Below are 58,936 nucleotides of genomic sequence, written 5' to 3' on the forward strand. Positions count from 1 at the left end.
TCACTCCAACCCTCCTAAGAATTTCTCATTAAGGTAAATTTTTTCCCAGTGGGTTTTACTGCCAGGATGATACATTTGAATCAGCTCCACCACAGCTGACTCATATGTGAATAGCCCCCAGTGAAAAGCAGAACCCACTCACCACGCAGAAATTTTAAGGGGAAATAGAGAAGGAACTTTTCCATTGCCTCAGACCTGGCAGGCCATCTGTATAAGAAGGTGACCCAGCTGAGCTTGAGGCCCCACAGAGCAAATGTCTGGCAACTTTCTTTACCCATTAAATGTAAAAGAGGCAGAAGGGCAGTTCTTGTGGGTGCATTTTTTGGCAGCGGGATGACGTGCTCCAGTATGTTCTTGCTTCCATTGGGGTTTATTATTGGCAATTATAGATTTGTCAGTGATTACAGTAATTCTCCTCATTGGGAAATACACATCAACTGCACGCAGCTCTGTGGTGGCAGCAGTATTTCTCTCCAACATACAAGTTCTTTCTGTCCAGATTGTTCCAGCCATAAAGCAGAAGGAAAATGTCATGTATCTCCAATACTTCTTCCAAGGGTCTCTGGGAGTGATGACCTCTTTCTCCACCTGACCTCAGAAAAGCTCTATGGCAAGGATTTGCATGCAGGAAATTCCCCAGTTCCCTGCTTGGAGTGAGAATGCAGCAGGGAGAAGGGTTCCCAAGAAGCAGGGCCCGCTGCCACAAGGAGGCAGTGCCAGCTGAAGGGCTCTGCTGCATTTCCAAGGGAGCAGAAGGGCTCTGCAGGCACCGACGTGTGACATTAAATGGAAGTGAATCATGTCTTTCCTTGGCTTGCTGAAGCCTTCAGTGCTTTGCAAGGGACAAGGTGCTGACTTGATGGGAGTGATGCAGAAGCTCAGCTTCCTCCTCTGTGCATTGACCCAGCTTCATCCACTGCCAGCCAGAGCATTTGCTCCATGCTGGATGACCCTGTGGCTGGTGGCCAGCTCTGTGCTATCTCTGGGAGGACAAGGATATGTGTGTTCCTCCTGAGAAATGGGCCCACAGGCATGCCAGTCTGCACGAGCATGGCAGGACAAGGCAGCCACATCCTGGCCCACTTCAGGAGGAACAAGGCCAGGGGACTTGCTGTCCTCATCTTCTGGGTGCTGACAAGGCTGCATCTGAAACAGAGCGAGTTTGGGTCCTTGTCCCCAGGTCAGGAGCAACCTGAAGAAACCAAAGACAACTAAAACAGTCAGGACCAGACTCAGTGCTGGTGATAGCCCTGGGGCTGGTGAGCCAGGGGCTGGACTAGGGCCAAACAGCCAGCTTTGGTGATTCTGGGGTTCAACACACAAAACTTTGCCTGGAAGGGAAGGATTGTGATATTTTTGGGGAGACAAGCGCATCGCCTCTTGTCATGCTGCAAGAGACAAGCTGAAGATGCTGAACCCCTATGAGCAGCAGTCTGAATTTCAGCCCTGCCAAACTGACTCAGCCGCATTTGAATGGCGAGACAAATGTCCAGGGGCGATGTCAGACCCTGGGAAATGCACAGCAATTACAGCAACCCTGCCAACAAGGCAAGCCTGTGTCTCGGGAGAGCAGCTACACTTTTCTCTTCCAGCCTTCCAGTCCGTATTGTGCCTCGGGAACTATTCCTGATATTCCTTCTCTTCCTTCCTGTGGTGTGGACCGGCAGCCTTAATCCCACTTGTTGACACAGCTGTAAATCACTCTTGACAAGTTTAACTACGACTCAAGGGCAGCAAGGAATCAGCAAAGAATGGATGAGGTTCCTGCCAAAACCGAGTGCGTGGCCAGGTGCTTCCCCCTCGGCCACCTGCGTCCGGCTCCGTGGGGCTGGGAACACGTGCCCAGCACAGCCAGAAAGGTCACTCACCCCACTCACAGATAAAATGCCAGATCACAGCTGACATTTAACTTAGACTCCTCTTACTGAGTGTGCTGCAACAGGCGTTGGAGCCTGCTCCAGGCAGGCTGTGCCAGCCAAGGCACAGGGAGCCCTCGGCACCCCTGCACTGGGCTCTCCTCCCTGGGTGTTGGAGGCTGGGAGTGCTGTCATCCCCGGGAGCTAATGGCCACAGGCAGCACAGGTCCTGCTTGAATCTCCCCTGCAAGCTGCAGCCCTCCACAGAGAGATATCATCCCGTGGATGGTGCTGGCTGGCACGGGCTCCCAACCAGGCATCCTGCAGAACAGCCTGTCTCTCATGTTGTGCTGCCAGCAAAACAAGGGCTGAGCTTTCTCCTGGCAAAGAAGCTGGAAATGGAGCCACGGCTCACTGTGCCAGTAATTCCCTTGAGGCGCTGCAGGTCACTTCTCTCCTAAATAAAAGCCACGGGGAACAGTCATGAGACCAGACCCACAGCCCAGTAGCCAGGATAGCACATGCACTTGTGCTCCCTGCTCCAGTTCTCACTGGCACATCCAGAGCACACAGTGGGCACTGCAAGTAGCCCAGAGTGAGCCCTGGGGACCCAGAGCCAGAAGGATGTCTGACACTCCCCTCCAGCAGCACCAAATGCAGCACTTGTCGACCAGGATGCCTGGTTCTTACTGCCCTTGCCCTGAAGTCACCCGTCCCCACAGGCCTTGGAGCAGGGCTTTTCATGAAGACAGGCTCCTGTCTCTGTCTGTTCTGCCTTGATTTGCATGTTCTGCTCTGCAGACCCCTAAGCTTGGGTGCCCAGTGTGCTGCCAGCAGGACTGCATCAGCTGGAGAGGCAGCCAGGGCTGGGAGAGTCTGATGGGCTGTTTGCGCTGATAGCAGCAGATATGACGGGAGTGAATATCAAGCCGTCATCTCCGTCATCTTGTGGCCAAGGTAACGGTGGGAAGTGGGTTTGCCTTGTTGAATCCCTCTTCAGATGAAAAACAGTGAGCATCAAGCTGCTCTTGTTCACAGATTCCTCCTGTTCGGTTTCTGATATAACCATCAGATCTGCTCAACACAGCTGCAGTTTTTGGACTCCTTCCAGCTTCCGTGTGTGACACAGAAAGCCTGCCTCTGGCACTGAGACGAGCTGTCCATCCACACACAGGTCTGTCCCCTTGCCCTTGCAGTGCTCCCTGAACACGCCATGCCCCAGGGATGGGCACACACAGGAAGCTTCCCCTTACTACTAAGGATTTCTTGCCCGTGGCAGAGAGTTTGAAGAGTGCAGACCAAGAGAGGGGATGCCCAAACTGACACTGTGCAGTCACATCATCCCCCTTTTTTACCCACTGCTCTCTCCCAAAGCACTGGGAGCTCTCTCTTTAACAGAGGCAGTTTGGCCCCTGAACTCTTCTGCTGAAGATTAAGGTGTGTGGCAGAGCTGTCCAGATGGTGTGGCTTTGGAACCTGCTTGTCCAGAGACCCCTATTTCTCAACTGGATGGGGGAAGCAAACATTCCCTTGGTCTGCTCCACTTCTCTGAATCACTCCAGTCCTGCAGGAGAGGAGGCTAGCATGGAAGGGGATGCCCCCATCCTCCCTGCAGGGTTCTGTGCAGATAGCTCAGAGCTTATTCTTCTTAACTGTGGCTTTTTCTTACCCTGAGCAGCACGTGGGTCAGCAGAGGCCCCTGCCCATGCCATAACCTGTGGGTAGGATTCATTTTCCATCCCTGCCCAGAGCCGTGCTCTGACACCACTTCCAGGGGGAAGCCAGCGTGCTTGCAGATCCAACAACCTTCCCTCTGCTTCAGCAACAGCCCTCCAAAATACAGCCTTGCCCTGGGCAGTGACTTGCCAAGCTTCCCGGGCTGTGTGGGAGCTGTGGGGCTGTGAAAGCCACGGGAGGACTGCCAGACCTTGCCCATGGGGCTCAGCACCCACAGCCAGGCACTTGCTGCATCAGCTCTGGGGCTGATCTGACAGACAGACCCCTCTGAGAGCCCCCATCCCGCTGAGGAGCCCTGGGAGGGGATTTATCCCCCTCAGCACCCTCCCACAGAAGGACAGCAAACTCTGCACCTTGTCCTGTCTGTGCCAGGCCCTCGGAGTGGAGCCTAGGGAGCTCTGACCTGTGCAAAGGGGGCATGCAGGGGGCAAAGCAAACCCTGCACCTCTGCTGCCAAGGCCAGGAAGGCACAGGGCCCTGCCACTGATGCCACCCAAGGGTCATTCCTGCTGTGCTGGCAGCGAGAGCAGAGCAGGGCAGGCATGGGAGCAGGCAGGAGCACAGCACAATGCTGGCCAGGCAGGCACTGCGCTCATGCAGCTCCAGTCAGCTTCTTGAAAATGTTGTCCTACTTATTTAGTCTTTGGGAAAGATGCCTGATGGGTTTTATAAAGTGTCTGAGTGTGGTTTATGCTCTTAGGTTGCAGGAAATTAAATGCCTTTTGGTTGTCTCTGAGGGTAGTAAAGAAAGAGTTCAGGAGCCTTATTAGACTTCATTTCCATTTCTCTCCATGTTGAAGGAACATTAAATAACTTCATCTTGGTGGATTTGGAGTATCTGTCATTTGCTTATCTGCAGGACAAGCCACAGTATAGAGTATTACAAGTTCAAAATGGAAAAATAATCTTACTTATTTTCTCATTTACTTTATTTTTCACTTTTTTTCCTGTACCCATCATCCTGCAATTGTAAACAACTTGGGCAGCTGAACTACTGCTTCTCTCCAGTTTCACTGCCCTGACTGGAGTCTCTTAGACTCCCTGTAGAAATCCAGACATGAAATGGCTCCCACAAGTTCTTATGCTGGGATCACATTTCTCAATTAGGAGTCTCCAGGAAAAAGTGCATCGTATTTAATCTCCATTCTGGGCTCAGAAGAGTTTTTCTCCCGTTTTGGATCTTTTCCTCTGAGTGCAGCAGCCTGAGCAGGGCCAGGCACAAAGCAAGGGCAGGATGAGGTCTCCCAGTGACTGCACCTGCCTTTAAATTGGCCCCTTAACTTCTTCCCTGCCTTGTTGCACCCAGGAAGGCCCCAAGCCCTCGAGACTCCAGGAATTGGACAGAAAGGGAACAATTGACCTCCAGTGAGGAAAGGCAGCTTTCCCTTGGGTTGCTGTCTGACTCTACACCCCTGCTTGTGCCGTGACTTCTCAGGGCTACTGAGCAGGTAGTAGGGGCTAGTGAGAGCTGAGTAGAACTCAGGTCAGGGAACAAGGCTCCTGGGAAGCAGGAGGGGGCTGTCTCTCATTTTCCTAAAAACAGCACGAAAAGCCACTTGCCGACTTAGTGCAAGAGATGGAATTCATGCTTTTTTGACGTTTTTGTTTCCATGGGACATTTCTCTTTTATATTCTCGGTATTAAAATATATTTGAAATTATTATTATGTCACAAGGAAATGGCATAGCTGTTTTAGTAATGATCTGATTTATAGATTCATAAGCTCTAGGGCCAGAAGGGACTATTATGATCTGCAGAGCAGTGGCCAGAGTCACTTGCCTGATGATTCCCTGCTTCAAGCCCAGCGTTTCTGGCCAAGTGACAATCCATCTTCACAGACAGAAACCCTGTTAGAACCAGAAAGCACCAAATGCTGCAGAACTCACATCACCTGCAGATGCCCCGTAGCTGTGCGGGGTGCTTGGCAGTTGTCCCCAGCTGTCCTCAAAGCTCCACTGTGGCCAGCTCCCAGCTCACTCTTCCTTTAACGTAGAGCTCTGTTCATAGGAGGAAAAAAATCCTGCTTCAACCATTTCCTTGCAAACGTCTGGAGCAGTTTCAGAGGCAGGTTTGGCTGCGGCTCTGATTCAGCTGCTGGCTGCCATCGGGGCAGGAGCGTGCAAGGGCTCCCCCTCCTCACCCTGTCCATCACCTGCCTTGTCCCCACGGGCCAGAGCCTGTCACATCCAGGGCAGCTCGGCCAGACAGCACAGGCTCTGCCAGAGCCCTTGAGCATTTCATCTCTTTGCCTTCCCTTTGAGAGGAGTGCCCGGAGGTGGGAGCCGGGCTCTTTGCAGGGATTGCTGCTCCAGTCCCGGGGCTGTGAGGACATGGAGGAATTGCTCTGATATGAGCTGTCAGTCTGCTCCCTCCAGTCCTCTGTGGAATTTTACAAGTGATGTGGGCAAAGACTGACTCATTGCCCACATCCTGGGGCTGCAAGAAAGCCACCAGCCCCAGTGCCAAGTCCTTTGGACTCACTGAAGCAGCTGTGGGCCATTGTGGCACCATGAGCTGTTTCACCTGCATGCACAGCAGGGGACGAGGAATTAAGTGGACTCCAATTTTATCGTCAGGGTTCATTAGGTTAATTAATACTGTGGACGCACTCTGTTAATCAGCTTTGCAGCGGAGAGTGGTTTCAGCAGGAGTCGAGGAGCTGCTCAGAAGCTGCTCTGCTAATGGTGCTAAATCCAATTTCATGCAATGGCACAGTGCAGGGAGATGATTAATGGGCTTCATGTCTCCCCATCTGTGGGGGCTGTCCCCAGCTCCCATGAAGTCAGAGGGAGCAGGTCGTTGCTGGCTATCAGCATCGCAGAGCCCCGTTTGCTCCTTGAAACAATCTCAGGATATGGGCAAGGGAGAGAAAAAGTTTTTCAGTGCTGGTGTCAGCATCCCAGTGCCAGGCAGGGCCAGCCCACCCGAGCACCAGAAGTGCCAGGCCCCCATTCCCACTGAGGTTCCAGCTGGAAGGGAGATGCTGATTCTGACAGCAGGGCACTCCAGTGCAGCACTGAGGCAGTGCAAGAGTTTCAGGGACTGGTAACAAATTTGCCACACAAATATATTGCTGGATTCAATGCTCTAATGCCATTTGGAAAGGATTTGCATTTTCATGTGTCTGAGAGGAAGATTAGAGACATCACCTTCAAGAAAGCTCTCATGGGCTATTCCCTCCTCTCTTCTCGGAACACAAAAAGTGACTTTGAAATATGCAACAGCACTGACTGCAAATTAGTTGAAAAAAAGGTACTTGTTATGTGACCCAAAGGATTTCCTGGTGGGGACAGCTATCACCTGAACAAGGAGGAGGATGTGACTGGTGCTGGCTTGAAGCCTGGGCTGCCTGCAGAGCAGTGACACAGCTGTCCCAGTGACAAGGGACAGCCCCGGGCTGCTGGGCTCAAGCAGGAGGAGGAAGGGTGATGGGAAATAAGTATATTTTCCCACATGGCATGAGAAGGAGGAGAGAAGAGGTGGGCATCAGTGCATGCTAAAGCTAGGCACATTGACTGAAGGGCCATAACGGTGCTGGTGAAGGGCTGGTGCTGGGGATAGCAACCCTCAAATAAGGGGCATGTTTACTGGGATTCGGCAGTTTTGGAGTGGGTGATAAGGAGAAAACTCATCCCCATCCTCTGACTTCTGCAGAGACTCTGTGCACATCAGATAATTGTGATGTTGCTCTTTGAAGAGATTATGTCTTTGGCTGGTAAAGGTAACAGCACAGAAACAGTGAAACACTTTGGCTTTGCTGGCATTTGAGTCGGGACAGCCTGGCAGTCTGATTTTAATAGTTATCAGGAAAAGACACATTATGTGAATTAAAATGTGGCTGACAGACTCAAGACTTTTAGAAGGCAGCTGAGCCAGAAGCTCTCAGCTGACAGCATTGGTGGGGTCAGGGCTTGGCATTTCTGTCAGTAACTTCACTGCTGGCCGCATTTATTCCTTGACAAGGGTGGGCTGAGTGGACAGGGCTGAGCTTTGCAGCCCGTGCCAAGCACAGGGGCCCAAGCACAGGGATAGAGGCTTTTTGGGTTCTGCCTGTGCTGCCAGGCTGGCCGGCGTGGCGGCATCAGTGGGGTCCCTCCAGGATGTTCCTGTCCTTGTACAGTGAATCCAAGCAGCTGCACAAAGCATTTCCCCCCTCATCATCACAGAGGCTCAGGCCACGATGCTATTTTAGAGGCACAAACAAATCCATGTGTGCTTTTCTTACGGGCAGTAATTTCAGCATCTGTTCAGGCTGCAGCAGCACCTTGTAGCACTGGAATCGCGTGCTCCAATATTTGTTAGAGTGCAGCATTATTTTCCATTGATTTCAGGCTAATCACACAAAGAAAAGCAACATCTGCTGAGTGAATGGGCTCCCAAGGAGAATTAACTGCTCTCATGCACAAAAGAATGGGGAAGAGTTGAACCAGCAAGATTCTTTAGCAAGAACATTTATTTTTAGCGCCTCGTGTGGCCCAATCGCTCCCTCCTTTCTGCCAGCACCAGTTGGAGGCAGGAAAATACCGCTAGGACTGGCTTTTCTCCTTCCTCCCCATCAACTCCATCCTCACATCTTGACCCCCTCACTGACTGAGCCATTCAGGAAAAAATACAACTTCTAGCAGGCCATCCATCTGCGCTGCACATAAACTTATTTGCCAGTAAAACGAGAGCAACTGAGATGATTTGAATCCGTGCCAGGGTTCCCCATAACACACAAGTCAGCTGCACAAAGGCAGAGTGGGGAGCCCGGGTAATAAGATGGAAGCAGTAGAGAAAAGTATCCTAACAAGAGTGTGGTAATTAGGGTCGGGCTGTTTGCTTCCCTTCCCAGGAAGAGGCAAGCCATAAATCAGGGAGGCGTCTGCCATGCAGGATCCAAGGGCTCTCAAAGCAGTAGGAAAAAGCCATCCATCACTGTTAGCAGAAGGAGGATTCAAGTTTAAATTACAGATATTCGAACTATGCATTTGCAATTGTTTGGAAACAAAGTTTTCCTTGATTTCTCCCCTGACTCTGGGAGAGGGCTGAGCCAGCTACAGGAGGGTTCAGATGATGCCTAATCAGGCCCCAAAAGGAGCAGAAAGGAAAAATTAGATGGGGACCCCAGGGCTCTGGGGTGCAGCTGCTGCCCTCCCCCTGAACACCTGCACCCACTCTCACCCTCCTTGTCATCTTCTCTTTGTGGGCATTTTTCCACAGCACAGTTCCAAAATAACCTGGTCCTTGAAACAGAGAGAAGGCAAGAGAGGGACAATCTCAAGAGCTTTCTTCCTGCTGAACACTCCCCCTGGCACATGTCCCATGCCCCTGACCTCTCTGTGCTTCCAGAGGGAAGCAGTTCCTGCGTGCCCAAGGAATGCTCCTTCCCCCACACCGTCCTGTGAAACCTAAGGCACCTGCTCACAGCCCAGGGCAAATCCCTGCCCCCTGAGTTTGGATAGATGCCATTCCCTGGGTGCTATATTCAGCTAAGGTTGTGAAAATGATTCCAATTGGATCCCAGCTCCTAGCTCCTCTTGTGAGGCTTGATTATCCCCCCCTGTGCCCACCTCACAGCCTGCTGCCACATCCCTGTTCCCCACTCACCCCACTGGCACCCCCAGCGCATTGCCACATCTCTTCTCATCCCTCCTTCCACCAATGTGTCCATCTGTCCTGGCAGCAGCAAGCACCTGAGCCCCCAGGCACCCACCTGAGCTGTTCATCCCTCCTTTCCCCAGGGTCCAGGCACAGTGAAATTATGTAAATTCCACAGCGATGGAAGCCAGGACTATTAACTGTGCTGCTTTAATTCCCCCCTGGTATTTACAGTCATTGGGATTTGGGAGCTGATATTTATTATTGTTTCATGTGAATATATCTCCAGGCAAGAAAGTTGAGCTGCAAGCACAGAAATGTTCATTGCCCAGATATGAGAAGTCCCTTAGGAGAATATATCAAGAGCTACAGAGTTAGCATATAAAATATGTGGGAGAGAGAGTGAAATATTGCCTTTGCTGGCCAGCACCTATCAGTGGGCTGTGGGAAGGGCTGTGGGAGAAAGGCAGCGCTGGGGGAGGTTTCCCAGCCAGGGGCAGGGATTGGCACACGTCCCCAGGGGTGTGAGTGCCAAGGCACGGCTTTGCTGCGGACTCTGCCCCAGCAGGGCTGGGCACGGGAGTGTTCCCGGGAATGCTGCACCCATGGGCGGGCACCTGCCTGTGCTGCACCGGCACTGCTGTGTTCTGTGTCCCTGGGGGATCTCCACAGCCCCTTGCCCTGGGAAAGGTGTGCAACCACTGCCACCGAGCCAGAGAGAGCCCCACAGAACCCCGGGGGGCTCCACAGGGGTGTGCCAGCCTCGCTTCATCACCCTCCTAAGTCACCATACGTCAATCCCCCCAAAAATGCAGGCTTGTGGCAGAATTAATCATTCTGGCAGTTTACAAGGCAGTTAAAGGAAGGGGCTGTGTGTCTGATTAGACGGCAAATAAGCCTTGGCGAATTACGAATGTATCAAAGGTAGTTCCAATGAACTGTAGTGATCCACGGGAGAGAGCACCCAGGATAACACCTCCTCCTCTGGCTGGTGTCCTGCACTCGGGAACTGAGCAGTAACACGTGGTAAGTTCATAAGCTGCATCCCCACACAAAGAATGCCAACTATTGTATATATTTATCAGCCAAAATTAGGGGATTGCTACCAGAAGTCAGAACAGCTAGACACTGCAATTAACATATTTGAGTATGGCTACATGCTTGCCACGCAAATGAAGATTATGTTCTTCTTGCTCCTTAGAAGCTGAGAAAAACCATACTCCTTTTGTCTCTGCTGCAACATAAAAGCCATGGCCAACATCTCATCCTCTGGACTGGAATCATAGGGACAAGATTAGCCTGGAACCCCTGGTGCCTTGAGCACCTCCTGCAGAGATGGGAGGTCTTGCTGTACAAATTCCTCCACACAGAGACAAAAACAACCTCAAGACCTTTCTTTCTGCAGTGATTCCACCTTCAGAACAGCGTCGTGACAAACTGAGAATGAATTTCAGATGCTGTCGTGCCCCTGAACGGTGACATGTGGTGGCAGCCCTCCCTGCCAGCCCATGGAATGGGCATCTCTTCATACACTTACTGATTAGTTCATTGGCAATTACTACAGCTGATAAAGCTAGAATGGTCAAGAGTGATGTTTATGCACAGTGTGCTTCCCAGAACACCTTTTAGGGGTGTTTAATGGGATGCCAGTGAGATAAGAGCAAGCGGAATATTATATGGCATGGCTCCTGTAGGGCTGTGAGATATTCAGGGGATGTGGATACTGCTCCAGCCTGCAGTGGGAATACTCCTGCTCTATATGTGAAGCCCTGTGGGAAGCTCCTAGGAACGGGCTCTCACTGCCACCAGCTCCCCACCATGGCAATGGGACTCGGGGTGCACCAAACCTTCCACGTTCTCAGGGCTGCCCTGCAGGCTGCCGTGGGGCTGGCTAGGGCAGGCAAGGAGCACTGTTAATTTTAGCCGGCATCTGCTCTGCTGCAGGGAGTGTGTTTATTTCAGAAGCACCAAGTGTTTGTTTTTCTGAAACAAAAATGTTTCAAAACTTGAGGTTTGTGGAGAACTTCCAAAAACTTGGGATAATTTCAAGTTGAAAGGAAACCACAGTGCAAAAATTCAAAATGTCTGTGAAGACAAAATCAGAGTTTTCAGGTGGTTTGATTAGCAGTCTGCCTGCACCCCACTGGATATCAAAGATGTGTCTGTGTTTTCAAAAACAGCTCTGAAGCTGTTTCCAGGTCCACCTCTAAAAAAAATAAATGCATACATAAGTGTGTGCCTGATGAGAATGAACTCTGCCAGCTCATCAGAATAAAATGTCAGCAAATGCCAGCAAGTTCCTGACCTTAATTCCAACAGACTTGCCTTCCCCCCCTTTCTGAAGTTATTTGCTTCCTTCCCAGACCTTGCTATTTAGATGTTGATCACTGGGTTTTATTGGGCAGAAAAAGCATGTGCTGGTGGTGCTGACCCACACACGTTGCTTGGTGCTTCTGCCTCCTGGGGCTGTGCAGGTGACTGGAGGGACAAGGTGACTCCCAGCACGAGCCCACCAGGGGCTCACTGCTGGCAAGCTTTGAGATGCCCTGATGCCACACAGGTAGCTCCAGTGCACCCTCCAATTGCAGGGCCATGACCCTGAAAGAATGTGCTGCTGTAGGATATTGTGGAAGGACATCAAAGCAATGGGGAGCACCGACCTGTGAACTGGATCCCAACTTTGCTGTGTGACTGCCTGCCTGAAGGCAAATTTGCTTTACAAATTACAGTGCAGAGCTGCAAAGTCTGCCATCTGCTCGCTTCTTCTCACAGCCATGTCCTGTGATGTTTCCCATTCCCACCTGCATCCAGCACAGTAAGAAAATATTTGCACTCCTGGCCAAAAGCCCTTTTATTATTTCTCTGGGAGGAGGAGCCTCCTGAGCACAAGCAGTGCATGGGGTATTTTCCCCAAACGCACTGCGCTGTGCTGCTTAAATGACGGTATATTAAAGCCCTTGTTTTGAGAACACAGGCAGCAAGGGAAGGGGGTACCAGCCTCCTGGGGCTGGGCTATGTGCCCACCTTTGAGGGCAGCTGTCTTCTCCTCCCACAACGCTGTGGTACAGGAGTTGGGGGGGAAGTTTTGGGGAAGGTTGCAGTTTTATCATGTTGGCACCAACAGTGTTTGAGATATCAAGTGCTCTGCAAACATTGCATTTTAGGTTTATATAAAAGAGGCTCCTGCTCCAGACGGTGGATATTAGAGTAACAGATAAGACTTTCTGGTGGAAAAAGAGTGGTATTTTCACCGTGGTGTTTCATAAGGGTGAGACTAGGTGGTGCAGGCTGACACTCACAGGTTGCTATTTATAACGTATTTGTACAATATGATCTCTTTTCTAGCTCTGAGACCTGCCAAGACTTTCGGATGCTTTTGGACAAACTTTAACCACCCTGACCAAGTCTTTTAGGTCCTTTGCTGGTGGGGTGTGTGCCTCACTGCAGACCAGTGCACAGGCATGCTCCCGGGTGGGATGACGATTATCTCTCCTCGCTGCTCCCCTTGACACCCCAGCTGCTGCTGCTGCCTCGGGGCTCCGCAGCTGGAGACGGCCCCTCTGCGGGCACACGGCGACACGGGTTTTAGCTTCCAGTCGCATGAGCTCCGCTAGAACATCCTCTCGACTTCCCGGGCTGCCAAAGGCAGTCTGTGAATGGAGGTGGGGCTGGTTTCCCTGGGGCTCTGATGCAGAGCAAGGAGGGGAACAACCTACACACACCTACACCCCGAAAGCGGGAGAGAGGCTCAGAAGGCGATCGCGGAGCCTCCGGCCGGTTTGCTGTCCGTGCCGCATTTCTCGGCCTTCCCAGGAGATGGCAGGCCAGCCTTACAAATCAACATCCCGCAGATGCCGGGAGAGGCGGCCCCGGCTCCGGGAGCATCCCCTCGGCCTCGGGGGACACCTCAGCCTCCGAACGGCGGGGGCAGACGGGCGAGCCCCGGTCCGGCACCGCGTGGGGACGGACAAGGATGCGACAACGAGCAAACCAGTTACACCACCTCGACGGGTTATTCCAGGGCTCGTAATTATTGATTTTGAATGGGAGGAGACAGGTTCTGGACTTGTAGGACAAACACGAGGGTGAGAGTTTAATTTCCTTCCCCGTCCTTCCCGGATCTCCTGTACCTGGTGAAGCTGCTGAGCTCAGCTCTACGGCCTGGCACTGGCAGCCCGGAAAGAGGCCGTGCTTTGGCAGGGAGGAGCAAGGCCAGGGAGGTGTAAGGTCACAGATACACAGGGGGAAAAAGAAAAAGAAAAAAAAAAAAAGAAAAAAAAAAAAAAAAGGAAAAAAAAGACCTCTCTGATTTTTGTAAAATAACGAGAAGGTGGAATACCGAGAAGTGCTGCAGGTGTCCCAAGTTGCTTCTGTGAATGGCTGGAGCACTGCCTGATTGTAGCGGTTTCAAGTTCGCCAAATTCTATTTTCCCAAATTTGGTGTAGTGTAGAGTATCTGCTTTTTTTTTTTTACCTCTGGGAGATAGGATTTTGGGAGAAAAAGGCAATACAGGCCCAACTTAAACGTAAACAGATAGTTTATTAACATATACTAAAGAAAAGAAAAAAAATGAAACCTTCAAACACCTTTTCCCCCTACCCAAACTGTTCACTTTCCCACACAACATAGAGAGAAAACTATGATTTTCAGTCAGTTGCAACCATCTAGACATAATCTTGCATCACTTTGGGAGAGGAGTCTCTCTAGTGTCATGGAGACATTTGCCACAAGAAAATAAGTCTGGTGGCTCTCATTGTCACAAATCTGCAACTGCCTGGAATTTTGCAGACTGTGCACTCCCAGCCATTAGCAGCCTTTCCCCTGGCTACTCATGAGCCTCAGCATATTTTAAGAATGCTTCCTCTAGTATAAAACACGGATTCTCTCCTTCTATCTCCAAATTCGTCTCTGTCTCAAAAGAAATATACACGTCCCTTTAGTTTGGGAGCCAGGGCTTCAAAATCACTTCCTCTCTAGAATGATCTTTGTCTCGAAAGCTGAGACCTCCTTATTTTACCCAGGAGCCGGGGGCTTGCTCTATTAAAATTTCTCAATTAAATCTCAATTATATGAGTATACACAACCTTTGGCTAGAACCTGCATTCCTCCAAACAGCATTATGATATTACAAGAAACAGTCCATTTCTCCATGGTTTACATCCCGAGAAATCCATCCAAAAATGTCCACTCCCCTATCCCTTCTTCCAAGAGTCTTTATCAGTTCTTTTGCTGACTTTATCTCATGCTGTCTCTTTACGTTTTAAATCACTCTCTTCCACAGAGGAGAGAAAAGCGTTAATGTCTTTGCCCAGAGCCTTTCTTTCTCCCCAGCTGGCTCCTGGTGTGGAACTTCAAGGCCAAGCAGGTGATGGTGGGTGGGGTGAGGCATGCTCAGGAACACTGATAAAATGACCTACCCCCACCAAGCTGCCACAACTTCCTTAGAGAGAACAAAACCCTTCCCATCCATGCTAAACTACCACACTGATGCAGTGAGACTCCCCCAGTGGCACCTGGGGTATCAGGCAGGTGGCTTTGGGACAAACTGGTCGCAGCAGAGCCACTGTCCCCCCCGCTGTTGTTTCCCGTGCCCGTGGAAAGCTGGCTCCAGGCTGGCTCCAGGCACTGCAGCAGACAGAACAGCCACCACACTACAGGAGAAGCCAGAGGAGCAGGCTATGGACTCTCCAGGGCATGTGTGAGGAACCCCAATGCTGCCAGGCAAACCCACTGGGACTGCCTGGAAGGAGCTGGTTTGTTCCCTCGGCTCTGAAAGCTTTCCATCAAATGCCCATGCCTGCACCCGGGGGACACTTCCCCGAGGGCACCATTCACTGGAGAGATGCTCGCCAGTCCTCCCACACAGGATTCAGTTCTTCCCCAAATCCATGGGGCTTTGCTGGCTGTGGAAATTCTACAGTCTGCAAGAATGTGTGTTTGTAATCAAATTTAGCACAGGAACGGAGAGGCTGTGGGATCTCTGTCCCTGGGGGTACTTGCAGTATGCCTAGACACATCCCTGAGCTGCTGCCTCGCCTCTCAAAGCTGAAACTTAGCCTACTTGGAGCAGTCGTTGGATGAGAGACTCTCAGGGGACTTATGTGGTGTCTGGATCATTCCAGCACCTGGGACTTCCATGCTGTCAGCCAAACCTCCGCTAGAGATGAACGGAAACCATTGGCAAGAAGCACGGAGCAGATCTGGGCTCAAGAACGTTCCACCACCAGCTTCTGCCTGTCCCAGGCTGAAGTGAGTTCAAGCAGGTGTTCAGTTCTCTGCACCACTTTTCCCCAGGAATGTTGGTGTCACAACTGCAACACACAGCACTAATCCCCTGCCCTCTCCCAAAAACAGGAGTAAAAGTTTTCAAGAGCCCAGGGCTCGCTGGTGTCTTGCTTTCAGTGGGAAATCATCCCTTGATTCACTTGTCCAAGCGCTGACAGCTCTGTGAAATCCCACCCTGGGTCTGGCACGGGGAAACTTGCAGCACAACAGCTGTTCACACACACCTCTCATGGCATGATGGAGCACAGGGATTTCTCAGCTTGTCATGTAATTGTCTGTACCCAGACCGTCAGCTGAGCCTCTGGGGGTGGTGGGAAGCCCACTTCGTTTTGAGTGGAACAATGCATTTTTCAGATGTGGCTGAAGTGCTGTGGCTGGCACTGAACCGTCTTAGAAACTCAAATGAAGTTTCACCACATCGATTCAGGCTGAAAAATCAATGGCCCTGGATCTGTTCTGCCCGGGGAATGGTCAGCAACCAGTGCTGCTCTTTGCACTGCAGTAATTCGGAACCCTGAGGGAAGTGGCTCGGCTGTAGGAGCATGCAAGCATGGCAAGGCAAGGGCTTTGGGAGTTGTGGTTCTCCTGTGGAGAGGAGTGCCTCTGAGGCCAGTGTTGGCTCTTCAGGTGCACTGCGGAAAGAAGAGCCCTGCAGCATCCGTGGATATCCAAACACAGAAGCTTGGAGCCCTATCTGAGAGTGCACTGTGCATGTTGGGGTAAGGGATGCAACAGCCCAGACTTGGGGCCAAATTTATGTGAGTGGCTCCCTGAACAGCTGGAAAGCAGCTCTGGGCTGCTCTCAGCGGGTAGGAAGCGTATTCATAGCTTTGAGGACTTTGGTAAGGGAAGTCCCAGTAGGGCCGGGAGTCTGGTCTCAAGACTTGATCATTCTTGAAGCATACGATGGAGATTTTCCACTTCAGCTTGCTTGGTTCCCACCGTGCCCGGCGTTGAGACAAAGATTAGCCAGCGGAGCTCCTCGGCGCGGCTCCCCAGCCCGGAGGGACGCGGGTCTCACTCCCAGCACCGGCCTTGCCTTGCGCTGCCCGGGGGGCTGCCGGCGCCGCCCACCCTCCCCGGACCGCTCCCGAGACGTCGTTTCCCATTATCCCTTCTTTGCTTTTCCGCCTATTTGAAGTTTGGCGGCGGGGTGCAAGCCCGGCTCCGCGCACTAGGTCTCAGTGCCGCCCGCCCGCGGCGCTCCCGCTCCGGTTCTGCCCGGGGAGGGGCTCGGAGCTCCCGGATCCCCGGGGCCGGCTCTGCCCGAGGAGGGGCTCGGATCCCCGGGGCCGGCTCTGCCCGAGGAGGAACGCGGAGCCGCCGGGCCCGGCGCTGCCCGGGGAGGGGCGCGCAGCCCCCGCCGCCCGCCCCGCTCTCTCGGCTCGCTCCGCGCGGGCGCGTCCCCGCCCCGGGGCCGTCCGGGGCGGGCTCGGCGGCGGCGGCAGGGCCGAGTGGCTGCGGGGCTGCCCGGTCGCGGGGCCGCCATGCCCGCCAAGTCCAAGTACAACCTGGTGGACGACCGGCACGACCTCCGCATCCCCCTGCACAACGAGGACGCCTTCCAGCACGGCATCTGCTTCGAGGCCAAGGTGGGCGGCGGGCGCGGGGGTGCCGCGGGGGTCGCTGCTCGGCGCTGCGCCCCGACGCTCCGGGATGCCCGTTTTTCCAGCTCTCTCTTGGCATAGCTATGGGGGTTTTCTGCTTTCCCCCGAGCCCTTCACCTTGGCGTTGCCTGGTCTCCCTTAAACTCAGCTGCGGAGTTGGGCGAGGCTTCCAACCTGTCCGGTAGGGATGCCCAGACTGGTGGGATGGGTTAGGCTGGAGTGGGGTCACCCTTCTGCTTGACCCCAGCCTCCCTCTCTGGCTCTGCATCCCTCCAGGGCTCCCCGTGGTGTTGCTGGGGGACGCTGGCCCCAAAAGCGGGGTCCGTGTGCATCTTCCCAGGCAGGGAAGAGCAGAGGGCTCGGGCGGTGCTCTGCGGCTCCAGCGCTGTGGGCAGTGTCGGAGCGCCGCTGGGATGGGACACGGGTGGTTGGGGTCTGCAGGATGCCTTGGACCCTGGTGCTCCTGTGGTGTGAGCAGCCTCAGATGAACTGTGTGCCATTTGCGGTGCAGGCGGCCAGGGACACACACCCGAAATTAACGCTTGCTGTTTCTCTTTACGTATATAAACCATCCTGGCTAGTGGAGTGCTCTTTTCTTTTCATCTTTCCATTGGGACTTTTCATTCTCTCGCTCCACGTCGGCTGTGGCTTCCCGCAGGCTGGTAAAAGCCAAGGTACCGAGCAAGGCGTGCTGGCCAGCAGGAAATTGGGACGGAACTGGCCAGGAGATTTGGAAAGGGAAAACATAAAATCCTGCTCCGTTTGCTTCTCCCACGGGTCACGGTTATCATCCCGACGGAGATACACGAGTGTGGTTGACTTAGGAGAAAAGCCTGGGCTAAAACCGTTTTGAGCGGCAGGAAGACAGGCGTCTGTCACACATTGTTGTCTTTGGAGAACATGTGCTGTCAGGGGAAGGAAATTTGGCATCTAATTGTGTGCGATGCCCTCGGGGCAAGGGTGCGGCTCGTCGGAGGGTGTCGGAGTGTTATTTTCCGCCTTTTCTCCGGGCCAGGGTCAGGGGGTGTTCCTCTGCAGAGGCCATCACCTGCTCGATGGCAGGCACTATTCTGCAGAGAGCGAACCAGCTGAGGAATTGTTTATGGAGCAAACTTAAACCTGCTTTGCAACTGTTTCTGGGAAAGACGGTTCAAGCTCAACTTTGCAGCCTTTTGCTCCTGGGTGGTTGGAGCTGGTTGCTGGTTTACTGCCAGCACCTGCTCACCCTTCGCTTGCAGGGAGGCTGCAAAGCATCTCACCTTCTAAAATCCCATGTGCCTCTTCCGTGCCAGGTTCGGGTGACCCAGCCAGGGGCTGGGGAGTGGGACAGGGTATCAGCCGCCCCTGGGTCTGCTCATGGCTCATCTCTGCTCCACGCTGCTGGTCTGGCTGTGTTGATGCAGTGCTGCATGTTAGCCTTTGTTAGCTCCTCTTATTTGGTATCCGGTGGCATGTGCTAATGGCAAGCGCAATCGGTAAGAAACCCAGCTTCTGAATTCCTGCATTTCTTCAGAAGCCCTTGATGCCAGATGCAGAATGCAGATAGCTGAGGCAATTACTCTATCCTTTTATTAGATTGCTGGAGATTAATTAAATGCTTACACTCCTTTACTTGCTTTTATCCCCAAGAATCCCAAGCACTTACACCCGCACAGCTCTCGTTGCAGCCAGGCACTCGGAGTGAGTCGCAGAAATGTGGAACTTTGATTTAGAGCAGAACTTTGGGGGAAGATTAAACCAGAAAAATGTTCATCTGGGGTGTCGGGACTCAAGTGGCTGTCTCCTCAAATCCTGCTGGGATAGTGATAGTGCAGGCAGCAGGGATCCTGGTGTTACACCTCAGCAGCTGGACCCGTGCTATTTGCTCCAGCAGCCTGAGATTCCTGACGAGCTTGCTTGGGGCTCCCTGTAGGGGGGGAGTGTGGACCTGAGTCAGTATGTGCTGATGTATTGCTTTAATTTTTAATTGTATTTTTACACTCAGACCTGCTGCTGTCTTTTAGTTGCATGTGTGGTGGATGTAGTGCATGTTTTGGTCCAGCAGCAGCAGCTGGCATCCATGGTGTGTCCCCCTTGTCTCTGTCCTGAGGGAGCCTTGGCGTCCCAGGGGTGACTGGGTGGCCACAGGCAGTCAGAATTGGAATTTCTGTCAAGTAGAGGATGATGGATTTGATGTGAGGTGAGCGGTGCTGTCGCTTGAGCTGTGCTGCCTTCGGGAGGCTTGTGCCTCTTGTCCCCACTGGAGCCACCTGCAGCTGTATGTGCTGGCACAGGGTCACCGAGCCAGAGCAAAGCGTTCCCTAAGGATTATGTTAATCCATTTTCTGGAGATAAATCCAAGAGATGGAAAATCCCACTCCATCTTCTTAAGAACAGAAATACATTTCGCACATTTGGATCTGTTTTCATTGGGCACTTCTCTTGGCACCAAACCCTGCAGTATCCCAGAGATGCCTTGGTCAGGCTGCAGGGAATCAGAGAGCTGGCTCCGAGGGGAGGCAGGACATTTGTTTTCTTCTGTGTCTTGCAGTCTGAATTGTTGATTAAAATCAAAAGCCTGGCTTCTTGGGTTAGCTGAAACATTTGGATGAAAAAACTGGGAGCTGCAGCATAGTGCAGGGGAATGGACAGAAATTCCCACTTGTGCAGTGGTTTTCTGGTCAAGTAAATGGGGTTGTAGAGAGGAAAGACACCTCCTCTTCTCTTCCACCTCCATGAGAAGGATGGGGGTGTGAGCTTACTCCTTATCTTCCCAAAGCCCTGGTCCTGCAGGACAAAACCCAAGGGCCACCTTGTGCAACAGCAGCAATTTTGTGCATTCAGAAATTATGACTCAGGCTACCCCAGTGCCTCCAGAGAGAGCAGCAGGCAGAGGGAATGAAGTGGTGGAGCCTGACACTGGACTGCCAGACCCTCGTCTGTTGGAGTGCTGGCTGCTGCTGGGTTTGCTCGGGGAAGTTGTTACTATCCCTGTCCTGGGAGCTGGGCTGTGCCCTCCTGCTCCAGAGCAAGGTCCCACCTACCAAATGCCCATTATTTGGAAGCAGCTGTTATTCATTCAGTCCCATTAATCCCTTCTCAGTGCCTTGATGCACCTGGTTTCCAAAGAAGGGGCAGATGGGTGTGGGGACCCTCTCTGCTGCTGCCCCGTGTGCAGGCCGGGAGAGAGGTGGCTGCCCAGACACATCTCAGTCCTGGGTGGGCCCAGTGCCTGTGGTCTGGGACAGCGTTGGGCCTGGGCATCCCGTGTGCTGACACCTGCTGTTCCTGACACCAGACCTGCTTGCAGGTCAATGTGGAACTGGAGGTTTGGGAGGGTTGCTGTTCTTCTGTGCAGCAGGTGGGGGGGTTTGTGTTTGGCTGGTGGGGTGGTTTTTCTTCCCTTAAGTGGTCTTGGCAACCAGGCACTTTCTGTCATTTTTGTCAGTGCTTTTCTCTGCTTCTGTGCGTGGGAAACCGAAGTTGAACTGAGCATCTGCTGCTGTCTATGTTTGGAGATGGGACATGGAGGAGACTTAAGCCTGATCCACTATGTCCCTTCCTCTGAACCTCTCCAGCCCACCTGCCTGCCACCTTCCAGGGTCTGTGAGCACCGGCAGGTGCTGCCAGTTGCTCCAAAGAGAAATCCTTTATCAGGAAAACGATTAGAGCCTCAGGTGAGCACCAAGCAGGGAGTACATGTGTGCTTCCACTTGTGTGTATATTTTTATGGACATAGGGGCTGCAAATAACACTGTTGGAAGTGAACTGAATTGCAGGCAGCCCTGATGGAAGCTTCAGTTCCCTTCCACTGCTTCAGGCTCCCTTCCCAGCAAGGGTCCCTTTCCTGGAGGGCTGGGAAGCAGGAGACAGGTTGTGTGCTGCTCTGCACCAGTTTGGCTGGCTGGGAGAGAGTTGGCAGCTCTCTTTGGGGGCTGTTTTTACTGGCAGCTCTGGTGTGCTCTGTCAGGGCTGCTCAGCCCAGAGCAAAGCTGCAGCGTGCCTGAGCCCGGGATTGCTCGCTCCAGGCTATAAATAACCTTCCCAAGTCTACAAAGGTTCTTGTCTGAAACAGTGGCATATTTCTGCCATACTTGTTAAGTCAGTTCATAGGCTGCTTAGTGGAGCTCTCAGCAAAGAAAACTCCGTGTGACTTTGGCACAGCCGTGTGTGCCCAGGCTGTGGGTCCCAGGCAGGCAGCGCGTGGGCTCTGCAGACGCCAGGAGGTCCTGTGGGAGCAGCAATGGGGGTGGGATGCTCCCAGCCCTGCTTTCTGCAGTGCTCTGGGCTTGCCCAGCCCTGTTGGAGCTGGGCAGAGGTGCAGGAAGCTCAGGCCCAGTGTGAGGACAGCTATGGGTGGGTGGGGATGGAAACACGGCGAGTGGAGGGTCCTGCTTCACTGGCATGGAAAATTATCATCCCTCCTTGGCACCTGCTGGGTCTGTGCCCTGCTGGCCCTGCTGCATGGTCACCTGCAGCAGAGGTGTCCCCTCTTCAGGTGAGGCCTCTTTTGGCTGGTGGGAGGGGAGGGTGGGTGTGCTGCTCGTGGCTCTGGTGAGTGGATCCCCCAGAGCTCTGTGCTTCTGGCCCTTGAGCTCCAGGGCAGCTCGTAAGCAGGGCAAGTGCTGCTGGGACCAGCAGCTACAGAGGCACTGGTGTCCTTAAGGGTTGTCCCTACCTGCTGTGAAGGTCCCTGGTGTGTCAATGCCCAGCTGCATGGCTCTGACACACTGCCTCAGACTACCTGAATGTGTTGTCCTCGGGGTGCAGAGCCCTGCTCAGGGAGGAACTGGGTGAGGATGAGGTGCCCAGCTCAGCGGAGCACCCATCTGCCGCACTCAGAATAGAGGCCATGGCCTTCTTCTGTTCAAGTCAGCTGGCATTGTGAATTTTCCATCCCTTTTGGCCTCTGAGCCTGCACCACCACAGTCTGAGTAAACTTCTCCCTTTCCACCCAGCAAGGCAGGGTGTTCCTGAGGTGCAGGGCAGAGCTGGGGCCATGGCAGCCTAGACCCTTGGCTCCCCGGGCTGAGGCCACGCGTGGGCAGCTGGAGAGCAGGGACAGCCAAAGCCCTGGGAATGGATTTCTCCCTGCTTTCACTGACAGCAGCAGCCTGGGGAGAAGCCCTTATCAGCCAGACTGCAGACTGGGTGTTCCCCAGGTGCTGAAGAAATAAAGAGGTTTCAGACTGGTGCTGGAGCACTTTGTCCCTCACTTTGTGGCACAGCCATGTGTGGCAGGGTCAATGTCCCAGCACGTGGGGCAGGCCTCACACTACCCTAGCCTCTGTAGAAGTTTGGGGACCCTTGTGTCCTGCATCTGGTGCCTCCCATCTGGCTGCTGGTGCCTCTGGTAACCGCTCCCTAACGTGGGCACAGGACCCCTTGCCCGGACGGGGCTCTCCTGGCCCTGAAGATGGCCTGGGGCTGGTGCCAGCATGTCCCCCACCCTACTGCCTGCCTGCAGCCCCCATAAAGAAGCAGTGGCTCCTCATCTGTGGCAGGGTCTCTGGCTCAGGGTGGCTCTGGAAGCAGCCAGTCAATGCAGCCAGTCAATCCCCTGTAAGCCGGGGATGATTCAGCCCTGACCTTTGCACGCAGTATTGGGCTGTTGGAGCAGCAGGAAGGCAGCATCTCCTCTCCAGGAAGACTTTGGCTACCCACCTTTGCCCACCACCAGTCTCATCAACACCCCTTCTGAGGTGTCCCCCGGCAGTGATGCGATTGGCCTTCAGTTTTCCGAAAATATCTGCCACCTGCTGTCACAGAAAAAGCAACTTCTCAAGAAAAGACGTTTCTGACAGAGTAGAAAACAAGCAGTACTCAACAGCCTCGAGGAAAAATGAGAAACTGAGTGACTTGTGCAAACAGTGCTTTGGCAAAGTGCTCCCCTTTGTTTTCTGTTTAAGAAACAAATTTATTTTTTTCCCTGGCATTTCCCAGAACTGGGCAGGTCTTTTGTAAGCCATGGGCAGAGCGTGCAGTGGTGTAGGCTGTGTGCAGGGGCCCCTGCCCGCTGAGCCTAGGACAGAGGGGAGAGCCTGTTTGCATGGGCAGGGGACAGCAAGCAGAGTCCCTTTGGCGGCTGAGCAGCCTGATGGGTGCTGCCACCTCCCACGGCAGGGGCAGGGATTGCCCCTTCTGGGGCCTTGGAAGGATGGGTGGGAGGCTGCATCCCCCGGGGATCAGGAGCAGCGGGGTATATGAAGGACCGAAGGCACCCAACAAAGGAGGTGCTTTGTGCTGGCATCACAGTGTGGAGCAGCCCTGGCTGTTGGCAGGGTGAGGGTTGCCTTTGTGGGGCTGCCAGGCTGCCTGCTGCTCAGGGACCCCCTCGGCTGCCCGTTCACCGGCGGGTGGCCTTTCTTCCCCTAATTGGGCTGGGGAGGAGGAGGCTGCCCAGGGCTGCCCGTGGGGGGTTTCTCATCCCCTGATCCCACTTGGCTCTCTTGGGTGTGGGGCTCCAGTTCTGTCCCCCCATCCCTTGGCAGGGTGGTGGGGCCGTGGATCTGGAGGTAATTATATGGAAAAGCCACATCCTGCTTACATACACATGTTCTCCCCCTTGGTTCATGGGGGCTTGGGGAGGGTGAGTTCTTTCATGGCTTTATGTTCTTTGTCAGCTCTTTTGCACGGCTTCATTTTCTTCCCTTTTGTCTCGGGCACCTTCCTTTCTCCTTCCTGCCTCCCTTTATGCTGGGGTCAGCTCTCTGGCATGGATGCTGGCCTGAGCCCTGGGAGCCAGGACAGTGGCCCCTGCGGGGACCAGGACCACCACCGTGTGCCTGGCACCTGGCTGGGGGCACATCTGTGTTAAAGGGAGGCAGGGAGCTGTGCCTGGGAGTTCCCGTGCTTGGGGGTCTGTGGGCTCCTGCCCTGGCAGAGAGGGAGCTCAGTCCCAGGGGTGGGGTGGGGTGAGTGGGAAGTATTGCACTGTGGAAGCTCTGGCTGCTTTGCTTATGTTCATCTTTGCCTCACCTGCTTGTTCCCACACCTATTCCCATAATTAAAATCGTGCTATGAGTAGGAGGGCTGGAGGAGAGTGGAGCAGGAGCAGCCCTCGATGTGTTCACTGCCTGCAGATCACTGCTGCGTATGGATGGTTTCTCAGACCATCCCCCCAGCTCGCCTGGGAAGTCGTTTAGCTGAAAGACCAACCTCCAAGTCCACATTTTGGGGACATATTCACCACACTGTGAAGGGTTACTCTTCTGCAGCACACTTGTCACATGTGATTTCTGCCCCGAAGGCAAAAATAATCTGGAGAGACTTTGTCCATCTGCTGAGTTGTGTGCAATGTGTGAAAAAATACCTGCCTCCAGAATGGAGGAAGAGGAGGGTGTTTTTGGGGCTGTGAGCACAGTCATTGTGGGCAGTGAGCCCACACTGGGGCTGGCTGTGCCATGGGCTCTGGTGGGAGCACCCACAAGCTGTGGAGTACAGCAGGATGCTCTGGAAACCAGGCTGGAGAGCAAAGGTGAACCCTGCACGGTTTGTGACCTGTATCCCTCTGTTGTCATGTGTGGACACCAGCTGGAGCACAAGTAGGGCAGCATCAAGACAGCCCTACTGCTGATGGTGTTTCCCAGGAGGCCAATCCAGAGAGGTGGTGCCTGGTTGTGTGTGCAGGGCATCCCAGCCCTGCTGGGCTCACACACACAGTTGTGGCCATGAGGTTTGGTGGGCAGCCAGGAGCTTGGCATGGCTGGAGTTCCTGTGGCCGTGGGAGCCAGGGTGGTGCAGATATGTCCTGCCCAGCTGGCACTGCCTGCCCTGTCCTTGGGCATGGCTGTGTTCTGCACCTGCCTGGGCAAGGAAAGCACAGGGGAAGGAAAGGGATTACGAGGCAGTGACCTCATGCAGCTGGGAATAGCTGGAAGGAGACAGGCTTCCTCTGCCTGCAAAATTCTGTCCTTCTCACATAGGATAAGAGCCCTGCTTCCCCAGGTGGTTCCTGGCAGAAAAGCGATGTGGGGAAGTACAACAGGGATGTTTGCCTGGCAGAGCAGGATGGGGAAAGGCTTCTTCCTTAGGTGCTGCATGGTGACTGCAGGTTTGGGGCTCCAGCTGCCTCTGCCCTCCTCCTCAGCTCCTGCTTTTTACTGATGGTTTCCAGACCTTACCTCAGAAAAGGTGCTGATGTCTGAGATGCCTCTCTCAGGTGACCTGCCCCTTTGAAGGGGTGGCAGGCTCTGTGTAGGGGATGTGACATGGAACTTGCCCAGAGCTGTGTGCCCTCAGCAGCGCAGCGAGGGCCCAGGCATCATGGGCTGTAATTCCCACTTACATAAGGCTGCCCTGCGCAGCCTGCATGGCACATAATGGACAGGCCAGCTGTTTGGGGCTTATTTTTATATCCTCTCTCTGCACATCTCCTCTCGGCACGGGCTGCCCTGTGCTGGTCACTGACACCTGCCTCTGTGTCCCCCCGGGCAGGAGCTGCGTGTCTGGCCTGGCCGTGGGGGGTTAGCACGGAGCTCTCTCAGAAACATGGGGCTCCCTGAGTTTCTGTCCCAGAGGGCTCTCTGGGGCAGCTCACACACAAAGCCCAGGTGTGGTCGTGCATCCCCTGCACCATGCCATCCCTCCTTAGAGGTGGCAATCCCAGTGCAGGGGAGCTGGAATCCCACAGCAATGCTGGGAGAGAAGTGAGCCCTCTCAGCAGCCCCCAGCTGAGCACATGTTCAGTCACTTAGGCACCCATCTCAGTGCCGCTGCTGGGAGCCAGCCACCTGGGTTTTCAGGGTGTCAGCAGAGGTTGTGGCCATGTTCCCAGGAACACGTAGCCCTGCTGGGTTTGGTGCCCACACTGTGCTGCCGAGGGTTACGTCAGTCCTTGTGTCGAGATGAAGCGTGGGAGCACAGAGGGCCAGTAAATAGGCTCAAAACGCTTTTCTTCTAACTACACGTTTTTAGTGCTCAGCATTGACTCTTCACGGCTTGTCTGTTTTCTGATCCTTCTTCAGAATCTGCCCTCTTCCATTTTATTTTTAAAAAGGTTTTGTTCCGCGTCTCTCCGTGCTGGGTCGCAGTGGCGCTGCCTTTGGTCCCCTTTGAATAGCAGAGTGGCTCCTTTATTCTGGAGGCTTGGCCTGGAGGCTCAGCATTCCTGCAAAAACAGCCATGGGTTTGGCAGGGCTGCAATTAAATAATGGAGGGCCTGTCACAGGACAGGTTGGTCTGGCTATTTTAGGGCTGTTCCAATATCCAGGTCTGTAATAGATGACTCACCACCACCGAGGGGATATTTGCTTATCCCTCTGTGCTTTGATCATGGCCTAGATGAGTGAGTCCTGCTGGCCTGATGGCTGAAGTTATTTCATTGCTAGAAAAAGGGGTTTTGACTACTCGCACTGTTGTGGTGAGGGAACGGCTTCATGGCTGGAGGCATTGCAAGGATTCAGGTGCGGCAGGCAAAATGCTGCTCGATCCCCAGAAGTGACCCTGGCTTCCCTCTGTGGATACCAGTGACGCCATGGTGGGACTGTGGGGCTCGCAGTGCCGTAGGAGCCCGACTAATCTCCTTTCTTTCCTTGCAGTACATCGGCAGCCTGGATGTGCCACGGCCAAACAGCCGTGTGGAGATCGTCACGGCCATGCGGCGCATCAGGGTGAGTGTAAAAAATCATCAGAAGGCTAAAGAATCAGGGCAACAGATATAGCACACCCTTGCTGTATAATGCTGGGCCAATAGCAAGAGAGGAGCTTTTCTTCTGCTCCCCGGCCTCTGGCCAGCAAATCTGCAAGGTGTTCAGAGGGGGCTGGGAGGGGAGTAAATCATGCACCCATAACTTGCTGCCCCCCAGGCTGAGAAAAGCAGGAGCTTGGCTGTTCTTCAGCATGGGGCAGTCCTCTGTACCTCTTCAGCATGGGCCTTGGTGTGGAATCTGTGGCTGCAGGCACAGGTGATTTGGTCTGTCCTTGGGCCACAGTAAGGAGTGCGCCCTGTCCTCCAGGGATAGCTCTCTCCTGGGAATAACACCCTGAACCGGAAGGGCTGAAGGCACTTACAAGGACGTTGGGTAAGGGATGAGCTGTCTTTCTGCTGGTCTCATGGGATCCCATAGTCACTGAGCAGCTGCTTCAGAGCTCTGCTCCTCTCAGCCCTTCATGTAGACCCTTGCTATAATCTCATTTTGTCTTTCACCAGAGGAGTATCGTATCCCAAGGTAAGGAGTGCCACAGTCAAAGGACAGAGATTTCAAGGCTCTTCTGTTTCAAACTTTCAGGGTATAAATAGTTTGTGGGTTTCCCCAACAGCTTTCCTACCTACTGTCCTATCCTCCCCATGGAGGTTATTGTGGTGACTGGGGCATGGGCTGGGAAGGCCTTTATGGCTTTAGGTTTGCTCACCTTGTGTCCAGACAAAGTTTGGGACAGAGCAACTGTTATGTCATCAAAAGCATAAACAGCATTTTCCTTCGTTGCCTTTCAAGATAAGACTTTTGAACAAATGCACCTCCAGCCCCAAAATCAGAGAACTCCATCTCAGTGTGGAAGGGCTGGCGCAATTTTGAGGGCTTAAGTAAACCCTGGGGGAAAAATAAGAACACCAGAACATACTTGTTGACCAGTATAACTAAACTCAAGCACAGTCTAGAACATTCACAGCTACAGCTCTGAGTGGCAGTGAAAGGACACAGAATAGAGTAAAATAATGGTTTCTCATGGTGAATGATGTGTTTGAAGCATGTGCTCAGGCATTCTTCACCTAGTGTAAGACAGGAGAGATGCAAGTCATTGAAAGGCCATGACTTAGCAGATCAGATCTGCCAGAGAGGCTTTGAATGTCTGTTTGTTTGTTGGAGAGGGGATGCCGTTTGTGAGGGGGATGCCAGGATGGTTGGTTTGATGCCTGTTTACATGCAAAGCCCTCCGCTGGTGTGCTGTGCTTTGCCCTGGCTGGTGCCTGGCAGCAGGAGGGACCACAGACCTGCAGAGGACATTTCTGGTGGGCTGTGTGCCGGGGGCTGCTTTCAGTTTGGCTGGAGCTGAGGAAATGCGTAAAATAATCCCATAATACTGGCATGCGGAAACCAGAGGGGGAAAAATTATTTAGGCAGAGAAAGCAAGCAGTTGGGAGATGGTCAAGTGTGAGCAGCAGCAGTTTTGTGTGTAGAGTGTGAAGCAGCTGCTGACCCTGAAATGTTTGTGGTTTTTAAAGCAGTCCCTGGTTTAGGGGGAAGGTGCTCTGTCTCAGTTTGTTCCAAGTTAGTCACTGCTGATGAAGGGACCCTCACCATCCCCTCTGCTGCCTCAACTCCCATTTCTCAGTGCTGCCTTCACCATAGCTGCTCCTTAGGCTTTGCCTCTGTTTACTAAGTGATTTAAAAAATGGTCCTGCAAAGAAGTGAGGATGCTGTCTGCCCGAGAGTGGGGATCCCAGTGGGGAGAATTCCCTGGAAGCCCCTCATGACTGCCTGAGCTGGGCTGGGAACAGGGAGGGACTGGGACAGCAGCAGCAGCACCTCCTGTAGCACTGCCTCCCTTCTACTCCCCCACACTCAGGGCCTGGCTTCCTGTTTAGATAGAGACGTGACCCTTTGAGGGCACAGAGTGCATAGCTGACATTGCTGGGATGCTCTCCCCAGGCAGCCCACCCTGCAGAGCAGAGCCACGGGTGGGCAGGACAGCTCCACCTGAGCAAAAGGGGTCGGTGAAGCCCAAAGCTGGTCTCTTTTGTGCGCCAGGGCTGAGAGGAACTTTAAACAGGTGGTTGGTGTTGTTGGCAATGGATGCCATCCCTGTCTCCCCACTGCTGAAGGGCTGGTGATGCCATGGCCACCCTCATGGTCCTGGCCAGAGGGAGTTTCTGTCCAGAAGCAGGAGAATGTGGAGAGTTCCTGGGCTTTTTACAGCTCAGCTTGGGATGAGGAGGGAATGGGAGGTGCTCAGGTGACTGTCTGCTTTTCCTTCCTGCATGGGCTGGTCTTGTGGGAAGACAGCCCTCTCTGCACTGCACCTTGGTGTAAATCCCTGGCCCTGATATGACTGGGTGGAATGCGACATTAGCCATGCTAGAGATGTGCTTGGAGAGCAATTTTGTGAGCATTTGCTGCAGCTTTCCTCCAAACGCTACATGTCTCCTGCAGATCACTGATGGCCACATAGGTAATAAATACAGTAGACCAGGGCTGGTTTCCTGGGCAAGCAGTGGGGCTTCTGTTAGTACAGCTGGCTCCTGCCTCCTCCTCATCCCAAACAGGCTGACCCAGTCCATGTTGCTTCATGCCCTGAACTGCTGGAGTAGGTTGGCTTTCCAAATGCTCCTTAGCTCCTCTGGATGCAAGATACAAGGAGCTAATCTGCGAGCCCACAAAATCACCTGAACATCCAAAAGCCCCAAACTAGGAGTGATGTATCTTCCAAACCCTAAGGATTATGAGCTGTTGCAGATTTTAGTTGAGAGTGCCTGAGCAAGTGGCAAAATACCTTTTTCCTTCCCCTCCCTTCCCAGTGAGCTCATGGGCCCTAAATGACAATGACAACTGTATATTTCTTACATTGTCATGATGTAAATTCATGCAAATACTTTTCTCTCCATGCCCCTGGCACGTCTCCACGGCAGCCAGTGCTGCCTGGCTGGGGCTTGGTGCCGTGGTTCTAGAGAATTTGGAATCAGCCCTTTTGGATTGCTGAGTGCAACTTTGATCCAGGTTTTCTTTGGAGCCAAAAAGGATGAAATCGTATATAGGCAATTCTTGAAAGCTGCCTGTGTGGAAGTCTTCTGCAAGGCTGTTTCTGGGAAGTGTCCAGCTGAGTTTTGCAGGCTCAAAACAGGGAGGCATTCCAAGCACTTGAAAATCTTGCTCCTCTACACCTCCTACTCTGTCAGGTACATCTGATTTTGTGGGACTTCTGCTGCTTTGCATAGCTGAGCTCAATTTTAGCAAATTGGCAAAATTGCTGAATTTCTACAAGCCTTGTGTAAAGCAAGATTTCACATCTTCTGCGGGCCACAGGTGCAGTTGGACTGGTGTGAAAATTGGTGTCTGTGGCCAGTTATTGGTGTAGAGCTCCTGGTGTAACTCTGAGCTCATTTAATCAGAATTTCTCGTCTATCCCTGCTTTTGCCCTGGTGAGTTTTTAAAAGCATGAGGCCATTTACAGTGATGCCTTCCTTTTTCTTCTTATTTTCTCTCCCTGAGCACGGACGTCTCTTCTGTAAAACAGAGTAGGGTTAGGGAGCAAGTAGCCCTGTGTGCCTGGGGCAGCCCACCCCTGTCTGTCTGTGGGGACCAGCACAGTGGGAAGTGGGCTGGCCAGGAGATGCTCAGGCTCTGGCCACCTGAAGAGCACAGCCTGCTTTGTGCCAAGTCGTGGCACTCGGTGCAAGGTGAATTATTGACAAACTAATGACTCGATGTGGTTATCCAAGATGAACGAGATTATGTTGTATTAGATCTGGGAGGAACTGAAAGGATATCTGTAATAATTTCAGTTGCTCTTTCGGTGTTCTGACAGGTACAATAAAGGAGTGAGGACTTCTGGGCATGCTTGTATTTCTCCTGGCAACACCAGTGCCACTTAATAAAATAAATATTAAATTTAATAATAAAATAATGAGTAGTCTGGTATTGCTGCCACCGTGGCATGAGATAGGCCAGGATCTCATCCTGTGGTTAGTATTTAATCAATGAACTGGTTAAATTAGTACCCAGATTGATTAGAGCAGCCTTTTGTCCAAGAGTGCCCACGTTTCCAGGAGAGCTGGCCGAAGCCTGGTGACCCTGGCTTTACTGCCTGCCTTATGGTCATGGCAGGATGGGATGAGCGTGCTCCAGTGGAGCTGCGAGTAGGGTGAGTTAGAGTGCACACAGAGTAAAGCCAGTTCAGGGAGGTAGAGGGCTCTATGTGGTAGAAGACTGGCATCTGGGCTGTTGAAGAGGTGTGAAGTGTGAGCCATTAATGCTGGAAAGCAAGGGCTGAGCCCTGGGGGAAGGCACTGAGGCACTGCTTTGCCAGAGAGGCTTCGGGAGGGCACTGAGAGCACCGAGACGGGAGGAGGAGGAGTGCCTCTGTGTGTGTGTGTGTGTGTGTCCTGGGCGTGCTGGGTGCTGAGCGGCAGGACTGAGTGTGACCCTCTGGGTGATGCAGAGGCAGGACTGAGTGTGACCCTCTGGGTGATGCAGAGGCAGGACTGAGTGTGACCCTCTGGGTGATGCAGAGGCAGGACTGAGTGTGACCCTCTGGGTGATGCAGAGGCAGGACTGAGTGTGACCCTCTGGGTGATGCAAAGGCAGGACTGAGTGTGCCCGGGCAGACTGTGACCCTCTGGCTGCTGAGCGGGTGGGGAACAGGCACCCTCCCGGCCCCTGCTAGCTAGCTGCAGAAATAAAAAAGTCACGATAAGCTCATTGCCTTGCAGCTTCCAGCAATGCCCTGTCCGAGAGTTCTGTGCCAAACCTGCGGCAGCAGCGTGTCCCTCGTGGCCAGGCTCCAGAATAGGGTGGGGTGGCCGGCCTGGGGCAGGAAAGAGCAGGGGGCTCCTAACGGGCTGGACAGCTCAGTCGAGGAGCCATCGAGGATGAAGGAAACCATAACCAGGTGAGGGAGTGTGGTTTGGGAAAGCTCCTGAGCCAGGAGGTGCATGCCATGTGGTCTCCCCCGTAGCTCCTGTGTCCCCGAGGAGCTCAGCGCTTGTGCTCTGGGCGAGTGTCCCGGCGGCAGTCGGTGCCCGGGGCTCTGGCAGGGACACATGGGCTGGCGCTGGGTGTGCCAGCACAGGCAGCAGTGCTCCTGGGGGCTGATGCTGGCCTGGAGCCAGCCCAGTGCCTTTGGGAGGACTGGAAGCCAAGCAGGCACCAAGCCCAGGGCAGGACTAGAGCTGCCAGCAGAAAGCTGGGAGGCAGCAGTGCCTTGTGTCCTCCACACCCTGTCACACATCCTTGCCCTCCGTGTGCTTGGCCTGGACTTTCCTGGCCTGGACTCTGCTCCTTCTCTGGGAGCCTGCGGTGTCTCCCTGTGATTCATCTGCCTCCCTGCCTGGGGGCTTTCCTCACCATGCTCACACTGAATCACTTCACTGCCTCGCCATGCCCCTGTGTGAGCCAGCAGCAAATATCTGCAGGGCCCTCAGGGGAGAGGATGGGGAATAATGTCTGCCAGGCTCCCTGAACGTGGCGGGAGGGCACACCTTTGCTGTCACTCCTTCCCAGCCAGGGGATGCTCTGCTGGCTCCCACCCCTCTCTCAGCTGATGGCCAGCACGTAAAGCCATTTTACCAATGTCCATCCTCGTGTGTGCCCTTGTCCTTCCTCCTCTTCCTCCTGCTTCCCAGTCGTTTTTGCTCAGAAATGGTCCTTCAAGCACGTTTGAAGGCCTGCCCTGGTAACCCTTGCGTTCCCTGGCTCCCTCCTGTGAGACTCCTGTGTTGCATAAATGGTTCTGGCAGGGCAGCAGGCTGAGCCCAGGGCCAGGACTCAGCTGCACCAGAAGCAAGGGAATGTGGAGCTGCACACCCTGGAGCACATGTGGAGTCTGTGGGACTGCAGATGCCACAGGAGCTGCCGACAGGGCTCTCCTGCTCTGTCTTTTCCTCCTGCCTACAAAGGAAGGATTTGTTGCACGCTCTGCCCCCGGGCGTGAATGGATTCAGCCTGGCTGCCAAGGTGAGGAGGTCTGCAGCTTGTTCTGGGAGATTTGGGGTTGTGTTAGCACTGGTGATTGCTGTCGGTGAGTGTTTGAAGAGTTCCTACAGAAGCCATCATCCTTTGATAGCCTTCTGCAAAGTGATAGAGCTTCCTTTGATGGACTGAGCCTCAGGCTTGCATAAACCTCTGCTGAAGGTGTTACTGTGGGAAAGGGCTGTGTTCATTGTCACCAGCTGTCACACACATGGCTCAGTGCACAGTAGCCCCACCACTGTCACCAAGAGGGGACAGTCTCTTCTGCTGCTACAAAATTGCTGGTAAAGATGTCTATCTGCCCTTCTCTTTGTATTTTAGAGTAAATTTCTAACTGTGCCTAAGAATAAGCTCCTGGCTACTTGAGAGGTTGTTGATATGAAAAAATAGGTTTCAGAAGTGTGCTGAGGTTTGGCTGATTTCTGTGACTCATCCTAGCATCTCAGCAGTATCTGGGCAGTGCAGTGAAGAACTGGACCTTCTCCCTGAGTTTGTGTCTCCTCTCACCCTTGGCATTGCTTTTATTTGGAGGTTTCTTCCCTTCTTATTTACTACAACATGGAATTTTCATGTGTTTTTTAACAAATCAGTGCTTTCATCAATTTTCTGCCATCTTGGCAACATTTTACTCTTGGGATGCTGCATGGGCCTGAGCAGGAGAGATACAGGCAGCCTTATTCTGGGCAGCCACATCTTCCAGCCAGGCTTGAATGTGTCCAGAGACAATACCTCACTCTTGTTCCATGGTTAAAGGGAGAAATAACCTAGGAAAAAGAGACCAAAATGTTGCTAAAGCTCACAAGCAGGGGTCGAGCAATCTTTAGGATCCATTTTATGGGTGAGAAGACGCAGGAAGGCTGTGACTTGTCAGGCTCCTTCCAAGGGAGACATCCCTGTACAGGGAACTAGGCTGAATCAGACTCAAACCAAACTGAAGTCAGCCTTGAATGCTACTCTTGTGTATGATCCTTTCTGCTCTTGTGCTTCCCTGCTGGTCCTCAAAGGCTAAGGACCCTTTCATTTAACCTGTTGTGGTGTTCTCTGCTGCATCACCTCAGAAGACAGACAAAAGCCTGGGGCTGCAGCCTTCCTTAAAAAAAAAAAAACAAACAAAAAACCCCAAAAAACCAAAAACCAACCCCCCCAAACAAACAAACAAAAAAACCCAAACAAAAACCAACCAAACAAAACCCCCCAAAATAAACACGTGCCCCAGTTTTGTCCCTGCTAAAATGCATTCTTGGTAGTTTTGGCTCAGTGGAGCAGGAAGATGTTCCAAGGGATGCTGTGCCCCGGGGAGACGAGGAGTCAGAGCCTACCCCACTGCCTGCAGCAAGGTGAGAGGGATTTGGGGTGTCACTACTTCCTGCCCTGGGCAGGAGCAGAGCAAAGCAGCACATCTGCTTAAAAGGAGAGGTTGCAAAATCTATTGTGTGAGCTGGTCTGTGGAATGGGAGTTTAATTAGGGAGGGGGAGGAAAGGATGTATCTGTTGTAAGGCAGCCGAAGGAGCAAACACTGCCCAGAACAAGGGAAAGGAGCAAAGCACTCTCCCCACCTCAGAAGAGGAGGCTGTAGCCTACAGAGCATGCTGAAATCCCTGGAGGTTCCCTGCCTCCTCCTGCCTGCTCTTTGTCACCTCACAGGGAGGCTGCCAGGACCACACAGGGCTGCTGCTCCTCCACATGGCACTGTGGCCGTGGCTGCTGGCTGCTCTGCTGTCCCTGAGGATGATAGGTGGTCGGTGATCTGCTTCAACTGGGATTTTTGGAAGGCACGGACTTTTCCATCTGGAGTAAAGTACCCAGGGCAAAGACTCTAGACAAAGAATTTTCAGAATATTTTCAGAATATTCAGCCTGCTTCCTTGTCAGGCCAGGCTTTCCTGATGGAGCACGGTGATCCCAAGGATTCTTAATCTATCACTTGTTTTTCACCAGTAGAAGTGTAACATGATAGGGAAAAATTCCCTACCAAACCAGTTCCCTGGGTCATGGGCTTGCATATGGAAAATGCTGATCTGTTCCAACAGAAGCTGCAAAAATCAGCCTGAAGTGTGTATTTGCCACAGGAAACTTCAGCAGAGATGGTTAAATTTCAGCTTAATTCTTTAACAGGAAACAGCCTGACCTGTGATGTTTTACAGTGTTGTTGTTGGACTGCAGTAGTGATATGCATCTGAGAGAGCCATCTCTTTCTTTTTCTCTCCAAGGCCTCCAGTTTTGTTTTAGCATTTTCCTATTACCCCTTAACATGATGGATGGGACTGGTCTGGACTCCTTCAAACATTCCCTGATCCTTGGGAACTTGGGGGATGTGTGTGTACGCCCAGCACAAAGAGCACATCTGTGCTGACCTCTGCTTACATGCTAAGAAATCCACATTATCTAAAAGGAGAAGAGAAATCCAGAATAATTAGCCAAAGCTGTTGGTGAGTGTGACTCGGGGTGCAGGTCCCCCTGAGCTTTCTCTGAAAAAGACCTGTCTTTCGGTGGTTTGAGTAGATCCAACTTCCACTCCCAGCTAGTTGATTTTGTGCATTTGCCTTGAAGTCAGAGCCTTCAATGTGAGGAAGCTCTTCCCAAGCCCAGGTCTGAGCTGTGGACAAGTGCCCACTGAGCCTGTTCTGTGGGTAAGCCAAACACAGAGAGTTTGTTTTAACCTCTGGGATGTAGGAGTCTGGGGAAACTGCCTCATGCTCTTGTTGATTTTTTCCTGAACTGTGTTCTGTTTCTTCTTTGAAGTGTATAATAAAGCAGAAGATGTTCTGTAGGAATGGATTATATTGGTAGCGATTTCAGTGGTGCTGTGGTTTGAGATACTGTCACCTTTCTGTTTTGCTGCACGTTGCTCAGGACCACACTCTCTTCATAGTGTCCTTTGAACTGGGATGACGCCTTGCAATGCCTCCAGGGTCTTTTTAGGATACATTTCTGCATCTTGGCGGATGCAGCTTCTGTTCCTTTATCCTGTGAGAGTCTGCTTGGCCAATGCCATATAAAATCATCCTGAAATGAGTAGATGCCAGATTCCTGTACACTTGGCCTTGATAGCAAATGCTTTTTTTTTTTTTTTTTTTTACAGCCCTGCATAGAAATGAGCATTGCTGGGCTCTCCTCACTGGGAAGGAAGCTCCTTCTCCTTCCTGGAAGCACAGTGGCATTCTGTCCTCTGCCTCTCATTGCTTCAGCTGGGGCTCTGCTGCTGAGCTGGATTTCCACCCCTCTTTTCTAACTCCACTTAAAATCTTGGTACTTTTATTCCTTGGAAATTTTTTCTATAATTCTGTGTAAGTCTCTCTAAAGGACATTATTCTTGTTGCCATTAGCATGTAGAATTTAGTGAATGGGTTTTAATACCTGCATTAGTCATTGTTGAAATGGGAGCTGTGACGCAAGAGTGATATGAATAATTACCTCTTTTCTCCAGTTACAGCCCAGAAACATTGTAGAGCACTGCCGGATCTAAAGAGTCCCACAGGGCTGGCTTGTTTCTGATGCACCCAGCGTTTAATGCTGCTGCTCATTCATTCTTTATTAATTGTCTGAATTTCACAATTGCTGATTTAGTTACAGTATTCCCAGCCTGCCTTCCTTGGCGTGTCTCTGCCTGGCTATTCTCATTTGCCTTCTCAACTGATCTTACTCAAGCTTTTTATGCAACAGTGGGAGAGCAGCTTTGTGGTGAGCAGTAAAAAAATACCAAAATAAATCCTGTATTTCACAACTTGGGGCATAAATATCACCGTGCTGCGATTTGGCTCGCTTCCTGAGCTGACACCCTTCTGATGTGCTGTGTGGAGATCTTCTCAGGGTGCCCCTTGCTTTGTCACCTGCCCTCAGGGTGGACTTGGGGTGACTTTGTGCTCCTCTGCAGTATCAGCCCTGCCCTCGACCCATCCATGTGGGCAGGGATTACCTCAGCTGTCTTGAGGCAGGGTCCATTTTTGAAAGGATGCATTTGGGGGAGAAAGCTAATTTTGAACACAGGAATTTTGTTTTCCTTCTCAAATGGAGGAAGGTGCTGGGCTGGACATTGCGTGTACTTTACGCTCTTTAAGCCAAGCTTGTTTAAGCCACTGCTCTTTAAGCCAAGCTTGTTCCAGCACGTGGGCTCAAACCCACTCTGGGCTGGAAGAACAGAAGCCGTGACCAGGCTTTTGTAGTTCCTTACCTTCTTCAAAAAGTGCTTGCACCAAACAGATTGTGCTGCGTCTGCCTGCATAGGTCAAACCATTGCATGTCTAATTAAAAATACCACAAATTCCAGTCAGATGTGGGCTTTCCAAGGAATGCACTTCTGCTTATTCTAGCAACAGGTGGTAAATATTAAAACGTGTACAGCTCATTTCTTATGTTCTCCCTCCCGGGCTGTGAAAAGCAGTGTGAGAGCGGTGCCCGCAGATGCACACAGAGCCCGTCCTTGTTTGCCTTAACTGCAGGAAGCAGCTCAAAGCCCGGCTGTTATTTTTATAACCAGTTTGACCAGTATCCCACACGCACCCACACACCGGTTAATTCTCACCCCGGCGTGGTCACCAGAGATGGCAGCGTGTGAAGGCAGGGGGGAGCGTGCCACCTCCCACGCAGGTCCAGCCCATGCTGTTATCACTTCCTTGGATTTCTGAAAGGAGTTTGGAGATGTTTTTGGGGCTGGGGGAGAGCATGTTGCAGGGTCTCCACCGACCTTCATGCCTGGCTGAGAGGTGCTGCTTTTCCCAGCCCATAAGCTCTGCTCCCTCTCAGAGCTGTCACTGAGTGTGCCCAGGCTGGAGGAGAAATGATATGGCTGGGCTGGAGTCCCCAGCTTTTGTTCATAAGCTCGGTATGGAGTGAACAGTGATGCTTGCACAGGGACCCTAGTGGCTTTGGTGAGCTGCTGGTGGAACTGAGGGATGTAGCTGGGAAGTGTGCTCCTGCTCCAGCACCTGCATCCCCCATGACACAGTGCTGCTGCTGCTGCATCCCCCATGAGCTTCTGTGGCCTCCTTTGAACCTCTGACTTAAAGGTGTTTAAAAAAAACCCACACAGGTGTGGAATGCCTGAGGATTTCTTGTAAGGGAGGTAAATCATCTTGCAAACGGAAGCCTTCAAAAGAAAGGGTTAGCATAAGTTATTGCCTGTTAACTTTCTCCATTTAACTCTGCGACTGATAATGATTTAATTCTTACCAGTTCTGATTTCTCTGAGCTTCCTGTGAAGCTGCATCTCCTGCAGATGGCTCGTGAGTGTGTCCCAGTTTGCCACCTCAACTTGTGAAACTCGGAGGTAGTGAGGGGAGGCTGGAGGAAGCGGATGGAGGCAGCTCTCTGGGAGGAAATAGCAAACTGAGCAGAAGGCATTTATTGTGAAGTATTCGATGTTATTGGAAAACATATTTTGTGTGATAGATGGGTATGCTGCAATCCTGGGGTGGTTTTGAAGCAGCAACCTTAACTTTGCTCTGCTGCTCTCACAGCATGGGTATTTTTAGGCTGATTCCCATTTATACCCATCGAAACGCACAACCATCGCAGACAGTTACCGAAATTAAACCTGAAGTTGGATGGGAAAATAGGCAGTGACCTTGTCAGTGCAAACCGAAATCGTATCTATTTCAGACAAACACATGTACCTCAGAGCTGCATTTCCCGTATGTGCAAATGCAAACTCCAAGGAGCTGTGGAAGGGTTTTTAAAAGCATCATTAAGCCCAAGAACAAGCATCCAATACTTCATTATTCCTCCTCTCTTCCAAATTACTGTGGCCTTAAATTTAAGTCCAGCTTATGCCAATACCACCAGCAATGGGCTGTAGGCAGGAGGACAGGGGAAATTTAATCCTGAGGAATAGTTTAAACCCAAACTATCAGAATAGCAGAGGTGTCCAGCATGTTTGGCCATGCCATGCTGGCAGTCTGCCAATGCAACGGGTGAGAACCTTCATCCTGGCCCCAGATATCTCCGTGCTTCTGTGCCCCACAATGGGACCCATCCCTGCTGCAAGTGTGAGTGCCACGGGCTGGTTTTGTCCTCAGATTTGGTGGCAGGAGCAGGGAGCCCAAGCAAAATGACCACACCGAGGAGACCCCCAAATTTCCCTGCTTTTCTCATCTTTCCATATCCCAGCTCCTGGAGGGAGCAGGGGGATGCTGCTGGCATCTCATGGCAAGTGTCCTGCTCTTGTGCAGAGCATGGGGATAGTCATGGCCTGACTTACTATGGAGATGCACAGAGGAATTGGGGTGCAGTGGGATCCCACAGGGAAGGGTATGGGAGTCCTAAGACACAAGCACCAGCACAGCGCTTTGGTAGGAAGGCTTAAAGCAGTGTTTTAAAAAAGGGTTTCAGTCCATTTACTGCTGATCACATTAGTAGGCTAAGCAGGTATTTCGGTGTGCTCCCCTTCAGCAAGCCTGAGTCCCCTGAGGGCATAAAGTGCAGCCCAGAACAGTGGACTGTCAGATACTCTGAAGCCTTGTTCAGAAGTGCCTTTTGGATGAACCTGTCTGCCCTCCTGGGAGGTGCCCTGCTTTCCAGCCATTTCATCCCTTGACACCTGCTGCTGCTGCCCCGGCAGGGCTGGAGGAGCTGTGGGCCAGGGCAGGCTGGCAGGTGCCTTGCTGCTTTGGGTGCAGCAGGGAGCGATGGATGCTCCATGGCTGGGGAGCCCCTGGCAGGACTCTGGCCCTTTGCTGCCTTCCCTTCTGAGCCCGGGCTCTGGGGAGAGGCAGTGCTGCCTCTGCTCCCTGCACAGCTGCCTGCTGGACACCACACGTTATCACAGCTTGGGTGGTTGTGGGCTCTTCTGACCTGCAAGGCTGCTCCTGGCCAGATTATATCTCTATGCTGCTTTTTAAATCCAAAGCTGTATATAAAATCATTCCCTTCTCCTCAGTGCTCTTTTCTTTCAGGCTGAAAGGCACACTTCTCCTCCAGTTAATCAATAGGAAGCAAGAAGGCATGAGGTGTTGTGGCTGCAGTCTGCTCCTGGTGCTTTGGCAGGACCAACACCAAGCTCCAGGTGTTGGTTACCCCACAAAAGGCTTGGGGGAAGCCAGTGCTGCCTTCCTGCTCCTCCTGCTTTCCCTGCCCAACCCCAGGGTGACCTGGCACCCCTGACCGGGAAAAAAGTGCCTTTCCCTCGCCGGTTCCCATTCCCGCACAGCCCACGGGTGGCTTCTGAGTCATTCCAGGGCACTGCGGCTGGTGCCATTCCTTTGTGTGCTTCAGTGAAGCGAAATCCTCGTGCCCTGTGCAGAGCTGTGTTTGCCATTCCTCCCAATTACAGCTCTTCGGAGCCCAGCAAGGTTTCTCAGGCTTCCCTCCGGGAAGTTCCTGGACAGTTCTGAGCTTTGCTGTGGTTGCCCATGTTTTCAGTGGCAGGAATTGTTCGGTATGTGCCTCCCCCTCCATTCGTTCATTCCTGGCGCCGTGGGGCCTGTGCCCGTTGAACTCGATCCCGGCTGTCATTTTGCAATAAGTTAATTCTTCATCAGGAGCACAGAGTGCTCCTCCCCCGAGTGCTGGGAGAGCCGGCGCTGGGCTGGCACGTCTGCCATGAGCCCGGGCTGACCCGGGGTTAAAGTCTAACTGGGGAGGTATTTCAGGAGCTATTTTATGGGCTGCTGTGCCAACCAGCTGCACGAGGAGGTGCCTGCTGGGCTGGGGGCACAGCCAGGGCTAGGGGAGCTCGGAGCTGAGGCTGCCCCAGCAGGTCCTGCCCTCGGCATTCAGCACAGCTGCCTCGGGGGGACCGGGCTGCGCTCACAGTTCTGTGTCCTTTCTGCATAAACACACAGAAATGCAGCTTTCTTGCAAAAACGACACCGTCATCTTCTGTGCTTTTTCGTACGGCAGATTTTCATCTCCTGCCTCCCAAGCTAGCAGAGCAGCAGTGAGTTTTGTGGGAATTGCTTTTTCCCTGTTAATTGAATTCTCAGAACACTGCTCTTTCCCCAATACAAGGTACATGCCTGTAACCTTTCCCCCGCTTTTTTTTTTTTTTTTTTTTTGAGGAGGAGGGGGATAGAGGGGGAATGGGGGCATCTCGATGCACTTAGAGCAACTTCTTTTAAAAAATATTCTGTTTATTTGTATTCTGCTGACACAATGTGACCATAAAGCATTCCTGGTACCTTCCCTAACCTAAAGTCAGTGCTAGTGGGCAGACTTAAATTGTACCTGAGGCAGTTTAGATGGGCTGGAATGAAATGAGGGCATTTTTATTCAGGTCAACATTTTTTGGATGCTTATGAATGTGAGGGGATGATGAATCTAGAAAGACATCATCTCTCCTCCTAAGTGCCTGATCTGCCTGACCTTGTGTGCAGCACGTGGTTACAAGTTTTCTCACACTTCTGTGTGGAAACAGCTCGATAGGGATGGGTAGCATCTTTCTAGGGATGCTGAGTTTTCCCTGCTTTTCACACATACCCATCGCTCTCGGATTCATACATAATTTTACTCCAAGCTGACAAGGTTACATGCGCTCTCTATTAAGCAACATATGTTACTCAGTTCTCCAGAAAGGGCAATTTTAATACTCTGCCAGTAGGAATGTGTTGCGCAATGATGCATACACCAGCTGGCTTCTTTTCCTTCCAAAGTTATTTAAATTCTGAACTCTGCACAAAAGACAGATGTTGAAAATAGACTCCCACTAACCCAAGGTCGATGGGAAGGCTCCCATGCTCTGATGGAGTAGATGTTTCTCTTCCATTTGAAAAGATGAGTATGGTTTTTTCTGGGCAGGGTAAAAGTAAGGGATAATCCTTACTCACTTAGTTGGTTGGATTTTATGAGTGATCTTGTACTTCTTTTGCATTTCTGAGACCACCTTTGCTTTTCTTTTGAAATAGTTGCGGGGCTTTTTAACCAATGTATCTCAGATGTGTCCTTTTTCAGTCTTTGCTCAAAAAATTTAATGCAGCTCGTAGGGCTTCACTGGGAGACCAACTGTGGAGCTGTGCAAGTCCAGGAACAGATGATTTTGTTGTTTCCTTTTCCATTTTCTGTTCATTTTCCTGAAATTAATTCTTCTCTTTTCTTCTGCCATTGCCACATTGTTATAAACAAGAATTAATATGATTAACCCAAGCTTGCAGTATTATTACATTTATTTAAAGGTCCAGAAACATACCCAAGATGGGCAAAATGCTTGTGCTGAAGGCTAAGAAAGCTCTTCTGTTACAGCATTTAATTGGTTGTAAGTAGTACAGTGAAATCCTGCATGGTGTGAAACCAAAGGGGATCATGGGAATGCTGTGCAAATCCTCTTTCCTTTCTTGATTTCAAGCTGGATAATTATTTCTGTATCAGATCTTTATTAAGCTGTAGGCTAGGATTCAGCTTTCCATTATGGAACCATGGGTAGCTGAGCTTATAATGTATGAAATGTGTTTTTTTTCTCCTGAGGCAGTCACCAAATCCCAATGCAGTGCCCAGCAAGTGTGGGGTGAATTGCTGCCACCCATCTCCCTGCACCCAAATACAGAGACATTCCTATTGCACATCTTTGGGAATGCAGGATATACTCCCAGCAAGGATTGGGTGGCAGTGGAAATGTGGGTTTCCTTTTGCTGTGGGTCAGGCAGTGCCCTCTTGTTTTGGGTGAAGCAGCGGTGGCTGTGGGTGTGCAGACCATCTCAGAGTCCCTTTGGTGGCATTTCCGACCCCTGCCATCATCACCTCTGCTCTCCTCCCAGCAGCAGGAACAGCTAAAATCCTAATGCTTTGCAACCCTCTTAAGGTTCCTCTCTTTGTTTCGCAGTAGAAGAAGGAATGTTAACAGACGTGGGCAGGCACAGCAGATCTCTGTGCCTGGGAAGAGTTGTCAGGAGCAATTCCAAGCCGGGGAGGCCCTGATCAGTTGTACAGAGACGTTCTTCCATGGCCCTGTTAAGGGTTTTGATTTCACCCCTTGCAGTCTCTGTGGCTCAGGTCTCACTTAGAGGAGCTGGCAGAAAGCTGACACTTCCTTGGACCAAATTAGGAAGCCCCCCAAAATCGACAGTGGCATCTCCTGGCCCGTGTGTGCTTTCCCTTAACAGCCCCAGGATGTGAGAGGCAGCTTGGCTGAATTGCTGTCCTATTGAATGCTTCTCCTTGCTGATTTGTTATTAAGTGATGGTTAGTGTTTCATTAAAGCCCCAGTGGGCAGGAGTTCATCAGCGTTCTGCTGGCTGGAGCTGCGCTTTGGAGCTTGTTGGGCTCCTTGGGCTGATGGCTCTAATGAGCTCTGGGTGGGCTGGGATGGGCAGCAGCCCTCTAAGCACATGGCTCAGCCTTGCAAAGGGGCTTGGCTCTCCAGTCAGTGTCAGGATAAAGGCCTGGATTTATGGAAGGGCTTAACAAATCTGTCTGGTCTGTCCCTCTGAGAATTTTGCTTCTTTGCTTCCAATGGGTTTTGCTGGAGTTTTGCCATGACCCATGAGCACAAGGGGGCTTTGGCTTCAGCATGGCAGAGGCTCAGCAGCTCTTCCCACAGCACTCCCCAGTGCTAGGCTTAGGGTGCGCCCAGGCAGAATCCCTTGCCTGCAGCCAAGGATTGTGGAAGGCTCTCCAAGGAGCTCTGCATGATTCTGTCTCTGAAATGTGCCTCAGTAGCATCTTTACTGAAACCTCCTGGCCTGTCTGCATTGCTGTCCTGGGGCTGTTACTCACTCAAAAAAACAGACTAAAAATAGTCTGTCTTATCCTGAGATATTTTTCTTCTCCCAAGCCCACATCAGTTAGCACTTGGGGTAGCCCAGAGTAGAAACCCCACAGCACCAGGAGCTCCAAAATGCAACTGGATGTGTATAATCAGTGATCATTAGAACCAATAAATCAGACACCAGCACCCAAGGTGCTATGCAGTCACCCTGGATGCTGCAGAGAGCTTCCAGATCAGCCTGCAGCTCCTGGAAAATCACATGCAGAGCCTCAGAAAGGACTGGGTTAATTACCCCAAGGTAGTCAGGCCAAAGCTCACTTTTTCAGGGCTAAATCAAGACATTTCTTTAGTGTTAGGTACCAGGCACTGGTCTAGTGTCCTGACAAGCCTCGAAGAGGAGGGTCTTGAATGCAGTTTTGTCTCTGCTGGTAATGATGGGTATGGCACTTGGAAGTCCACATTGGTGGGTTCTTTGGTGAAACCCTTCTCCATGAGGAATAAGCCATGCAAGCAGCATATGGGGAATGTGCTGGGGGCTGACCAAAGCCATGGTGGGAGCCTGAGCTCTGCTTTCTCCAGCCCATCACCAAGGCTTCAGCCCCAGTGTGGGTGGGTTTGCCTGGTCAGTGCTCAGGAGAGGGCGGAGCTGCATTCCCAGCACTGTTTTCCAAGCTTTCTCAGTCTCCCATCCTCTTCGGCCACTTTAAAATGGCTCTGAGGAATTGCACTTTCAGGTCTTTTATCATTTGATCACAGGTCAGAGCCAGCAGCTTTTCCTGCCTGCTGGCTCTGGCTGCCAGAGCTAATGCATCACGCGGTGCTGGAAATGTCACAGAGAAGCTGGCGCGGGCCGGGGACAGGGCACTGCTCCCTCTGCAGAGACACTGTCCAAGTAATGAGAGGATAAATCTAATCCCTCTGCCTCGGGCAGCCGAGGGGCAGGATGCAGGGCTTTTTCTGGGCACAGAGGGTCTGTCCCCATGGCTGTGCACAGCTCCCTGCAAGTGGGACCAGCATACCAGTGCCTGATGTGGCTGCACCTGTGGCAAACCAGTTATGGGACTCCTCAAAAGTCCCACAGCAGGATCAGCCCAAATGGCCTATTTAGCCTACTCCTCTGCCAGCCTTCTCCCTGCTTGTAACACTCTAAATGCCACAGTGGGTGGATTTGGGGGGAAACTCATTCTCCCCCCAGGCTAGAGCAGAGCTTTGTGTTTAATCACTTTGGAAGTTCCTCTTGGGTTTTTTTTCCTGTCCAGTGACTTCTAATTGAAGTGGGTAATTGCTTTATCCCGTCTGCCCCAGAGATGTAACACGGGAGGAGATTTTGGGAACCCCTCCAGGGTTCACAAAATCCTCAGCAATCATCCTCAGTTTTATACTGAGCCTAAAAATACCCAACTCAAAATGCCATTTCACCCTCCAGAGCCCAGCAAGTGTTGCCCCAAGTTTTCTTGCATTTTGAGTGTTTGCATTTTTGTAGTGGAGATTCCCACATAGCTTCATGTAAACGATGTATTGTTTACATATTTCTCCTCTGGGAGGAGTCTTGTGGTTGATGGTGATGTTCAGCTACGAGGTCAAAGAGGTGGCAACCTGTGTAGCTGGCCTTTTGATAAAGTGTATATATATGGAGTCAGAAAAATTAAAATAGAGCTTTCCTGCTTGACCTCCTGCTGTCTGCCTCATTCTTTTATGTCCCTAACAGCAACAGGCAAGCGCAGCCTGGCTGCAGATCCCTGAGGGTGTGGTGGTCCCTCTCTGAGGAGGCACAGCTCTTCAGAGGGGCAGAGCAAGTGCCTTTGAAACACAAGCTAATATTCCCAGCAGCATCCTGAACTGAGTAAAGCATTATCCACTTCCGGGGGCTGGATTGCTTCGGTGTGTGCTCCTCCAGATGCTGGGCATGAGGACACTGCAGGGCAAAAAGACCCCATATCCTGTCCTAGCATGGATGTACAGCTTGATGTGGGATCAGGAAAACCTGTTGCTGTCCCTCTTGCCCCTTCCTGTCGGAACCTGAAGGCTAATTCAGGTGTTTTTTTCCATCTCCTGCAGTATGAGTTTAAAGCCAAGAATATCAAGAAGAAGAAAGTGAATCTCATCGTGTCAGTGGACGGTGTGAAGGTCATTCTGAAGAAAAAGAAGAAGGTAGGCAGCACTGGTCCCTGGGGCAGCAGAACCCCTCCCCTCCTGGTGCAGGGACCTGCAGCATCCTTGAATTTCTGGGAAACCCTTGTGGGCTGGGAGAGGGAGAGAGAAGTGGGCTGGGGTCAGCCTCGTGTGAATCATGTTCCTGCAGGGTGGCGGAGCCAGTCCTGGTGTGCTGCAGAAGGGCTCGGGGGGCCCTGTGGGAGGTGTTATGGGATGTGGCTGGTCCCCAGTAGGACCTGACCCTTGGCAAAGGGTTGCAGGGGAGGAGCAGCAGCAGATCTGTGACAAGAGCTTCCCAAGTATGTCCCCGGACTGCCTTTCTGTCCTGTCCTTGTTCTCAAGGACAGCATCTGACGTACTCATTCTCAGCTTCTTTTATTGCAGAAAAAAGAATGGGCCTGGGATGAGAACAAAATGCTCGTCATGCATGATCCCATCTACAGGTAAAGCTGTTGGGTGAGGGGACAGAGGCTTGTGTGGCTGTGCCTTGCCCCTTACCCACACCACACCAGCACTGTGCTGGGCACTGGAGAGTTGCCACCATCCTGTGGAGGGCAGCTCGTGGTGCTTCCCAAAGTTCCCAGCTCTCCCCCATCTTGTTCCCAAAAGCCAAAAGCAGGGTATGTCTGTCCCAGGGAGGCCAAATTGGAGTGAGAGAGGCCTCCAGCCATGCTGGAGAGGGGGTGGCAGGCACCTGGGCCACCAGGTGCCACCATCCAGCTCTTTGAGTAGGCCAGGAATGGGGTTTGCTCTTCTCCGTCCCTGGAGGGCTCCTGTGCTGCTGATGCTGTCCCTGGGGGCTGAGCAGAGAAGTCTCGTGCTGTCTTTGCAAAATGTTTGCTGCTGCTGAATCAGCAGGCAAATTTTCCCAGCTGAGGTAAAACCACTGCCAAAAAAATTTCTGATGGGCTTTAGTAGGCATGTGCTGCAGAGGCTGGGCATCTGCCAGCGCCCCATGCCATGGGAAGCATTGGTTGTGGCCTTTGCAGTCTCCTGTGCATGTGGGTAATGGTGTATGCTTATATCCTCCCTTCCATTCTGTCCTTGCAGGATATTCTATGTATCTCATGACTCCCAGGACCTAAAGATCTTCAGCTACATTGCCAGGGATGGGTCTAGCAATGTTTTCAGGTGCAACGTTTTCAAGTCCAAGAAGAAGGTAAAGATGATGGGATGCACATCTTGTCCTGGTGTACTCCGGGTGGAGCAGCTGGGGCAGGAGCTGCCAGCCCAGGGCACCTGGGGATCTGAGAGCCTGTGGCAGCACAGAGAGCCCTGAGAGCCCTCCTCCTCTCCTCTGCTGCAGAGCCAAGCCATGCGCATTGTGCGGACGGTGGGGCAGGCGTTCGAGGTGTGCCACAAGCTGAGCCTGCAGCACACCCAGCAAAACGCTGATGGCCAGGAGGACGCAGACAGTGAAAGGAACGGAGATGACCTGGACGTCCCAGGTATTCCACAAAGGTGGAGCTGTGGGGTGGCGTGGGGCCCGCAGAGCCTGGCAGATGTGGTTCACAGAGGCACTGTCTTCCCATACTGCCCCTTGATGGCTGATACCTCTGGGCAATGGATTTGCACAGCAATCTGGCCTGCTGTGTTCCAGGCTCTAGCTGGGATCTTGCCCAGCAAGGAACCTTCTCTAGGTGTTAGCCATGATCCTCTCAGACATGCCCCTTGCTGAGAGCCCATTAGCAGTGCCCAGGGTTCTGCTCTGTCCTTGGCTGCACACACTGCAAACATTCCCTCGCTGCTTCTGCACTAGAGGCCCCAAGTACAGACTTTCCTCGTGTCCCGAGGCATGGCTGGGTCTGGGCCAGCTCTCTGCAATTCCCAAAATGGGCATAGCCGTGTTTGTGGTCTCCCATCAAGCTGTCAGGGCTACAGGCTGCAGACCCTACTCCTTCTCAGCCCTGTGGGTAGAGGGTACAGGGATGCCTGGCTGGGGAGCTGTTGGTCCAACCCCATCACCCTGAGCTGTGCAGGGTCCCAGGGAGCTGCCTTGCTCCTTGGTGCCGGTGCCTGTGCTGGAGGGGAGGCAAAAGTTTTATGAGAGGCTAGTCAAACTCTTCCAGTGCCAGGTGGGACACTGGCAAGTCCTGCTGCCTGTCTGTGTGTGGATTCTCTGCCCTGCTATGCCATGCTGTGCGCTGGATCCCCCACATCTCAATAGGAGTAGCCTGGGCTGGGCTGCGGTTTCCTGCTTGCCTCTGTGACCAGTGCTGCCCTGATGACCTAATCACTGGGCTGCCCTGGACCGGTCATTGTTTGGTTTTCCTCCACACAATATCCCAGCCACGATATGCAGCTCCCTGGGGAATTCAGAGCATCTGTTTTTTGTTTTTCTTTCCTGTAATCTCTTGTTTACCTTTCTTCAGCTTTATCTGTGTTTTCTGTTCTCTGTGGCCTGTTTGTCCCACATCAGGGCTTTTGGCTGCCGTTGCTCAGGTTTGGTGTGCTGGGGCTGGGGGTGTTTTTGGCTGCAAGCCTCCTCCCAAGCAGCAGCAGGAAGAGCAGCTGTGTCCATCTGTACCTGCTTCCCACCAGGGCTGGAGGGTGGGTGGCACAGGGGTGGTGGGGCCCCGCTGTGGGCATCGCTGCCCACGCCGCGGTTGGAGCGCGGCGCTCGAGGCGCAGGCAGGCCGTGCCCTGCCCTGACCCTGTCCCGCAGCCTGTCGCCTCTCCGGCGTGGAGAGAGCGGCTGCCTCCGCCGAGGAGACCGACATCGACGCCGTGGAGCTGCCTCTGCCTGGAGCCGACATCCTGGACTTCAGCCGCGGCGTCACCGACCTCGATGCTGTGTCCAAGGAGGTGGGTGTCACACGGAGCCCAGGGTCCCCTGCCCTCCGCTCGCAGGGGGTGGCACGGCCCCAGCCCCGCGACTGTGATGTGCGTCCCCGGGGTTGGGAGGGATTGTGCAGCATTCCCCTGCTCCCGGATCAAAGGCGCCTGCCGCTGCAGGGCTGCCCTTTGGCTAGGGCCCAGGGCGCTCCTGGAGAGAGCTGTGCCGAGGTTCAGCTATGTGCAGCCACACGGAAAGGGTTTGGGGCAGAGCTGATAGGGATTTTTTTTACTCCAAAACCACAAAAATAAAAGACTTTTTTGATACAGTGGAAATTCCCATGGGAAGTGTCAGCGTTTTTGGGAATTTTCTACAAAAGTATTTGTGGTGTTGTTGAAACTGAAAAAGTACTGTTTTCAAAGGTTGTAAGCAGCCTCAGCAAAGTGTACATCAGCTTTGAATGCATCTGCCTCTTTTCTGGGTATTTTGGGTGGCTGCTCGGTGCCAAAGCTTGTGTGTGCCCGATGGCTCTCTGAGGTGAGTGCCAGGGGATCACACCTTCAACACTGGTGTTTTGCAGAGTTGCCTCCACCCTGAAGATATCCTGACAGCGTCACCCAAGATGCTGCTGCCTTCATCTGCTCAGCTGCCTGACCTGGGAACACCCCTTTCTGCCCACCACCAGATGCAGCTTCTCCAGCAACTCTTGCAGCAGCAGCAGCAGCAGACACAAGTGGCTGTGGCACAGGTTCTCCCCTCCATTCTTTCCCAGGGGCAGTGGCAGGGCTGGGGCACACTACTGAGCCCCTTGGTGATGCTGGAGTCTCCTGACTGGAGGCAGTAGTGAGGGCAGGCGGCTCCATGGAGAGGGAGATCTGTGAGCTCTGCCTGCCACCAAGTGTCTGGGGCCTTTGGCCCATCTGCTCGCCAGTGCCCTGCCCCAGCAACTGGTGTGCCTGGGCTGTGCAGCTGGCAGCTCATTCTCCGTGCAGCTATTTCTCATTGAAGCAGCTCTGGCTGCTTTATCCAACTCATTACCTGAGCTTTACTTGTTCCCTGACCCCTCACAGAGCTCACTGCAATTCATCAACTTTTTTTGTGGCCGAGCAATGGGCTCCAGCAGCCTTTCTGGGCTGCCCTGTGGTTTTGCTCCTCTCGCATCAGTAAATCAGTATTTGTTGATCAGTTCTGGCTGAGCTGCTGCCTCCAGAGCCCACATGCCTTTTGAGGTCACAGACTGCCAAGTTGCTTTCCCCTCTGGAAGAGGGATCTGCATCCTCAGGGAATCCTTTGTGTCTGTCCAAGTATAGTGTTGCTCACAATCCAAAAGGCTCCATTGGTGCCTGCTTGGAGTGTAAAAGCACCCCTCGCTCTTGGTCTGGCTTTGTGGAAAGTTGTAAATCCCAATCCTTTGTCTGGTCTCTTGTCACTCCCAGGCTTGCTGTGCTTCAGCTTGGCTCTGCCAAGGGCACTGGTGTGCCACCTTGCTGGCCACATTTGGGCAGTACCTGCCTGCCAGCACAGCCAGCACTGCCTTCTGGTGGAGGGGCTGCCACCCATCTGTGGGGGCAGCTTGCCCCCCAGCTGGGCAGCTTCAGGGGCCCTGCAGCTGCAGCAGCAGCTCAAAGCTTGGAAGGTACAGAGAGCCTCCTCTTATTCCTCAAGGTCGTTTTCTAGGCCGCAGTAAAATAGCCTTTTGTGTTTGGTGGGGATATTTTTGTTTTGGGGTTATTTTTGTTTTGGATTTTTTTTTTAAATTTAGTTGTAAATCTGTGCTTTCCTGGTTCCAGACCTTGCTGGAACAGTTTTAGGAGCCATGGGTGGGTGCCAGGAAGGGGTGCTGAGCCAAAGTGGCCCTCAGGTCACTGCTGTTCCCTTGTGCAGTGTATGTTTCTGGGGTTCTCCTTGCTCAAATGCTGATGAGAGCTGCCCTGGGCAGGAGCTCCTGACTATCTGCCCTCAGGGGCATGGTTTTGGGAACACAGATGTTTGCATAGGGGTAGTTGTGCTGAAATCAGTGGTGGTCTTGCCCGCAGGCTTCCCGCAGGCATTGCTTCCCAGAGCCAGGCTGAACAGTCAGCTTGCACCCCAGAGCTGCACCCCCTCAGCAGCACCCTGCCATCTGTGGTGCTCCAGCTCCTCCTTGTGACAGAGGCCGCTGGCTGGGCCCGGTTTCTGGGAAAGCTGCCCAAAAAGACAGCTTTTCCAGGGCCAGCTCTGCTGCACAGCTGCGCCCTCGCTCTACTGGATCCAGTCAGTCAAGCATGTCTCCTGTGCTGCATCCATCCGGCTCCTCCTGGGCTGCCCTTTCCATGCACATCCACAGCTCACATGCACCACTGACACTTTGGTCAGTGCTGCCTGCCTGGCCTTGGGCTTTTCCATCAGGGAGGCCAGGGGACAATGTGCTGAGCCCTGGTGTGACACCACCCACGCACTCCCCATCACATCTGCAGTACCTGCAGGGAATGGCTGCTTCATCACATTATGGGGTGGGATGCTGGTGAGCCCTAGGAGTTGGGCAGGGATGGCTAGAGTTGAAGCCCTCAACCCTCGAGCAGTATCTGCTCATGCTCACCCGCTGTATCCTGTCCAGGTCCACCTGCTGAAAGACCAGCTGGCAGCAGAAGCAGCAGCAAGGCTGGAGGCCCAGGCTCGTGTGCACCAGCTCCTGCTCCAGAACAAGGACTTGCTGCAGCACATCTCACTTCTGGTCAAACAGGTGCAGGAACTGGAGCTGAAGCTGGCAGGGAACACAACCAGTAAGCACTGCCACCCCTTCCTCTCTCCTCACAGCTAGCCAGGGCTGTGGGGGGCATGCATGTGGGTGTTTTTTGGGGGTTTTTTTTGTGCATTTCCAGTCATTTTGTTCAGAGGGATATTTATGCCCTTCTGGCCTGCCTTGTGTGTGTGCAGCAGGGTGCTTGCATGCAGCGTGGGAAGGGGCTTAGGGAGGGCTGTATGGACAGGTAGTCACCTACCTGCATCAGCTGTATGTCTGCTTTCCCCAGTGGCTGCATGCTCCAGACCAGCTCCATACCTGCCCAAGAGCCCCTGCTTGACCTTCCTCTCCAGCAGATGTGGCCATCAGCTCTCTGTAGGAGCTGGGCTGGAAGATAGTTAACTTCTTGTCCTGCAGAACTGGCCCTTTGTTGGCCAGGAGCAGCTCCTGGCATTAGTGGCACCAAATAAGCCCCTCAAAACAGTGACAGTGGAGAGGTTGATACCCAAATGACCCCAGACTGTCCTCCGGCCAGTGTGCAGCCAGCTGTGATGGCCAGGGGATGCCCAGGCAAGCTGGGCCTCTTAGCCATGCCCTTTTCTTGCAGCAGGCTCCCAGGACAGTCTGCTGGAGATCACCTTTCGCTCCAACGCTCTCCCCGTCCTCTGCGACCCGACCACCCCGCAGCCTGAGGACACCCACCCGCCGCCGCTGGGCCCCAGCTCGGCTTTCCCCAGCACCATGGGCAGCCCCATAGGTAGGAACGACTGTCTGGTGAAGCTGGAGTGCTACCGCTTTCTGCCGGACTCGGGGCCACCCGCCCCGGAGCCAGCCCTGGGCAGCCTGGAGCTCATCAAGTTCCGCGAGTCGGGCATCGCCTCCGAGTACGAGTCCAACACGGACGAGAGCGAGGAGCGCGACTCCTGGTCCCAGGAGGAACCGCCGCACCTGCTCCACGTCCAGCCCAGGCAGGACCTGGGCGACAGCCTGGAGGACGAGATCGCAGTGTAGGGGTCAGCAGGAGGTGGCGCAGAGCAGCCAGGACCTGCTGGAGCCGGGAAGGATCCTGGCCGCAGCCCCACGGCCCTGGCAGGGACAGGACAGCCCAGAGGGAGAGGGGGCAGAGGAGGGAGCCAGAAGGATTCCAGGGCCCATTTGGGAGTGTGTGGAGGTGAGGATGGAGCCATGTCCTTGACGTGTGCTGGGCGCTCTGTGCTCCAGTGTGCGTCGGCTTGTGTGCTGAGCTGCAGCATCCCTGCTTTGCAGCAGATACTGAGCTGACAGCTCCTTGTGCTCCCGCCTGGCCTTGTCTCCCTTCAAACTGTGTGTCAAGGTCAGGCAGAGGCAAGGGACTTCTGCTGGATTAGCCCCTCCTGCTTCCGGGGAAGCTGTAAAGCACTGGAAGGGTTTTGCTGGGGGAATGGGAGAGCAGTCTAGGGCAGTGAGCACCGAGGGCGCAGCTCCAAGGTGGTAAGCAAGGACAGAGCAGCTGGTCTGGCTCTCTATGTGATGGGCAGGGTGGAGGACGAGTACAGGGCCATGCAAGGTGAGGGTTCGTGGTGGTGCACTGTCAGAGTGAGTCTGTGAGTGAGAAGTGAGGCATTGAGAGACAGTGGGGATGGGCCTGGAAAGGATTTGAAGGGGTGAGATGAGGTTGCACAGACTGGCCAGGTGCAGGCGGTTGCTGGCAGGGGGATGTGGCACTTCCAGGACAGGGTTTTCCCATGCCAAGGCAGGTGGAGAGCGTGCAGGCAGCACCCCCTCCTCTGCCAGGCTGTGGAGCAGAGAGGATGGCACAGCACAGTGTGGAGCAGGGGAGCCAGGGCATGCAGCACCGAGCTGTGGAGTGTCCTCCCCCTCATCATCTAATCCTTTGGCTCCTTGGCACAGCTGCCAGGTTTCAAAGCCTTTATCATGCTCTCGAGTCACATTCAAGCACTTCCCATCACCGCAAACTCCCTGATTTGCTTTATAGACAAACTCTCCCATTTCCAAGCAGTTGTTTTGCCCCAGACTAAGGCTGGGAGCTGCAGTGCTGGCATTGGCATCTTCAGGGATGAGCACACTTCAGCTCTCGATGGGGAGTGAACTGCTGGTGTTTGCAAGGGTGCTTCATCACACCTCTGGTTTGCACTCTCTGGAAAAGTGAATCCAAGATCTCAGGGTCCCCCGCCAGGCCTCAAGACACCTATGGCTGAAAGCCATCCATGGGGGCCCTCCAAGGGATCCAGAGCTTGTTCCTTTGCTGCAAACACCTTTTATCAACTGTCTGGTGCTGAGCCTCTAAGAGGCCATGATTGAAACGGTATGAATCAAAGTCCTCATGTCCACCCTGCTTCGTGGGGAAGCACTCAGCGAGGTGGGAATTTGGCACAGTTGTCTTCCTTCCCATCCTCCCTTCTGTTCTGCTTTTGCTTTGCTTTGTTGCTTCCTTGCTGCTCTGTCTCTGCTCAGTCTGCCTGCAACTAACCCCTGGCTGACACCACCTCTTGCTCTTCTCCAGGGCTTAGCCTGGCTGCTGAGGAAGGCCCATCACTTCTCGCTGCCCTGGTCCCCTTGGGACTGAGGGCTGCTGAGGACTGATGTGTGGATGAGACCCCCAGGGTCAGCACGAGCTGTGCTATGCACCCTCCACCATACAACAGGACTGGATGGACTTGAGGAGCTAGAGAGTCTAGTGGGAAGGAAAAAGGGACATGTTTCAGTGCCCCCAGCAGTGCCCTGATGTCCAGGGGAGCTCTGCACCAGCCACAGAGCAGGCAGAGTGGGAGAGGGTGCTGTTTGGTACGTGGTGCTCCTGTCCTCTAGGCACCACTGCCTCTGTATGCCTTGTCCCACACGGCTGTGTGGACAGCTGTGTGCCAGCCCCTCTGCTGGGGACCCAACATCCCACTGCCAGCTTGAAGCAGCTGAAGGTGAAAGCAAGGTGTGAGGCTGGTCCAGCTTGGAGGAACAACTGGGCGTGACAGCATGCACAAGGCATGGCACTTACAGGGTAGGGATGGTTGAGCTTGGACAGGGATTCCCAGGTGGGTAGACAGATCATTCAGGGGAAAGGAGAGCAGGAGCTCAGCTGTACACACAGGTCAGATGAAGAGAGAGCCTGAGAAGGGCAACAGCAGGCCAGAGGTGTCTTACAGGCTGGGCTGTCTCAGGAAGCAGGTGGGGGGAGCCATCTCCTGAGCCACGGCTCCAGTCCATCCCTGCTGCACACACAGAGCTCAGGCCGTGTCCCGTGAGGGACTGTCAGGACCAGCTGTGGCCTCGGGCTCTTGCCCCACACTCTGCCCACAGGACAGTGGCAGGTGTCCCACAGGCCGAGGGGGTGCTGCTGGGGCCGGGTGGAATCCTGCCAGCCCCATGCTGCACCATGGGTGTACACGTGTAAATGACCCTTCCTAAGTCAGCGCTGCCTCCAAGACTCCTCTCTAGCCTCTCACTTTCATTATGGACCTTGACAGGGGTTTTATAGCTATATTTTTTGTCCTTTCTTTTCCTACAACTGTCATATTACTAACTGTTGACTCTATCTGGGAAGCCAATCTGTCAATGTAAGTGCACTTAACCCTTGGGTGTTGTCATTAGTCAACTGGCTTTTGCTAAATAAATCTTTCTATTTCTCAAGGCTTTCTGTAGTCTCTTTCTTCTCACTTTGCCTTTCTGTACTTCCTTCCCTCTCCCTGCTGGGTGCCAGCACCAGCAGTGGCATCCTCTGGCCTTGCAGAGAGCCCCTCCAACCTAAGCTTCTTCTCCTGTGGGTCCCCTGCTTGTCGTGCCAGCCACAGGATGCTCACGAGACCAAGGTGCCCAGAATATTGCTAAGAGTAGGGGTGTTTCAGTCTTGCCCTTCAGCCACTGCACAGCACAGCCTTGTCTCAGAGCTGATCCAACAGCTGGAGGGTGCCAGGGGTTTTCTGGCTTCTGCAAAGCTCCCCACAGAGATGCAGAGATGCTAATTGGCACTTCCAGGGGCTCAGGAAATTTTTGGCTGCTGGTGAAGGAAAAGTAGGGAAGAGTCTCTCTTAAAGGATGGCAAAAGAGTTGTGTAGGCAAAAGCAGTGCCCAGGCAGGAGCTGACTGCTCCTGAAACAATTCATTCTGCTGCTGGCAGGAGTGATGGAGCAGTGCCCTCCCGTGGCGGCCGCCTGGCTGCTGGGGCTGCACAGATACCCCGGGGGCTGCAGCCTCTTGTGCCTTGAAATCCTGCTCCCTGCCCAGGACCTCGGGCCTGCGGTAGAACCTCTTGCAGCTGTAGCCCTCCTGGGAGCTGTGCTGGATCTGGGCCTTGAGCACCATGGTGTGGGGAAGGTGGGGCAGCACAACGTGCACTGCTAGCCGTGCTGGAGCACAGGCTGGCACTTGGAAGCAGTGAGTTTGTCCTGGACCATGATACTGGCTCTGCTGCTGGCCAGCCTGTTCCTCTCAGGGGCTGTAAGTCATCTGAGGAGCCAGAAGCTCTTGAAGAGGTTGTTAGACTGCCCACACTCCCAAGAGCTGGTATCCAGGCTGGAGAAGAGGCTGCCCAGGCAGTTCTGGGTGGCTCTCTTGGTGCAGATGAATAGCTGTAGGATGAACCCCAGGGCTGGTAGATGCTGCAGGTGCAGGTGGGGAGCTTGCTGTTGAGCAGGACTCTGGGACCACAGAATGCAGAGGAAAGGGCCCACAGTGAGTTAGGGGTCCCTGTAAGAGTCCAGCCCACCATGAAGTTGGAGTAGTGTTGGGAACTCTTCCTCTCTGCCTGTCCCATGGGATGTGGAGGTGGTTGTCTCTGTCTCAGTATGTGCCCTTGGGATGCAGAGGTAGGGCTGGGCAGAGGATGCTGAAGGGCAGCGAGGCCCCAGAACAGCACCAGGCTCACCCAGGATCTGGCTGGAGCAATCACACAGACCCACACTGACATGGAGGCAGCCATAGAGGTTTGAGCTGGCACTCCTGGGGGCAGCCCCACAGCTACAAGGACTCTTGCTGGGAAGACATGGTGGAGAAGCCAGTGTAGCTCAGAGGTAGGGTGTGATTGCAGAGCCCTTTCCCCAGCAAGCACTGCTGCCACCCATGACAGACACACAGCCTGGGCTGAGCTGAGGGAGCCCTGGTGGGGTGAGCAGTGCACAGCCCACACTGTGGGTGCCCCAAGAGAAGGCCCTGTGGCTTTACCAGGGTGTGACTGACAAGGGACCCCTATGTGAGTCCCATCTCTTCAGGCAGCATGACAGGTCTGAGCAGGCGGTTGGCAGCACACCTCACCTGGCAGCGTGGAAGGGACAGGCCTCTTCCTTTTGCCATTCCCCTGGTAAATGCTCACTCGCTCTCTCTCTTTTTCCACAACCTGCTTCCCAAGTCGCTTGGTGTCAGGTAAGAAAAGCTCTTGGTGTGTTGGCAGTGCCAACGTGGAGCCCTGGGCTCACTGCCACCCTGTCTTGCCCCATGCTGGTACCCCATGCATGCACTGCCCTGTGCAGCCCTGGCATGTCCTGGCTGCCCACAGCCTCTGCAGGGCTGTAGGAACATCCTCCCAGTCCCCAAAATTGTGTTTCCACAGTGCTGGTGGGCTGGCCCTGCTGGGCCCCTCCAACCTGGCTCATGTTCTCTCCATTCCCTTTCCCTGTCTAGTGGACCAGAGCATGTTTGAGAATGCCAGCGCCAGCACGGCACCCGTGCCGCGGGCACAGCACGTCCCTGCCGCGGCAGGCACCCTGCCCCAGCCCTGCCGGCCCAGCGGCAGCCAGCACCTCCGCAACCTGGGCAAGGCCGTGGGCGCCAAGGTGAATGACCTCCTGCGCCGCAAGGAGCTGGCCGCCCTGCCCGGCCTGGGAGCCATGGAGGTCAATGCCAGCGCAGGCGCTGTGCTGGGCACGGCACAGCTGGCTGCTGAGGACGGGTGAGTATCCCCACAGTGTGCACCCTGTGCCAGGGCCATTGGGACAGGCTGGAGGGGCCCGGCATGGGGCTGTATGCAACCGTCCCTCTGTGTTTGCAGGGCTGCGGGGCTGGATGCCTTTCCCCGGCTGGAACCCCCGCCCCCCATCACCAAGAAGCGGACACCGCGCGCCCTGAAGACCCCCCAGGACATGCTCATCGCTCCGCAGCCAGAGGGGACTAGCATAAGGAGTGGCACCCAGGAGCCTCCCGAAGCACCCACAGCCCACCCTGACCCTACAGAGGAGCAGCTGGGGATGGGGGATCTACCATGCCCTGGGGTCCCCAGCATGATGGGCGCCCTAGAGCCCAGTGGGGACCAGTCTACCAGTGCCTTACCTGTGCCCGACCTCATCCATAAGGGCAGCTGGGACAGCCAGTGGCAAGTGGGTGAGAGGGCCACTGAAATGTCACCCAGCACAGAGAAGCCCTCACGGAGACCGGGGCTGGAGCATGAGCCACCAGGGAGCACGGGGCGGCCAGAGCCACGTACCCCTGGCTGGGAGGTAGAGGGGACCCATCCCGACCTACTGTCCTTTGAGTAGCAGTGGGTAGCTGTGACAGGGGGACCATGGAGGCTGACTCTCCCAGACTTGTCTCTCACTGCCACTTGCCATTTTTGGGGTGATTGTTTTGGAAAGGGAGAAGCCTTGGGGTGGAAGGAGCTATTGCTGCCTTGTGTGGGCTCTGGGGAGCCATGACAACCTGCTTCTCCCCAGATTCCCCAGAGGGGCACAGCCTGTCCTGCCATGGCTTCTGCAGCCCCATTCTGAGCCTATTCACCCTGGTCAGTGCCACTGTCACCTTGTCTGCAGCCAGGAGCCTTGCTGAACTGCGGACCAAGGGGGTGCTGGAGGTAGAAGTGCCAGCCTGCCACAAACCCCATTGGATCTGCTGGAGTGAGCATCCTGTGAGCATCCCACAAGCACCACACACTTCCTGTATCTGCACTGCCTCCCTTGGTCCAGAGGATTTCCCAGCTCATGCCATATGCTTGCTGAAGATACCCCATTCTGGGGTACCAGCAGGCTCACCCAGCTCTAATGTTAGTGAGCCAGGACAGCAGCTGTGTCCAGGGCCTTCTCTAGGTGCTGACCTCGTGGTGTTACTCTGCTGAGTGCCATCTCCTTGCAGTGGAATCCCAGATGCAGGAGACCTGAGCTCTGTCACAGCACAGGGCTGGGCAGCTGGGACTGCACTGCTGCTGGCCAGTGGGCTTTGGCAGGGAGCTGAGCTCTCTCTGAGACCCCCTTCCAGCTCCTGCTTGTTTCCTGGCCTTGTCCCAGCCACCATGGACAGAACTGTCCAGGCAGGCAGCCCTGTCCATGTGGGCCAGTGCCACTGCTCCCCTTTATTTCCTGGGACAGTGGTCTCTGCGAGACTGGGACGTACAAAGCTACATGGTCCTCTGATACTGCTGTGAGTGTTTCACCATGGATGACAGGAAGGGTGAGCCAGCCTGGGGACACCTGTGCCAATGCAAGGAAGCAGCTGTGAGATGGAACTTTTTGCTTAGAGCTTTTATGTATATCCTCACCACAAAGGTGATTTTCAGAGGAAAAGCTCCAAAGCCCCCGGTTGGGTTGGTTTAACCCAGGAACTCCTGGATGGGCCTTCTCATAGCTCCTTCTGGGTCACGCAGAGTGGTTGGGCTGAAGAAATGTCTTCCTCCACCCATGGTGATGCCATGGTGGCTCTGGGGCCCTGCAGCTCTCGGCTCTGGCAAAAGCCCTACTCAAGAGTGAAGGGATGCAAAGTTGCAGAGAGCCCATGTTCAGTGCTGAGGTGTCATGCAGCCTGTGACAATGTGATCATGGCCACCTCCACCCTCAGATACCGAGGTGTGCGTGTGCTGCCCAGGTCTCCACTGCCATGTAGATGTTGATGGAAACCAGGACTTGCAGCCCCTCTCTGAAGGACCAGTATCTTCCATCGCTGTGATCCCAAGGGAACCTTCCTCTTAAGGGAGGGTCGTCACTCACACAGCTCCCTCTATTTATGTTGTCAGGGTGCTTGTGTGAGATTTGGGACAAGAGATGCAGATTGCACAATAAATTTTTCTTT

The 58,936-nt window shown here is 53.4% G+C and overlaps 2 protein-coding genes across 4 annotated transcripts; both read left to right on the forward strand.

The window, feature by feature from the left end:
• Positions 1–16,886: 16,886 nt before the first annotated feature.
• Positions 16,887–54,580, forward strand: NOS1AP (nitric oxide synthase 1 adaptor protein). 3 transcript variants are annotated; one of them, XM_066324866.1, is made up of 10 exons: positions 16,887–17,051; positions 26,585–26,656; positions 45,363–45,455; positions 45,828–45,901; positions 46,509–46,617; positions 46,765–46,906; positions 48,124–48,263; positions 48,815–48,982; positions 50,831–50,996; positions 51,564–54,580. In XM_066324866.1, exons 1-10 carry the CDS (start codon positions 16,947–16,949, stop codon positions 51,965–51,967), a joined length of 1,473 nt encoding a protein of 490 aa, XP_066180963.1. In that variant the 5' UTR covers positions 16,887–16,946; the 3' UTR covers positions 51,968–54,580. The 3 variants fall into 3 exon arrangements, with proteins under 3 accessions (XP_066180963.1, XP_066180964.1, XP_066180965.1); XM_066324867.1 differs by having other exon boundaries at positions 51,567–54,580; XM_066324868.1 differs by having other exon boundaries at positions 45,843–45,901.
• On the forward strand, positions 52,062–57,663 carry C9H1orf226 (chromosome 9 C1orf226 homolog). Its single transcript, XM_066324869.1, has 3 exons — positions 52,062–52,127; positions 56,567–56,834; positions 56,934–57,663. The coding sequence occupies exons 2-3, from the start codon at positions 56,578–56,580 to the stop codon at positions 57,415–57,417; spliced, it is 741 nt and encodes a 246-aa protein (XP_066180966.1). The 5' UTR covers positions 52,062–52,127; positions 56,567–56,577; the 3' UTR covers positions 57,418–57,663.
• The last annotated feature ends 1,273 nt before the right edge of the window (positions 57,664–58,936 follow it).

The sequence above is a fragment of the Sylvia atricapilla genome, chromosome 9 (assembly GCF_009819655.1).
Source record: "Sylvia atricapilla isolate bSylAtr1 chromosome 9, bSylAtr1.pri, whole genome shotgun sequence".
NCBI lineage: Eukaryota > Metazoa > Chordata > Aves > Passeriformes > Sylviidae > Sylvia > Sylvia atricapilla.

Excerpts from the sequence above, each read along its gene's own strand:
- C9H1orf226 (XM_066324869.1), top strand. The coding sequence starts at position 56,578 with ATGTTTGAGAATGCCAGCGCCAGCACGGCACCCGTGCCGCGGGCACAG. Across the intron at positions 56,835-56,933 it reads CAGCTGGCTGCTGAGGACGG|GGCTGCGGGGCTGGATGCCT; the intron begins GTGAGTATCCCC and ends CTGTGTTTGCAG.
- NOS1AP (XM_066324866.1), top strand. The coding sequence starts at position 16,947 with ATGCCCGCCAAGTCCAAGTACAACCTGGTGGACGACCGGCACGACCTC. Across the intron at positions 45,456-45,827 it reads TTCTGAAGAAAAAGAAGAAG|CTTCTTTTATTGCAGAAAAA; the intron begins GTAGGCAGCACT and ends ACTCATTCTCAG. Across the intron at positions 46,618-46,764 it reads TTTTCAAGTCCAAGAAGAAG|AGCCAAGCCATGCGCATTGT; the intron begins GTAAAGATGATG and ends CCTCTGCTGCAG.